The sequence below is a fragment of the Clinocottus analis genome, unplaced genomic scaffold (assembly GCF_023055335.1).
Source record: "Clinocottus analis isolate CAN_PGR_092001 unplaced genomic scaffold, fCliAna1.0.p SCAF_17, whole genome shotgun sequence".
In the NCBI taxonomy this organism is placed as follows: domain Eukaryota; kingdom Metazoa; phylum Chordata; class Actinopteri; order Perciformes; family Cottidae; genus Clinocottus; species Clinocottus analis.
Genome location: NW_027175898.1, coordinates 3,448,538 through 3,520,040, shown reverse-complemented (window position 1 = coordinate 3,520,040; position 71,503 = coordinate 3,448,538). Strand labels below are relative to the sequence as shown.

The window sequence follows — 71,503 nt, the reverse complement described above, 5'->3', positions numbered from 1 at the left end:
TCCTATTTGTCCCTGTGTTATCTTTGATTCTCAACGGCAAATAAAGAATACAAAACTGGAGGAAACTCTCGATGGTAAACTATATCCCAACATCCGTTAAAAAAACTCTCACAACAACCTGAGCAGCATAAGCAAAGTCTCATCGCCCGCATAAACGGCGTGGATGTGTTTCGCGATGTTTTGGAAATAGTTTTTGCTGTGGTTGAATGCTCCCCTACCCTTCTGTGTACTTAAAAACATCCGGGTTTTCCTGCATTTAATGATTCACGGCTCCTTGTGGAGGCCGAGAGGAAAAAACTGAGGGTGACAAACAGATGGTCATTGGGGGGGGTGAAGTATTCCTTTAACAGCAACAGTATTTATTGTAGCTGCGAGTTTATTGGTCTTTTAAACTGATTAACAGTTCAAATTAATTCTGTGTGGGGTCTTGTTTTAATGGGCTATGTATTTGAGTGTGTGTATGCGGGGTAGAGGGGGGGGCTACATATGAAGGCGAGGTCACAGACCAAGGAGCAGAAATACAAACTTTTACAACCTCTACTTAGTTTTAATGTAAATTTGTCTGCCTATGTTTTCAAAAGATTTTCAGAAAATGTCACATTAGGTCCCTTTTATTTTGGTAAATACATAAAATTTTGATTGGATTTCACAGGCCAAACATTTACCCTAAAAAAGATGTTACCAAACATTTACCCTAAAATGCCAACTCTCCATCTGACATCAAATAGTGAGAGTCTCCGATGAAGGTGAAGTTGCATGGGGTTGTAGATTCCTACTGTATAGAGCAGCCCTGACCATTGGCATCTTTGGAGCGCAGACACAGTTTAGCTTTGTAGCTCTCCAGGTACAGCAGCTGCTTGGAGTTAAACGCTCCGCGGCGCTTCCTGACAACATGAAAAAAAAAGACGATGTGCTCAAAACATTTTTTTCAGACTATCACAGGTGTGTGTGTGTGTATGTGTGAGGCGGAGGGGGAAGAGCAATTAAAGGGACGGTACTGAATATGGACCGTGCAAAGACAGAGCAGTTGTGAGCACGGTCAAGTAAAACAGGGGAACAGTAGAATCAGTGGTTTAGTACTCACTGTCTTATGAAGTGCACAGCATCTTCATACTCCATCCCGCACTCGATTAGAGCCAGGGCCACCAACACAGGAGCTCTGAGGACAAACGGCAAAGAGATGCAAACGTTCAATCACCTGTTTGGATAATAGTCCTGCAGCTCCGTGTGAAGCGCAGACTTCAAAAACATTATTTCAACTTAGTTTGTGCCAACTTTTCTTTTTATCAAGTTTGTTCCTTTGTCTTCTCTAGCTACGGATCAAAGTGGCACAGTGGTGGGCGGTATTTTACAATTTAGAAAATGTAGTGCTACAAAGCTTTATACTGTACAACACTACTACAACTGACAATGATTGCTTTAAAACAACAGGTTTTGTGCATATTAGGAGACCAAAACAACATCTGAGAACTAACCGCCTGAGGTGGATATTAATATCTGGTAAATAAAACACATTCAATCCCTTGCACAATGTCTCGCACATACTAACCTTCCTAGTCCAGCGACGCAGTGCACAGCCACACAGCTGCCCGGCTCGTCCCTGAACTTTGTCTGCAGCAGGTTCAGCCAATCATCCACCACCTGGTCCGGGGGAGCGGAGCCATCTTCAAACGGCCAATCCTAAGGGGAAATTGAGTCGTTATTTGATTAATTTGTTGAAAACATTTGGGTTTTCTTGGTTAGGACTAAACTGACAATAACTTTCACCATTTTGCAGTGTTATCCGAATGTATAGTGAAAATAGTTACGCATTATATAGTGGAAGCACGAGAAGGCAGTGTATTAAGGGTTTATTTTGACCAAACCGTTGTTGGACTTAGAATTAGCAATGTATTTTAGACTTTGATAGTAAGTGAATGAGTAGGCTTGATCTGTTGTGTATCTGTGTCACTTACCAGGACTTGTATACCTTCTTGCTCCACTGGTGTCTTGTCATATGTGGCAGCACACACTCTCACCAGGGTGTTAACTTTATATGCCTTCAGATCCTGCACATCAAAAACACCTTTTTAAAATGCAGCATGTCACTGTTGCTTCCTCTATTACAGAAAGAAAATGGCTGATGGATATGCATGAAATATTACAAAGGTGCGCTACCTCTATAAACCTTCCGAGTTGTGCATTGGTGGGGTTGTGCGTAATGAGAAATCTCAGGCAGTCATAAGAGATCTCCACTGGAGCCGGTCGGTTCATTTTTAGACCCTCAAGAGGTTTATTGACACAGGAAAAAAAGGTGAGAAAAGTTCTGTGCTTATAATGGAGAAAATAAAGAAATAATCAAATAAAAGACAAAGTCTCAAACAAATCAAAGTTAAAATGATTTAAAAACTAATTTCCCTAACTGATCTATCCGTGTGAATTATAGGCACAAAAACTGTAACTACTTTGTAAAAACTAAATACAATACAAATTTCCTAGGATAGAAGTATGAGAGGGTTTAATTTTTTCTTGGCAATAAAAGAAATAACTAAAATTGGCTTGGTTACAAATAAATATTAATCTCTAGCAGATTGGACAACCAAAATCCAGAAGGCAAAAATAAATAAAAATGAAGACAGAAAAAAAGATCTGTCTTTCCTTCCTTTCAAATGTGCTAGCCCATTCAGAGAAGACTTGGCCGATTCAAGGTAGAAGAAGAAAGGAGAAGCAGAAAAGGAGAAGAGCCGTGAGGAAACCCTTGGGTTAAACCCAAAGCCTCTCCCACTCCCCAGGACAGGTGACAGGCTGAAGGTTGGCTTGTCTTCATATGGATTGAACACGATGGCAGTAAGGACCTATGAAGACATGGAGATGGTCATTAAGGTTTCCTTCCATACTGCTTCTTGTTTTTTTACGGCATTATGAACATTTTCTTTTTGTATAGAGCTTTTAGTGTGACTAAAAACTGATCACCATATACCTGTCCTTTCTGGATAACTTAAATGACTAACTACATATATTGACACAACTTAGATCAGTATCTCTTCTGATTCAGTGCACATCTACTCTCTGCTGCCCCATTGACATGAGACGTGGAGAAACTGGGAACTTTATTCCTCCCCATCATGTAGCTGAATAAATGACACCAACACACCTGTGCACGTGCACGTCAACGGCAGTGTTTGCGCCTGGCTGGCGTCTCCTCTTCACTTGTCCACAATAAGCAGCAGGTGCTGGGCTTGGCAGAACTCCCCTCCGAGCCTCGCAAACGCCATACATGTGCAGCCTGAGAGAGAAAGAGAGAGACACACACACACACACACACACACACACACACACACACACACACACACACACACACACACAGAGAGAGAGAGAGAGAGAGAGAGAGAGAGACAAGAGTAGATTGCATTGCAAAGTGCGCCGCGTAATTTGCATGGCAGATGCACGAGAATGGTTTGCAGCAAACTACTCACTGTGATGAGCGCTGAGGAGGTCGTTCATTGAGCGTACACAGGAAAATGTGTCGGCTCCGGGATGTAGACACACCATTGATGATGATGCTGCTTCTCTGGGTCCTGGCTGACAACGGCCCGCTAGCGTGCTGCTAACCTGCTGCGTGTGCGTGTACGTGTGTGTGTGTGTGTGTGTGACAGAGAGGACGCGTTAATAGTGGCCCAGTGCGCGTTTGTCCGACTTCAAGTAACGTCAGGTAGCTCCCTGCATTGCGCGTTCACGAGACCCTTTGGTCACGTGTACGTCCCCTTCCCCACGTGACACATGTCAGCTATAGTAATGTACTGTACGCTCACACAGACTGACTCGTATTACCCAGCCGACTTGAGTCTCTCCTTCACGGAGCATACCATATTCAACTTGTGTCTTGACGCTAGAGTTTGGCGTGACATTGTGTCCACGCGAAAATAACAGACGTTTAGAAAGCTAAGTTAGGTTTTTTTCGTTGGCCAGCTAGCTAAACTATACGAATGGACACAATTAACAAACAGCTCACCGCACACACATAGCTTAGCTGGAGGCTTAATGTTTCTAGCTAGCTCGTCATGTAACCTAGTTATTATGCCCCCCCAAAAAAAACACAACGTTAACTTGGCATGTTCAGAAACGACAGTGGTCGTCACGGTGAGCTGAGGTGACGCTCTCAACGACAGCCAGCGAGCTAACGTCACTAGTGTTTACAACATGACCAGTTTACTTCAACAATTAGAAACTATCTCACAAGACGTATCAGTAACGCCATATATAATAACGTAACGCTATATATGTATATATAACGTATGTTTATGTGCCATCAGGGGCTCAGCGTAAAAGTTCATGCCAGCTAAAACCAGGTCAACGACCATGTTCCTAGAATAAACAGAGCTAAAGGCTGATTTAACACGTCCACGTTAATGCGTTGGCTGGTTTTTAAAGACAGCGGGAGATGGAGGTCTCGTGACACAGTAGTAACGCTCGCTAGCTGCCTCAAACGCACACGACTGACACACATAACGTTACTTACAAAACGCAGGTGTTTCACGGAAAATCCAGACGTTTCTACTGGCAGGGAAGAGTCTGCGGAGACATGTCGAGCAGAAGTGTCAAGTTAGCCACGATTTACAAAAGTACCGCGACTTCCGGTGTCGAGCTTTCAATAATAAAACTGATTGAACTAAATTAATTCACCTTTAACTGTTTGGGAAATCAAGCCTGAACGTTTTAATTTGTAAGAAAACTTCCGGTACTAATCAGCGTGTCTCCTGTAATTTTACATGACGGTTCTTTTTTGGTAATCATTCCATGTTCACATTACGTTGATTTATTAAACATAAATACAAAGTGCCATTTTATTCCTTTGTAGCAGAGTGAGCAAGGTTAGTTTTTATGAATATATATTAGATATAAGATACATATTTATGAAGATAAGAAATAAGAAAGTAAGTCAACTTGAATGGATCGATATGGCCTCTGTCCTGTGTCACACTGTATTAATCCAGACATAACAATCTAACTTTCCAAGTCATATTTACTTCATGTACTATTAGTGTATGATCAAATAAGTCTGCACGCAGGTTGTCACTGTCAAGCAGATGTTGAAGTCATTGCTGCCATCTACAGTTTGCATAAAGTAAATGTACCAAGATATATACTGCCTGTATTAAGTATAATTATCCTCTATCCATCCCTCTATCTAAATTACATTCAATTAAATTCATTTTAATTACATTTACTTTGACTCTTGGCCAATGCATCATTACACAAAAATACAAAACAATTTTGAAATATAATATTCATCCATCAATTTTTCTCTCAATTAAATTAATTTAAATTTAGTTCATTTCAATGTGACTTTGTCTTTTGGACTTTGTCACGTTGTTGTAGGTATAGCTGAGGCTGATAGGAATATCTTTAGTTTTGGCATTTTAAATGAAGAATTTAACCTGATGATGTCGATGGATCAAAAGTCCAGTGAGCTCGCCAAAGTGATTTTTCTTAAAACATGTGTTTATCAACTGTAATCGTTATCCATCAAATAGCTATTAAAACATTACACAAAGACACACATGTCAACTTGGTGGTTGTGCTGGTGACCTTGTGACCTTGTGACCTGGTGCAGATGAAACAACATGGAGCTCAACGCTCGATGGTTGTGGATTTTCAGAAGAACAGTTTCCTTCATGCTGCAGTCGAGTTCATCGATAAAGCCCGAGACCCCCACCGACGCCGGGGACAATTTCCTCCAACAATCTTGCACATCTTTTCTTTTCTTAATAAAATGCAATTGCCACTTTTATTTTATGATATGAACTTGTTTTGAAGTACTGTTATCTGTTTACCATATTTATCTGTTTATTGTACTGATCATATTTGTATTATTTTATTGTTTTATCCTATATCTATGTTTATTGTTATGCACCTTGACCTTATCAAATTCCTTGTATGTGCAAGATACTTCGCCAATAAACAATTCTGAAATAAAGTAGCAGGATCTGGGAGCCTCGTAAACCTGAAAGCTTCACTGGGTTTGAAGAAAAGATAGTGTTGTGTTATATAAATGATATGCAATGTTATATGTTTTAATAATCTTTCCCAAAGAGAACAAGTACCGATACCTGTGGTACCCCACAAGACAGTGGAGAGGTATCAGAGACAAAGTCTCCCACAGAGACGGTAAAACCTTTGATAGCGAAGATGAAAACCTCTCCAACGCTGTGCCAGGTATGCCCACCCAATCACGTAGCCTCTCAATCAAGATGGTCTGTGTCAAAAGCAGAATCCATGTTGAAAAGTACTAAAACAGAACGATCACCTGTGTCAGAGGACTTTAATGTCATTAATATGTCACCCAAGCGTCACATCCTATTACGTCGCTGTCAAGCGTCTTGTCCTGCAGGTGGCTCATCATGTTTTACAGATTCCCGCCCTCAGTAAACTAGCAATGGATGAATCCAAAAAAAGAAAAGTCAAGGAGAAAAGTGTAGTGTAATTGTTTGTGGACGTGTTAATTTGCTTTCACTACCAACGATGCTGGCTTACTTGTAGACTTGATACGATAAAGCAAACAACAGCAAAAAATGTAAAGTTGAAAGATACTTCCAGAACAAGCACACAGCTTTGGCTGAACTTGTCAGTCACTTGTGTCAACTATAAATTCAGTCCAACAAACATATAAAAAACAATATTCAAAGTGTTCTCTTCACAAGGTTTCTTATACTTAGATCTGAACCTGTGGTCGGCAACCCACATGCAGCTCTTAAGCTCCTTTGTTGTGGCTCCCTAAATAATATTACAAAATAAAAATTATATATTTATATTGCCAACCAAACAAGGCCCCTGTGTCTGCAGAGTTAAGTGAAAGATGACTCACCACAACCTTGGGATAATTAAATCAATCAATAAATAATAAAACAACTACAGAAATCTGTTATCTAATTTCGAAACAAATGTGTAATTGTGTGATTTCTTTTTTGGTCACATAAAATACAAAAATGCAATGAGATTTCAGGGGGAAAAACATTTCTTAAGTGAATAATTGAGACTTACTACATGTGAATGTGTTTTTAACTGCTCAGCTCAATAAACAGACAGAATTCAATGACTCCATTCCCCCAGACGGTGGTGTCAGCGTTCACTATTCACACACACACTTGATGTTATGTGCTGAAGCTGAGGCTTATGTAGCAGAGGGACTATGTGCAGCACAGTGGACAGGTGGGACTGATTGAGCTAACGAGATGGGTGCGACTACCAGGTGCACTGAGTGAGCTGATTATGAGCGAGGGCAGGTGAGAGTGATCGAGCTAACGAGGTCAGACAGAAGGGAGTGGGCAGGAGAAAATGGACGCCAGTCTACCTGTGGTCTTTTTCTAATTACATTAACAGCCCCTGCACAATTTTAGTGCTGAATTGTTGTGTCATTTTCATGAAAGTTATCAGTTCAGTCAGTTTCTAGTGTTACATGCAGGAAGTTATTACTATGGAAACGGCTGCTCGCTGCTCTCTGCGTCAGAGAAGTCGGTGGAAAGTGTTGCACTTAACAACCCGCTGTTACTCTTTGCCTTCTTCAATCTCAGACAGTTGCATAAGACGTCGGGTTCACAGAGTACAAGCAGAAGATATACTTTATAGCTAACAGTGATGTTCTGCAGCACAGCCTTATTTATTTAAAAAGCTCCTCAAGGGATTTATTGATCAAAACATAAGATTTCCTTTTGAAATATAGCAAACAAGAAACTGGAAAGACTCCATATGTTTCAGTCGCATCGTGCACGGCCATCATCTGCATATGGAGATGATTGGCAAGAGGTCAATCACAGACTGTTTCCTCAGCAGGTTTTAAAGTGTACAGAATCCAAGGGGCCGTTAATACATACTGTCCATCATATGAGCTCTTCCATACCAATTCAGTAAAAATATGCAGGAGTGTGTATTTGTTCCTGTGTATGATATAAGAAGGAAAACAACATGAAAATAACTTAAACCAAAACAAATATAAAGTTATAATTAATTTAGCCTTAGTTGTGTTATATTTGACCATGTAATAGTTGTGTGTGCTTTTATTAAATTTCCCTCTTGATGTTGCATATAACTGAAAGTTTTGTTTTAACCGTCTCATGACAGCTGCTGCAAAATGAGTCTGGTGATATTTTGATATTGTTTTTCTGAGATTTCTACAGGATGCGTTTCTATATAAAAAAAAATCTACAGTGTACCGTCACCTGGTTTGTTTATGGGGACAACAAAACCAACTCCAACCTTCAGTTCTTCTGTTTGAGCAACCATTCGGCACTGGAGGTGTGTTTACCTCGAGGAATACTGTAGTCTTCCTCCAGCCTTTTTATATATGAATGCTGAGAATACTAAAGAGCTTAAAATCCATCATCAGTCACTCGGTCCCTTGTGTCAATTCCATCCCGAGGGAAGGTGTACCTAAAGCTCTGTGCATCCTGTGTGTATTAATAGATTTCTCGCATCAGTGAAACTGCCTTGAACATGTAATGACCTTTATCAGAATCAGCTTTATTTGGCCTAGTGTGCGCGCAAAATACAAATAATCTGACTTGATTCTTAACATTTTTAAATGGGTTAGTTATACTCCAAGGCGCGTGTTGCTAAGCAATACCTTTTGCTTTCTTGGCTCGAGTACATTTAATGTGAAACGGGTGTTATTAGTCCAGTATGTTGCAGTTACGAAACACTTCTTCTATCTCTGTACAACCAACCCTCCCAGCAGTACTGTACAGCAGCATGGGGCTTGATTGAAGTGCGTGATTCCCCCGGGAGCTCCGTTGGTTTCCACAGCACAAGGGCATGCATGGAGAGGACATGGTTGTACTGGGAGATGCTACTCCGCAGTACAACCATGATTTAACCGACTGTGATGAAAACACAGTCTATCGGGGGGGACGGCTAAAGGTGAAGTGGACGATGTCGTGATGGGGGCAGTGATCTCTTCTTCCCGTGCACGATTCACCAACGGTTGGATTATTCACCACCCTTCTCCTGGTGTAAAACATCCACCTGACCCAGAGCGGCGGCCGCTCCAATGGCGAAGGTGCTTTTTTGGACAGGATTCATATCTATGACAACGGGAAGGCGCAGCTTTGATGAGCCCGGCAGAGGGCATATGAGTCGAGCTGCGGCTAAAAATAGGATGAAATAAACAAGAATGAATGGCGCGAAAGGCAGAGATGGAAACGGCAGAGGCACGTCTGAGCACGTGGTCGTGTTCCTGCACACATTTGTTTGGCTCGTGTTGCGCAATCTCCCACCAGCAGGCCCGCTTCCCTCACAGACTGTGCTCTGAATGTTGGGCCGTCCGGGGTTTTGTTAAACTGTCTTGAATAGGGACAATTGTAAAAAAAAAACAAAAAAAACATTTGGAACCATTAACTATAATTTGATGGAAAAAAAAGTCTAACCGATTCCTTCCTGTGCAGGTTTGAAGCCAACAGTGTTAATCACAACATGTTTTGGTGATGTATTCTCTATTTGCTTCTCGTACACAAAGTATGGGTTGTTTTGGGACTTTTTCTTGTTTCTTTCCTTTTAGATCACTAAAAATAATTCATATTAAAAAAAAGTGGACGGGGGGAGGGGCACTCTTTGATTCATATGCCACTTCTGACAAAGGGGTTGTTGAGAATGAGACAAAGAGGTGTTGAGAAGCTTAATGTTGTTGTTATAGTTATTATAATTCATCCATTGAAAGGTTGCCATTCTGTGTAAATCATGATCAGTATGCAGCATGCCAGTATAATACACAAATATCAGACATTTTTCAGCTGCACTCATTGAGTTAGGGAACTGTGAAGATATACAGCCAAAAGCATCATGGTTTTCTTTCCTTCCTGATTACTGCGAGGCATCTTCTATCCGCCATCTCTCTTTTCACAAGGTAGAGCTCAGCAGTTGCTATATCCATGGAAACCTGATGACGGCACAGGAGTGTGAATCAAACCTCAAACCACTAACTGGGGTTTCACACTGAGGTTCTTATGAACATTAATACCATAATGAAGCAATACATTAGGCTGTGCTGCAGCTTGTGGAGGACAAAAAGAAAGCAAGTACTGGCAACACTTTATAATAACTGCACGCTCTGAAGCATTAGTTAAGTACACTAAATTCATCTTTTATAAAGCATTGTTCCACACTCTCTAAATGATGGATTCACCATTTGTAAATGAAGTATTATATAATGCAGTTATTATAAAGTGTTACAGAGCCATAGGACCAGAGAGCTTTGCTGCCTCTGCCACTGCTGCCTCTCACAGGACCAAATATTATAAAGACACACAAATAAACGGTAATACTTCCTAATAATTGAACGCTATGAAGCATTATATAATACTTCATTTACAAATGTTGAATCCATCATTTATAAAGTGTGGAACAATGTTATTTAAATGATGTGTGTAAATGAGTGTTTATTATACTTAACTAATGCTGTATAGCGTAGCGTGTACATATTATAGAGTGTTACCCAAGTACTATTTCAATATATCCTCCAACTTCCTTGGTGTTTTTCTATTTTTCTAATAGGTAAACAACACTGTATCGAACAGATATCCTCATTAGTAACAGTGCCTAATGTCTGCTTTATGAATATTTTACTCCAGTCCTGTATTTGAAACCTGACCTTTAGGATTCACGCTCCAGGGACACAACTCGAGCATCCCTTGTTATTACAATCCTGTAAGTCATCGTGCTAATCAGAACGTTTTAGGATGTACATAAGGGGTTGCTATCCATGTTGTTGTTTGGTTGTTGTACTTCTGTTACTGACTTCCTGTCACTCCCAGAATGCTTTTCAGGGATGATGGACTTCTTCCTGTCTGTCCGAGTCACAACACGATGGTCTGTTCTCAGGAATCAGAGCCCTGCTGGTCGTTTCTTCCGGCCATCTGCAAATCAGAGGGGTGATTTAAACCCAAAGTACTGTCACTGGGTGAGCCAGCAGCTCGGAGTTACGTGAGGAAGCCTTGAGCACCAAGTACATGAACAATACGCCACTCTGTCTTTAAGCCCCAAAACAAGATGAAGCTAGTGAAAGTACGATGAAATTATCTAGTTACCAACACTTTAGTGCCTCTCAAACATTGCTGATTTAGAATAGAAGCATGTTAGAATCTAATCTCAAGGTAAATTAATGTCGCTAAAATTATATCTTTCAGCGGCTTATCATTGGTAGCTAGCTAAAATGTATTAACCTAGCATCTATTGCTGTATTAGCATCTAATAAAGCTGAAATATGTATTAACTCTGGAGTTACCAAACTATCTTTCATTATTAATCTGGATGAATGATAGGATGCTTTTCTTTTCTCATAAAAGTAGATTTTTTTGTCAGCGAAGTTCTAATATTACGATGAATTAGAACTTTGTCCACACTAATTAGCACATTAGCATTTAACTGTAAATTATGGTTAGGGCCATTTTTTATATATTATATAGTGAGGACATAGTAATATGTCCTTACTACTCACCGAATCGTCTCCTGGAAGGCGGGCACTGAAAAGTGCTCGCAGCTGTCCACGATTTGAAAGTCGTGTCCATTAAACTGTACTTGTCCATCGTTAAAACAGCACTGACCTGAATGAGTTCTGCTGTCTCTTTAAAGGTCTGTCAAAGAACTGATGCCTTCAATGTTGAACATTTTACAACATTACAGAGCAAACATTCTACTCATTAGTATGCGCAATCAAATGTAGGTCAAATCTAAACAGTGCTAAACACATTTCATCAAAACATAAATACACTATATATATATATATATATATATATATATATATATATATATATATATATATATATATATATATATATATATATATGCACACACACACGCACACACACACGCACACACACACGCACACACACACATCCAGGCGGTGCCTCGTGGACTGTACCACGCCGTGGAGCTCCCCTCCCTCACCCCGGCAGTGGGCCGCTCCCCCTTCTTCACCGCTCGCTTTGGTGGGAGCCCAAACAGAACATCATGGCGATTGATGGTAAGTAGGCCAATAACGCTTCTCCCTCCTCGTGGTTGACTCCAGCTGGAAATAACAAATGTCACCGCGGAATTCTTTCAACGAAAGAAAAAAAAAAAAAAAAAAAAGTGTAAATGATGCTCGCTTCGGCTGGAATCCGTTAAAAGTAGTTTGTGTACGTCTTTGAAGCGGTGTGTGTGTGTGTTTCTTCCCGCTGAGAGAGAGAGGAGAGGAGACAGATGGTTTCTCGTGTCGGTGGTGTTTATACCGGCGGTGCTGAACGGACAGCTCCGCCGGTCCCGCGTTAACCGAGCCGGAGAGCGACGCAGGCAGTCACGTCTCCATCCGCTGGTTGTGTTTAGACGGTAAAAAAAAAAAAAACACACAAAAAAAAAACAATCGTCCGTCTCCGTCTCGGTCCTTGCCCGGTCGGTCCGTCGCCCCGCTGCATGCTGGTACTTCACAACTTTGGGTCTAGACGAGGGCAAACTTCCCTCAGGTGGGGTCCGAGGCTTCATTCAGAGAGGGTGCAGTTGTGGAAAGCAGAGCGTGAAACCGGGCCACGTTTCAGCCCAGGACTGAAGACTATACTTTTGAAGAAGCTCTATTTCAGCTTTAGATGTTTAGATGGAATATATCATTTAATGTGTGTATCATTCTGCATTTAATAGCTTCTGATATATATATATATATATATATATATATATATATATATATATATATATATATATATATATATATATATATATATATATTCCCCCAACAGATATGTTTGTACACCTTCCTCTGCTTATGTAACTTTCGCAGGTTGTAAGCAGCTTTGGTGTTTATTCGATCAGTTTAAATAACCTAGCGATGGCAGAGCTTTAAATGTCACCCAAAAGGAGGACGTCACATAGCTCCATTACAAATGACCTGTTTTTGCAATAATAGAGGGAGTGGAGGCATCTGGACTGTGTTCTGTAAAAAATACTATTTGCTGCTCAATATGTTGGGGTGTTTCCTAAAACGAGTCAATGTCGCTGCTTGGTCCGTCACATTGTCTGATTATATGATGGCCGTTAACGTGTAGAATTGATTTCATTTGTTTTTTTCATGTGCAGCACAGAGATGCAGGACATGAGAGGAGGGAGATGGAAAATTATACAAAAAAAGTTGAACAGGGAACGCTGTAATCACGGTTTATAGTATACATTTAAACCACAAGGCCAGTAGGACACCCCTAACCTGTAAAGGTTAGAGGTCAAGCAGCAGTCTGAGGAGAAAAAGAGAAAGTAGGAAGCCACGAGGAAAACAAGATCGCTGTGTGTGTTTGGAAACTAGCACAGTGAATGTGAACTATATCGGCCCTGCTGTGAACGAGGCAACTAGACCACCAAGCAGCCCTCGGCGCTTCTCTAACACCCCTTGTGAAATTCAGAGACACATTATTGTTCAGCAGGAGACTCGTCAAGTGCATGAAGGAGAATCGGACGAAAACAAGTTAAAATGAATGCCAGTCGCCCCGAAAGTGTGATTCATTTGGTTTAAGCCGTGGCTAAGTGTTAGACCTTACAGTCGCATGGACTAATATGTAATTTATTTATTGGATCGTTTTTTGCTGGCATTTAACTATTGGGTGGAGGTATTATGAACAAATCTGATCCCAGTGTTTTAAATTTCATCTGAGGATAATAGACTTTTCTATTTTGTCCTCCAAGTTTGAGTCTTTAGGGAAGAACACGTCAAGAAATTGTTGAAGAAAAGGGTCCATAAAGTCCCCATAAGACACACTATAAGGGTCAGCTCTATACCCTGCATTACTAAATCACTACCATCATACCTCGTCTGGTTCATCAAGCCGCCCCACCAAAAGGAGCTATCTGATTCTGCCCCGCCTACTGTCCTGAACATCCCACCGCATTAGTCAGCAAAGCATTTCCTCAAAGGCCCTGATGATAGGCCACTCCCCCGTCAGCAATATCTCATCATTGCTCGAGCTAGTTGCTCAAGGGCCGGGCAGTCCACACCAAGCGGGACGCTGTGTTTCCCGTCTGTACTTGTGATGCTACGTTGGATGAACATCGTGAGGTGTCACCAACAAATAGGAACAAGTTGTCTCGCATCGACATTTTAGAACAAAGAAAGATGTTCTGATGTTGTTGTTTTTTTTGTGACTGCATGAATCCGTGTTTGAAAGTTATTATGTTGTTCCCAGCCGCGACAGTTACGTAGGTATTGTTTTCGCTTCGTGAGTCAGTGTGTGTGAGTCATTGTGGCAATTTGTGTTGCTGGAGACACCGACTGTGACAACCAAAGAAGCGCTCAGGGGAACTTTACCAGATGTTTTTAATTCTGTCTGTGCAACGATTTTGTCACCGAGATAGTCATGGAACTTTACAAAATGAAGGTTGAGTTTGAAGTTGGCCGTGGTCCGAGCAAGAGCGTCACAAGCAACGGGGTACGCAGGAGGAAAGTTGCCATCTGCCCCCCACACACATACACCATAAGCCCCTGCTCAGATTGCAGATGGTGTGATCCTATAGCAGGATGGCCTAATTATTTATGGTTCAACTTGTCGTCTCATTTAGAGTTTACATGCATCTAAGTGCAACTCCAGAATCACTCCAGATCACTAAATGACAAAAGTACAGATACATACAAAAGCACAAAGCACTTAGCTTAAAGAGACTAAATGTGACTTGTATGCACAATCTCCCGCAGGATCGTGGACGCAGACCACATGCCTTCGTTCCTGGTCGCTCACGGTGGTTTGATTATCCTAAAAACTCCACTTAAGATTACTAGCTGAAGGCTAACGTATGGTGTGGTACATTGTGTCAGTGACAGTTAAAAATCCAACTTGTCTAACTTTGATTTGTACATTTTATCAAAAGGTGAGATTGTAGACCATTATGTTAGATACTGTTAGCTACGGCGTTAGCTATAGCGTGCAACAAACAATTATTTCCATTATAGATGATATATTATTTCAAATTATAATTTACTCATTGACCATATTGAATGTAAAAATAAATACTGAAAGCTATAAAAGTAAATAGGGGAAAGACAAGTTTCATTTCAAGCATTGCATTAGGTTTAGATTATCTCTCTTTGATGCTACAACTATGCCACTTACATTAGTTTTATAAAACAGCCTCAAGTGTGAAGGAACATTTTGAGCTATTTCAAGACTTTTTTAATGTATTAATTGACATCCAGGCGTGCGATTAAATCTGGGTCGTGCTTCATCCCCCGAATCGTCATTTTAAAACTATCATCCTCAAAGCCTTGAAGTCCAAAGATCGTAGCTCCTGAGGTTAAAACATTTGATACATGCTAAAAAAAAAAAAAAAGCTGAGCGACTGCACGTCACAAAAGCTTTATGTTTAATAAGAAATAATAGAAATTTAAAAAAGGAAAAATGCAAATCAAAATCCACTGACTTTTAGAGAAGCTGTTATCTTCATCCGTCAATAAGAGGATCGTCTCGTGCGAACGTTATCTCGGGAGGTGCGGCACATCCTGTGTGTCGCTGCACTGCTCAGCACTGTGACTGAGCTCCATGCATCAGCTCCCGTGACAAGCCGGAGACGGGATCGACTGCAGGCCCGGATGGATTTCACGTATTCTGGTTGAGCCCCGGGATTTTCTGGCCGGCAGATCAAAACACAGCCCGACTTGGTATTCTCGACGTGTGTGTGTGTGTGTGTGTGTGTCGTGTGGAAAGCCTCATCGATCCCTGAGCTGCAGCCAAGAACAGAGAAGGCCGAGCAGGAGGTGTTTAGCAGGTGGGAATATTATAAATATGTGTTGGAAGTGACAGCAACAGAGAAGCTCTTCGTGCTGACATTTTAGCAGCATCCTTCAATTCAGGCTGAAGTGCCTGTGCCGTGTCATTTGTCCTCAATGTGAAATTGAGCTCCAGCCAATAAAGAAACATGTGGTAGATCACATGTGTTGTTTCGGCAACATGAAGGCTGTGTTTTCCATTAACCACGTTGCTTCCTGTCAAAGATTTATTTTTCATTCTTCCGTTCCTCCTCCAGCCTCCTCCCTGGCATGGCTGCTTGTTTTTGTAGAGCCAGAAACAGGATATGTGGCGATAATGGCCAATACGTCTATGGACCATTTCGAGCTAATGTGCCCAATGAAACATTATTACTGGAACAGGAGCGATGCATTACTTTCAAAGCGGTTCCCGTTGTGGGCCCTAAGTCTATCCCGCATATTTCAGTGAGCCGAGAGCCGGCCGCCAGTCGCTACAGTGACATTCTTGATTATTTATGATGTGATTAAAGCTGCTCTCATCAATATCTTTTGTATTAAAAATGAATGAAACGACTGTGCATAATGTAAAAGGCCGTTTGTTCCCTTCGCCCGCAAGCAGCAGTTTTTAATGAAAAGGCTGGTAAACCCGCTGACTGTGCCCGCTTCGCACTAAAAGACGGACAGGCAGGACCCCTCGAACCAGCATGGCTGCTGGTTTTCAGACAGCTGGTTTTCAGATGAGCTGGTGAACGCAGTGAAGTCCTGAGCAGTGGAGCCGATTCCACTTGAGACGGAGGACTTGAGACGGAGCCAAAGGGAGAATGAATAGTGGACTTGTAATCGTCAGATGAGAAGCGTGACTCTAAATGAATGCTAATGCTGCTTTTCAACATGTCGTCGAGTTGGTCCAGATTTATGATTGTTGAAGTAATTATTTATTCATTTAATCTCTTGGGGGCCTGAAGATGAAGGACATTGCCTGTGGAATCCATAACACCGCTTAGCTTAAAGAGACTAAATGTGACTTGTATGCACAATCTCCCGCAGGATCGTGGACGCAGACCCCATGCCTTCGTTCCTGGTCGCTGAAGGCTAACGTATGGTGTGGTACACTGTGTCAGTGACAGTTAAAAATCCAACTTGTCTAACTTTGATTTGTACATTTCATCAGAAGGTGAGATTGTAGACCATTATGTTCGATACTGTTAGCTACAGCGTTAGCGATAGCGTTCTTTGTGTTCAGGCAGCAATGGTTGATATAATTCCTAAGAAATGACATTGCGATCTCTTTTCCGTCGCAATGGCTTGGTCATCGCTGCAACATGTCCTGGGTAATGATCTCTAGAAGAGAGTGGGAACTCTACTATTGTATGTTTCAGGCCTTGTTGTCTGGCCGTGAGACAAAGCGAGGGATTTTGTTGCTTGGAGGAATTCTGTGCAGTTGACCTATTGATCAACTCTCCAGTTGACACGCGGCGAGGGAGGCTTTGGAGCGGTATCGCAAGAAGCAGAGAGATGTTTTGAGCTCCGATCGTTTCATCCTTCTGAGAGCGGGAGGGGAACGCTAATCCCGCGCTTGTTTTCAAACGCTGACGAATTTGTCCCCATATAAATATCCACAGAAAGCATGAAACAAAGCGTTTGACACTGTGGTTTGACTTTGATTTTGGGAATAACAGATTTGCTCTGAGAAGCTTTTCTTGGAGCAAATCTGTGTATTGTTGTGCGCTTGCTTGTTTCTAGGCTCAGGCTATTTTTTTTTACTACTTCACAGTATTTGTGAAATGAGTGTGCTGGGTCTAAATTGAATATATGTTGCTTTGACCGTTCTAAAAATAAGGAATCAACTGCGCTACTTTGAAAGTGTGTTTCCAAGCCCCAAAGCGGTGGGCTCATGTAAAATAGAGCAGTAGCTAGCTGTGAAGAAAGGCCTGTGTGACACTTGCAGCAGAAGCGGCGGGTAAACTGGCTAATCTTTGATCGTATCGTATCCCCCTTTTACTAATTGGCTTAGCTAGAGCTCATCCTGAAATCTTTCCCTGGCGCGTGTCATTATGACAACACAAACACGTTTTTCACAATCAACCTGACTGAATGCAAATCCCTCCGCCGCTTCCAACGAAGAGAGACCGAGTGATTTTCATGTTTACAGCCGCTGACATGAAATGTGGCTCATGAATCAATTCTGGCTTATTACGGAAGGGTTGTGACGTTAACCCAAGCTGAGACACTGCACATCAGGACAGCTTACTTCCCCATGTCCACCTTGAACCTTTAAAGACCTCAAACACCCGAGTATCTGTCAGGTCAACTTCTTCAGTCCGACTTTCTTTGCCACCGCCTCGGTCCATCCCTCTCTCCTTAACCCAGACGCATTGACCTGATTAGAGGAAAGTGGGGGCGTGCCGAGGAGATTCCTGAAAGAAACTGGGACGAATCCTAAAAAATAGTGCCAGTCCGTCCCCAGATGTCTGCACGAGGGAAGGCTGGGAGGCTCCAGACTTCACCTTGATTTAGCTCGCAGAAGTAAGACACGCACCCCGGTGAAGCCAAAGGGGGAGAAGAACTCAGTAGCAGCACGCATTGATCACCGCTGGTGCTTCAGATGGTTTTCTGTCTCCATGCACCGACCCGGCTGCTCTCCGTTCAGTGTCCTCCCAAAATAGTTGCATTCGTCAAAACAACCTCCTCATTGTCAAGTGTTGTCTGCATCATACACAGTGTGCAGGATCGCTTTGTCACAGTTGCAGCACCTGAAAACTGAATTTGAGGTTTTTAGCTTTCTGTTCTGTTTGTTTTGTGTTAATGTAACGTTGTGTTACCTCTGAGGATGTGTTTCTGAGATGTGTTTCTGCGGGGGGCGTTATTTCTGGTCTTGTTTGGCCTTGATACGAGGCAGACTTTTTTTTAGGTTAATCTTTTCCATCTCCCCTCAGAGGCCTCAAAGGCAGCATATTTATCAATAAGACTATTTCTTTGACATGAAGATGAAACCACAAATCTACTATCAAAACTGCTGCCAAATTAATGTAGCAATTTCACATCTTTTTGGACCATTATATAATTAACCCTGTAAACATTCTGTTAATATTCTTGAAATATAATCGTAGTTTCAAACCTAACAGACGTCCTGTTAGCTCTTTCCAGGCAAGTTTGGTAATGCGGACATATTCCCGTGAAGGAGTTCATTTGACGGTTTAATTAGCATCAGAGAGCTCGTTTTGAGACGTACATGTAGATAGTTAAGACGAGACATTAGGGGGTGAAAGTGCTTCATGTTTTGTCTTAAAAAGAAACAAATTCTGTCGTAAATCTTGTGAAGGCCACGGAGGAAACATGAGCGCTGGTTCCGGGAACGTCCACCTCCGAGGTATTCAAAAGATGGGGTTAGAGATTTTCTGGCGGTGTGGTAAGAGCAACCAGCACTGTGCACCGCGCTGAAGAGCACATGCGAGAGAAATGTTATTTTTGATGTTGGTGAGTGAAAGAGGAGTGAAGGGGCACCGGGAGCCTCCTCCCACACACAGCTGCCGTATCGAACGGCCGCAGCTCGGTTGTTCAGCTCCTGGTGGGGCTGGTTAAAACAAGAATAGAAGGAAAAACTGGGCAATCTGTGTAAATCTTCCAAGCGTCACGGTGGAAAGCAGCCCGAGCTATTTGAAACCTCAACCTGTAGGCAGATCCCAGAGGCAGAGCTCAGAGACTTGGAGGCCCTCACAAGTGTGAGTAATAGCACTGAATTACAGTTAATGTGGAAGCCATTGTCTTTTTCCTTTAACTAAACGGTCTGTTTGTTGGCCAATGACATAAGTCCCGACAACTATTGAAGGGATTTCCATGAAATATTGTGCTATTATGCCCCACTTGATGAATCCTAATGACTTTTTGTGAACCCTGTGACGTCACCGTGAGTTTTATAGTTGTGGTGTTGGGTGAAATATCTCAACAACTATTGGATGGATTTGGTGCACACAATCCTGTCTCTCTTAGGATGAATACTTCATCTCTTTGGTGACCCCTTAACCCTTCATCAGATGCCATAATCAGGTCAAATCAGCGGTAGTTTGTGTGAAGCGCTACATTGCACATATTTGCACGCTAACACGCTATAAACTAAGAGGGCGAACACGGTGAACGTTGTACCGGCTAAACATCAGCATGTGAGTGCGTGTGAGAAATATTAGCACGCCTAAGTTAGCATTTAGTTCAAAGCACATGTGCCGTAAGCGCATGGCAATTCACAGAAGGCCCAATTCAGACCCTTTAGTTTCACTCCAGCGGGTTTTAATTGTGCAGCCCACTACAAAGGTTTGACTCTGAACAGGAGGGAAAGGGTTTTATTGCAAGAACACTTGAAAGGAGAGAAGGCCTCACCCGGATCGTGTCCTGCAGAATGTTAATATATCCAAAGCTTAAATCATCCACTGCACCCACAGCTACAGTATGGGCTTTCTTAATGTAAATACGATATCAGCATACAGTAAAAACATGCGGTGTGTATCAAGTACAATATTTGCTTGTCTATGAACAAGACTGAAGGTTCACTTGGTAATTAGGACACTTCAATATCGCTCCAAAGATTCAGCCAGGTGTCCAGTCTTGTGTTTAAATCGTGAATGCAATCATCAAACTGTACGGTGACGCACGAGTGCATTGCTGAGAATTGTGCTAACATGAGAAGAACTGCCCCCAAAATGTGCTCATGGTTAAGGATCGGAGAGCTGTACCTGCTTTAGAGCGATGCTAAACATGGACGGAGAATCTTTGCTGACCAAAAATGTGTGTTGAACCCCAGTGACATGACACAATGTGAAGCCCGGACATCTCCCCTTTTAACCGTCTATAACGGACAGAAGCAGCAGGAAAATAAAGGCAAAGCAACTGTGTTGTTTGAAGTGCCGTAGATAATAAATAAAGGTACTGAAAGTGGAGTTAAAGGGAAAGGTTTGAGACGGGAGGGACGTACGATCAAAAAGAGGTGATGTACACCTAATTAGGCTGGAACAGGTAATTGTTACATATTGGTGAATGTGAGGCGTGGTCTAGTTAAACAGATTTACAGGAAGCCACATGCTCGATTATAATAAATGCTTATCTCAGCCTTCAATTACGTAACGTGCTTTGTGTCCACAGAGGAACACAATTCAAGCTGCAGCTGTCAGTCGGCTGTCATCAGATGCTGTTAAAACATTTGGGGATCGTATGTGGGCATTTAGAGCCTTCCAGTTTTTATTTGAACATACGTTTGTTCTTTATAATACCTGCACACTATTTAGCATTAGTAAAGCATGAGTAAACACTGAGCTCATCATTTATAAAGCATTGTTCCAGCATGAGCACTACATTAGTAACTCATTAGTCTGCAATTCATAAACAGTTCTAAGCATCTCAAACAAGAATAAAACATGTATAACTGTGTTTATGAATTGCATACTAACGACTTACTAATGAGTGTACATGTTGGAACAATGCTTTATAAATGATGAATTATGGTTTACTAATGCTAAATAACGTCTAGTTATTATAACGTGCTAACGAAAACACAATAATCTCCATGCCAGTGTCATTCAAAGATACATTTGAGTCATTTTAGCTTCATGTACAGGCCGTTCAACTAAGTCCTGAATGTCCAGCGGCTTTGTGCGCCACCCACACCATCACACCGTTACCATCCAGTCTCTGTCAGCGTCTTGATATCCGTGTTTTGTGCGTGTCCTGTTTCGGGGACTCTGTCTCAAGGTGCCGGCGTGTGTGGGCACGGTGCCGTGACGTCTGTTCTGTCTCCCGTCTCCGCCGTCGGTGTGGCTCATTGAAACTGCATTGTCTTTCCAGGTGGCGAGCGTAACTGTGGAGTACATGAGCTGGTCTGCATCAGAAAAGGTAGGGCAGATCAGAGCTCTGGGAGGTCGACCTTTGACCCCACGCTCCCTCCCCCTTTTCCTCATCAGTGTTTGCCACTGTTAAGCTTGTCCCCCGTTCCACTGTGTTCAGGCTCACTGAGCGTTTGTGTCAGCCTTGTGTTGTTGTATGTGCTCACTGCTTGTGTCCATTGTTTTGTTCATGGAAAATGTTACAAATTAATGTTTTCTCAAGGTGGATTAAGTAAAAAAAAAGAAAAAGAAATAAATTCAAGGCATGAAAGATTTCTTTTTTTCTTCTTTTTACAGAAATAAATGACATCATGTAATCTTTTAATCACAGAGCATGTATTGAATAATTACATGACAAGAGTTTTGCCTTCATGGTCTTTAACAAAAGCAAAGTCGTGAACAGGAGACAAACTTCATGTGGCACTTTTACTACAAAGAAGAAAACAAAAAAAGAAGCAGGTTTCGTATTTCATAGTCAAGCATAAACATATTTTAGCATAATTATTTTTTTATGTCATAGTTTTACCCATCTGTCCTGTCTTGTTATCTAGTTTCTTATCTAGTAATTATTCTGGGGTTCAGTAATTGTTCAGTAGGTACTTACACTGTAATTTGCTATATTTTATACCCAGTGTAAAATAAAAAATGACACCGTAATCTGCAGGCCTTAATCTGAAGTGTCACCGTGACATATTACTGTGGATGAATATTAATGAGCGAATGAAGGCCTGAATGGATGAACATACTTCACCGTATCGGTCTAAACATACAGTCCACAACACGAGCTGTGAGGGTCATGTTGTGCTTCTGGTCATCACATAAAAGTGAGTGTGACTTTTTTATGTAACCGGCTGCTATAAAGTTCTGTAAAAACAAGCTTTTAGCAAATCAGGCTGGTTCGAATAATCATATTATTGCGCGTCAGAGCACTCAGTGCCTCGCTTCATCTTCTGGATGGAGAGATGACTCTCTTTCAAACCCAAAGCACACTGTGATGAGCACCCTCTCAAACAAGTACTTTCAGAGGGTGCTCATCACACTGTGTGGGCCAGAATGGTCTGTCTGGTTGTGTGCATGTTGAATAATTTGGGTTTTTCCATTTGTTTTGTGATTCTAGAGGTGTGTGTGTGTGTGTGTGTGTGTGTGTGTGTGTGTGGACAGGTTTGCGGCTACACAGTAGGCGTTAATGAACACGTGTGGGAGTGCTGGTGAGAGTGCTTATGGACCGACTGCCTGCAGAGTGTGTGGGTGTTTTGTGTGGTTTCGAGATGGTTTTGTGCTTTTTGACATTCAACATGGCAACTGTTTCCATGCGGGCAGAACCCAACAAAGACAACAATGCGCCTCCGAGAACTTTCCACTGAAGAACATGTACGTTAGCTTTCCACTTATGTATAGTTTTGGTTTTTTTCTGCACGTTGAAACCTCCGTACGCCCACAAACCAAAACGCAACTCACTTTATGAACCTGGCATCGTGAACCAGCCACGCTACACACCTGAGTCAGATCGCCATGGCAACAAGGTCAGCCGAGTAACCCACAGGTCCTTTTCCCCAGCAACGTCCTCTCTCCGTGCCCCTGTGCATTGTGGGGAACGTAGTTCTTGTTCTTCCAGCGTGTCGAAGAATGCCAGTTAAAAAAAAAAAAAGGGACGCCGGCTCTCATCCTTATTGTTGGTTGTCTTTCATTGTGCCGATTGTGATGATAATATCATGAAGACACAAGCTTTTTATGGGCTCTAACTGAAGATGTTCAGTATTTGACTCCCCTGTAGTTTCATTTCAGACCAACATGACAACCGACAGATGCAGTCAAGGTTATTCAGCTCTCAGGATGAGACTCGGCTCCTTCTGTTTGGTCGGGTCATGATTATGGATACACCGATATCAATATCAGGGGGATTGGGTATCTGTGACTGGGAAGTCCTTTTATTTGATTTAATTCAACATTTTACTGTAATTTGTATCTGGGTTGAATAGAAAATTACAATTCCTGAAAATTTAGAAGATTTATGACGAAGTTGCTGGTGTACGAATTGTTATTTTAACAATACATATTAATGCAGTACTCATTTAAATTTGTTTATTTATTACAACTTGTTGTTTTTTGCGAAGGAACGCAGTGTTTATAAGTCAAGCCTGATGACCCCAGTCACTTTCACACAGTGAGTCGTATTGATCAACATAATCTGGTGCATCGGTCGATAGTTCAGGAATCTCTGCCGTATCGGGACTGAAACCGTGGGATCGGTGCGCAACAACACGAGAAGCACAGCGCAGAAGCCTTTCTGCGACCTCCATACCGACCATTTGCTAAACCGAAGGTCATCGTGTCCTTGGACGGTGACTGGTGATTGTAATTTCCCTATAAATTATTCTTAATTTGAAATCTCCCACATCATGTACTGGCCCTCTCTCACCTCTAACCCACCAGTTAATCCATAATATCTGGTTTCCACCTTCAGACTGAGTGTCTCAAAATGTATTTTTGCACCACAGGTTATAATGACACAGTGTTCATATATTTAAAATATGAGCAGTGTCACGCATGAGTCGTCATGCTGTATCGATGCATATTTCTATTTCTCAGGTTTCTCCTCTTCTCACCTTCAAATCCACTCCACACATTCACGTTAAATAATCTTCTGAAGGAGTGGGATACAGTTTCTTTCTTTGCTTCACACGTTATTGATCCCTGAGCTGCTTGTGTAACAAAGTCAGTCCTCCACACGTTTTCTAAGGGCTATTCTCAGTGCTTTCATAGAATACAGCAGAAAACATATGAAACTGAACTGTGTGTGTGTGTGTGTGTGTGTGTGTGTGGCTGCAGTAGTTGTGTCATTCCTGCTATTTTTTCTTCACGAATAAACTGTTCATTTCTATCTTTATGTTAGTGAATTTACAGTGAGAACGTCTTCCTTTGACTCATTTGTTTATTGTCGATCATGTTCGATAGGTCTCCTTTTAATCATAATCATGATGTTTGACTTAAACTAAATGAGTCGCAGCTTGTACCGATGTAATGTGAGAATGGAAACGCTCAAAACGACTCGCTTGACTTGAAATAATCAGTGAGCTTCTGTTTGGTAAAAGTGAACAAGAAAAAAGGCAAACCACCACTTTTTACTGCAGCGCTGGCGTCGCGTCCAACGTTGAGAGTAAAACAGAAAACAAACGCTGTCGTCTTAAGTCAGGAAGCTCAAAGCAAAGAGAGAAACTGTCTCTGCGTTACCCGGTTGGATCCAGTTGGGGAGTTCTGGAGAGCTGATCGTGCTCCATCTGTGCTGTGAATGATTCAGTCAACAGTGAGAAGCTGACAGGCATTCCTGTGGGATGACGCCTCCTGTTCCCACCGCGCCATGTGACCAAACATTGTGGGCTACCAACAATAATCACGCCTCATTACAGCACAGGCACATTTTACAGACAGTAACTCAATCTTTTTTGTATTATTATTCATCATAAAACACAGAAATACAGCGGAGAAAGTCAAACAGGAGCACAGCAGGCGTCAGTTGTAGTTCGGGCTCTTCATATTTAACAGTGGTATTGTTTTCATCATGTGGAACATTTGAAAAGCATAACTTATCCTGTGTGTGTCTAAAATGATAATAACTGGCCTTGCACAAAATGCAACAAACAAGTTGCATTTGCAGGGCGGTCGATCTCAGCGACGCTGTTGGCTGAGTCCAGTTAATAGTTGCAGACATTATGTGGGTATTATAAATAACAGAAAACATCATCGCCATCATCTAAGTACACTTTTCCTGCCAAATGAGCTCATTATCCTCCATCTGCACCCAGGCAGCCGTTTGGCTTAATTGAACTAAATGGATACAGTGATTTCAGTGCTGCTGCGAAGAGATTAATACATCATTGTGAATGAGCTCAGCAGTCATTTGAGGAGTGAACAATTTATTCTTTCTAATTGCACACAAAAACCATTTCTCCTTTGCTCTCATAGTATCTCTTTTATAACCTTCTCACTCATATGACCCTTCAGGAGTTTATTGTGAAGTGAGATGTTTAATGTTGAGGATCTAACTACATATCATACATATGTACTGTGTGCATGTTGTTTTTATTTTGTATTTTATTTTAACACTTGATTTCTGTAAATGATTACCAGTTGGGTTCAAACCATATCAGTCCTCCACTGTGACACAGTGTTAAATCAGTCATATTATGTCTTTTGTGGGACTTTATGGATAGATAGAGTTCCCCTTAAAACCTTCTTGTACCTCTATTCGTACAAGGTGGAACTACATAACTAAACTTGACCGTTTGAAATCCACGAGAGTTCAGCTTTGTGAGTTCATTTTCAACCATTCATCGTAGGTTTTGTCACTTTTTCCACTGCGTTCCACAATCCAAATCCCCCTCCTTCAGAGAATACGTTGTTTGTTTTTTTCCTATCCCAAACTTTGTGTGATAAAGTATGTATGCAGTGTTCCAGATCGCGCAGTGTTCACACATCAAATCCTCGGTGCAGCCCGCGTGCGAGACTTTGAATGCAAATCTCCTCTGCACCGCTGAGAAACCAGACGCAGTTCTACGCCGTTTTCATCCCATAGTTTCATAGTTTCACTTTATTTCCATCTATTTTCCTTGCTGACTACACACACACACACACACACACACACACACACACACACACACACAGTTAGAACCCACTGCTCTGAAACATCAGCCGCCTGCTGTGTGTCGATGAGTCCTCGGCGCTCTCCGTGGTGCTGAAGAAGCAGATAGAGTCGTAATTAAGACCGTTTTCTTTGAGTCCTGCCCGTCTGTCCATTTCCTCTTGGATTATGATATTCTCTCAACAATATTTACAGCTGGGGAGGGAGAGATAGCTGTGAAAATGATCTTTCATGTGCATCCGTACTTGCATAAACTCTGCTGACCGTGTACGACAGGAGCCAGATGCACATGATTCTGCGGGGTAAAGTACTTTCCCTCATAGGGACGTTTTAGTATTATGGAGCACTTAATGTCTGTTAATGTGCGACAGCTTACGTCCCACATTACAGCACATTATTGGTGAAATAAGTTTAAATTAATTTCCTGGACTCCCCACAGGAGGTGATAGTCTCTTGCTGGAATTGAAGGGTCGACTGCTCCTGAACTTGTGTCCACGTCCGCCGATTGAAAAGTGTTCCCTTAAATGACATTGGCAGTATTTTAAGTTTGAAAGGGTCACATTAAACTGTCGGCGGCGTTTGAGGGCGGAGACATTGAGCTCATTTGATTGCTTGGGGTTGATCTACTGTCAGAGGCACAAACGACTAAGACGGGAAGCCTCCCCTGTAACCACGCCCCGTGGTGACGCAGCACCTGCACGAGGGTGTTTGGAGGTCAAATATCAGGTGGAAGGTCATCTGTGCAACGAACGCCCTCGGATTGTCTTCATCAACAGCTTTCGTTCGGCTTGTTACGGATCCCGCCGTGTTTTGTTTCCAAACCAAACCGTATCTGCTGATGTGTGGCGGCGGCCAGCGTTGTGTTTAATGAGATCTGACTCGCCTGGAGTCTGGAGCTGCACCTGAACCTGTTGCCATGGCAACAAAGCGGTTGTTTCTCCACAGAGACACAACCTCTCTCTCTCTCTCTCTCTCTCTCTCTCTCTCTCTCACTCTCTCTCTTTCTCTCTCTCTCTCTCTCTCTCTCTCTCTCTCTCTCTCTCTCTCTCTCTCTCTCTCTATCTCTTTTTCTCTCTCTCTCTCTCTCTCTCTCTCTCTATCTCTTTCTCTCTCTCTCTCTCTCTCTCTCTCTCTCTCTCTCTCTCTCCCTGTCTCCCTCTCTCTCCCTCTATCTCTCTCTCATCCTCTCTCTCGCTCTCTATCTCTCTCTCTCCCTCTCTATCTCTCCCTCTCTCTCTCCCTCTCTCTCTCTCTCTCTCTCTCTCTGTCTCTCTGTCTCTATCTCTCTCTCCCCCTCCACCTCCCCCCCTCTCTCTCGCTCTCTCTCTCTCCCTCTCTCTCTCTTCCGTCTATCTCTCTCTCTCTCTTTCTCTCTCTCTCTCTCTCTCTCTCTCTCTCTCTCTCTCTCTCTCTCTCTCTCTCTCTCTCTCTCTCTCCCTCTCTCTCTCTGTTGTTCGCTCACCTCTCCTTGTTTTCTGTCTCCGGGCTTCTTTCCATCTTCCTGCTCTCGTCTGTCTTGAACTGACGTTTTAAGGAAAGTGGGTTGAAAGTTGATGTTTATTTAAGGTGCATTCGAGTGTTGCAGTAAAAACATCGTTAGACTGTAAAAGTCTATCATGAACCGACCACATTGATTATAATATTTAACATGAATTCACTAAGCTGAGAAGACTGGGTTCTGCTCTGTGTATCCGGCCGTGTTTGATGGTTTATGACCCAAATAAATCTTGGTTTACACGATGCATGCATTTCCAGCACCACGATGTTAGCGTACTTTGCAAACATTTCTCCTACAAATTGAAAGCAAAATGCAACATTTCGGTAAAATAAGTTCAGCCGTGATGTAATTTGTTTAGCAAAGTGCATGCCTATGTTTTTTTGGCTATAGCGGGCGGATATTTAACCGCAGCAACTGTTTTTCTGCGTCTCAGTCTCTCCAGAGGTGCTGGGGTTTCTGACGGCCATCGGACTCTTCATCATCCTCATGACGCTGCTCTTCTGGTACCTCAACAACAAGCTGGCTCTGGAGAGCTCAGGGAGCCTCCAGTGCCTCGATGACTTCAGGAAAAAGAAAGAGCAACAAGGTGAGCGGTTACATACCTGCTCTTTTGTGCACTCAAAGTACACAAAGGCACATTTCACACATGTACTTTACACATTATTGCCCAAGGCAAATTATATTTATATACTTTTATTCAAGGTTAAATCGGTTTCAACCAATACTCCAGGATACAATTGTAATCTGTAATTGTAATAGTTTGCTTCCACTCGGGTTATGCACCTCACGTCACACTGTTTTTGGTGAGTCCAAGCCAGCAAATTTGAAATAAAAGGCCTGACTTCTGAAGCTGTTAATCTTGAGGTGTCTATTCAGTTATGTTCCCCATTCATCTGACAGCTGAGAGCAGCACTGACATCCTACTATGTCCACAATTATGTAAAGTAGAGGCACTTACATGCAACAAAAGTTTTATTTTGTGTGTAGATTCAAAGGAGATGTGTATTAAACAATATTTTACACTTGCAGTTCAGGGCACAGATTCATGACGGTACCGTGGCCCTTCTTGAGAGTTTCCACCTGATTGATCAGATATCCAACCCATGCCTCCCCCCCAAGCCCTAGAAAAACCTCAATGCAAGACATTTGTGTCCTTCAGCCACTCCACAAGACGATGGGCCCGGGGCCGCCGCCTGCACCGTGAGGCCTGACCTCTGCATGGGGACGTTTTCCACAGGCACTGGCCTTTCTCAAGCCGAGAAGGGATTACTGTTGCTGACAGATGTAGGGCCTGTTTACTTGTCATGCATCCACAGGGCTGCAGCAGTTGAAAAGGTTGGCGGCCCCGGGGAGCCCCGCGCAGGGAGTTGGCTCTCCCACTCGGTAAACATTGAGTTAAAAACAAAGGGAGGCCGTGTAGAGTGGGGAGGCGATTGTTCCTGGTGTCGCTACCTGTTTGTCTCTTTGAGCAATGACCACAGTATAACAAAAACATGGGACAATTGCCTCCATTTTTTATTGAACGTGTTAAATCATAATTCAGTCGACTGAATAAATATCTGCTGTTTTTGACAGATGCATACTCTTTTTTTTTTCGTGGTTCTATTCACTTAATGCTCATGCAATTAAATGCATTTTTGGAAATACAGTTAGTTTGAAGATATAAATTGTTCAGTCTGTGACATGAGGCACTCCTGAAGCAGTGGTGCCCCCTGCTGGAACAAACACAACACTACAACTGGCATTTCAGTGGCTGGTGGATGGAAACAAAAGTATGTTGTAGTAACTGTTTTATTGACATAATCAAATATATGGATTGTTCATCCCCTGCGTTCATAGATTTCTTCACTGTTTTCCTTATTTTATTTATTTGTTCATTCCCCTTATGTGAGCCAAACGATAGAAACACCTCAGCAGCAGCCAAAATCCATCCACATGACGTCACTGTAGCCTCAAACTTCTCTTCAGAGAGACTGAATATTTTGGTTTGACAGAGACTTCCTTTGTCCAGTGGTCTGCATCATTTATACACATCTAACAAACTCACATTCCACAGTTGATTAATAACATATTGTTGTTGTTGTAGCATTGCTTCACATCTGGCCTGTTCAGCTTGGGGTTTGTGACCGTGAACACATGTGTTGACACAAGTTATTCAAAGAAGCTTCCAGAAACTGAAACTTCAGTTTCCTGCCTAAAAGTTCTATTAATAGATAATACAAAAAAATCCATCCTCACAACATGTTTTTATGAATGATTTAAATGGAAAATAAATGATGTTAATACAGTTCCACTAAACCGTTCAAAGTTGATGTCAGGAGGTCCTTTATCTCCTGTTTTCCATGTACATTTCCTTACACACACATATATAAATGTCATTCATTTATAGCGCTGTCTTTAGTGCTACCGTGTGTTTTTGTGCTCATTTTATATATATACATATACACACACACACACACACACATACATATTCAGCATCTCTAAATCACTTGGACAAAAAAAAGAAAACTAATCATCATCATCATCATCATCTTCTGAGAATAGATGGCATCGTTAGTCATGACATCCAGAACATAACACAGAATGAATCACAACATTGGGTCATTTTCAACAACGTGTGAGACACTGGAAGGGTCATTTAGATCATTTGGAGCAGTAGAAACGGCATAAAATTCATAAAACGCCATCGCAGGCTGACTGTTCAGATGTGTCTGTAACTGCAGCACCTTAACAAAGCTGCTCCGTGTGAATGATCCAATCAGCAACAGCTGCCACGACCAAACACTGCGGTGCAGTGACGGACGAACGCATTTCAGGCTTTTAGAAGTTCACGTTTTCTTTCCCCCCAAATGCATATGCCACCGACCACAATAATCATAATTGGTTTGATATAATGCGATTAATAAAACATGATGTTTTATGTCTGGCACTTTCAACACACATTGGCTCTTTAAAGTGCTTTGCATGAGATGATGAATTATGACATTTAACAATACAAAATAAATAGAAAATGAGTTAAATGAGTAAAATAACAAACTCTTGAATCGAGATGTTTCATTCTTGTTCTTTTAAATCATTTGGCAACTTCCAAGTTTAGTTTTAGGGACACATACAAAGACCAAATCTACGTGAAAAGAGTTTCTGGAGAACTATTCTGACACTTGATTTGTTTTTAACATGTTTTTTTTGTTATTTCCTGTTTTCCCTTCATAAAGCAGTTCAGCAGACTTCCTGTGAAGTTCAGCTGTGGGTCCAGTAGAGGCTGCCAGTCCACCTGATCTTTTACATCTCTGGTCCAATCCCAAATGTGGGAACCCTGAGGCTCCACGATTATACCTGAACCCTCAGAGTCTCACTGACGCCACCTGTTGAGTGTTGACATGGTGTAAACACGAATGGGACTGCAACATATCAGTTATCATAACACGTTATTTCATATTTACTTCCTAAATTTGAACGTCTTCCAGGTTTGCTTCACAAGAGTTATTTGTCAAATTATCTGTTGACTTGTTTTTGTCAAAACAGCTTTAATAACAACAATTTAAAGAAATGGTTGGTGACTAAACCACCTGTGTCATCTCTGCTTGCACTCCTCTGAATTCATCGTTTTTTATGTACCATCTTAAATCCTGAATGTTTCTGTCTAAATTCAATATGACAGGCTCCATGTTTCCACTGGTAAACCCCGTGTTTAACGGTACATTGCTATGAATTGTGGGTAAAAATGTCTGCCGACGATTTGACAGGTGGACAGCCGCTAAACCCTCACGGGAGCGGGCGTCAAAGTGTGGAGACCGTGGGTTCAGGCCGCAGTAACCGGGCGTCTCTCTTCACCCCAAACAGACAAGGCCTCTGACGGCGACCTGCAGGGCTCGTCATCGGACAGCGACGACGAGCTGATGGGACAGTATCAGGAGGCGGTCAGCCGCTCCCAAGGCCTCCGGGGAGGAGCCAAGGCGCCCGCCGCCACCAAACACGCAGGAGGCTTCAGCTGGGAGAGCCGGCAGAAGTACAGCGCTCTGACGGCGGATTACGACGGCTACAGCAGCGAAGCCTCGGCTGAAGACGGTAGGCTCTCGATTTATGTGGGAGTTGAATAAAAGAATTTAAAAAAGGAAGTCTTCCCAGCTAGTATTCAGAAACACAGCTTTACAGAGTTTTTTTGATTTAGTTTTTTAGTTTTTCTAACAGAGTTTCACAGCAGCTTTAAGGTCATTGCTATTCAAAATCTCTTTGGTTTGTTTTGGGGTTTATTTCTCCCAAAAAATCCACAAAGGACACAACGGCAAAGTGCACTTGTTTACTTGATTAACACAGAGATTTCCCCGTCATCACTGCAGCAAGCTTGAGCCAAATGTACAGACTCCCCTTCACCTCACACACACACACACACACACACACACACACACACAGAGAACGTACACACTGACTCACACTGTCAGTTAATCCAGAGAGGTGATCAAAGCGAAGCTCCCGTTCAGCACACTCTCCGTGGGAGGGTGGTGAAACAGTCAACTGTCTGCATAATCTACACAGCCGCAGCCTCCCACTTCTCTCGCTTTTTTTTTCTTTTTCTTTTGATGCATCTCTGGTTCCCATCTGCCCGACTCACCATCACAAGGCGTTTACCGCGGCGGATGGAAGGCAGCTTTTTCTTTTATTTCGACGTCGTGCCAGTCACAGGAGAACGCCGGCGCTGACCTATTTGGATCAGTCTTTTTATTTGACACGTACACTTCGTTTGCGCCCTGAATGTGAATCAATCATTTAGCCTCGACATCAAATGATAAACTGCAGTCGTAGTTATATTGGACTTATGTATTCAGGTGGAACGGTGCCACACTGAACGGGAGGCGGAGAAGATTCATTTCTTGGAGATTTTTTTCTCTTCATCCGTGATAAAGTATTTGAAAGAAAGGAAAGGAAATACCATTATTCACTTGATCGCAGAGTGTTGGATAAGACGGCCAATCCCACTCTCACCTCGCCAGTTAGCTTAGCTTAGCATTTATAGCTCGCCTAGCTCTGTTTGAAGGGAACCCAAATCGGCATACCGGCACCTCTGAAGCCAACGGATTAACTTTTTTTTTTTTTCATCTTGTTTAGTTTGTACAAAAATCAAAAGTCAAAGTGAGCTTTTTAGAGGTACCGGTACCGTCAGATGAAGCCAGGCTAGCCGTTTCTACCTGTTTCCAGTCGTTATGCTAAGCTAAGCTAACTGGCTGCAGGGGAAAGTTGTATCTTTCGCGCCCATATATATATATATATATATATATATATATATATATATATATATATATATATATATATATATATAGTCAATGGGCAAAAAGAGCAAGTGTAAAATAGCATTTGATCTGTTTCCGAGCTAATTTTAGACTAGAACAAAATGAGATCGGGGAAATAAATCAATAAAAACAGTGACAAGAACTGTAAATGTAGAGCTGGATGCAAAAACAGAGGCGGTGATAACAGTTTTACACTAACATTGTAGTTTGCATGCACGCAAAGATGCACATCTGACACGCTCGTGTTCAACACCCTCCGACAGAAAAATCAGCCGCGTCAATGTCTGCCAGTGTTTCCTTCAAAGACAAAAACAATGCAATCTTTGCCAGAGTCCTCGATCGGTGAATCACGTCTGAACCAGCTCTGTGTTACATAAGACACTGTTCCAAGACAGAGTGTCTGGCACAATCTATTTAAGGCAATGTTTGAATGTGTAGCTGAGGGATAAGTAGCGCATGACATGCTTCTGTCTCCATTAGCAAAGAAGCAGCGCGCTCATCGAGGTTATGCAAGCGCTGCAACGGCTGCACGTCTGCTCACCGCCACTAGATGGTCCTTGTCGTCCTCAGTGTGGGCTCAGAGATATGAACCAGATGGGCTGCTCGGTGGCATTGCATACAGATATGTTGTGGTCCTTTCTGTTGCACGCATCGGCTGGAGACACAATGCTTTGACTGATTTGATTTCTGTCTCGCCGCCACGGTAATTCTTCGCTTTGAGACTTAGAGGACACGAGCTAATCAGCGACTCTTGTCAAGTGTGTCTCCGGCGAGGGTGACAACACGTCGTCTTTAACAACGTGCCAGTCCACTTACAATACAGGGCACATCCAGAGTGAGATCATCCAGAGTGAGATCATTCTTTGCTGGCCTGCTAATGTTTTATAATAATCTGTTCAGTTTCTTAAAGAAATAAGTAGTATTAATAAATCTAAATGAACTAAGTATAAACAGGTATGAGCTCACTATGAGCAGTTTAAGGAGACCTTAATAGAACATGTTCAACTACAGCTATTTACTCAGTTATTAAAGTCATTCTTTTGTCTGTAAAGACGTGCATTAGGACAAATTTAAAGAGATTTTTGATTTTATTTTATTCACTAAAACTCAAGATCCACACAGTTGAGAAGCTGGTTTTAATTCTTTTCATCAATTAAATCAACAAATGATTTCCACTCCACTCCCAACCCCGTGTCCCCCAGATTCATTTGTTTCCTTTTTTTAAAATTTGAATCAAAGACCCAAAGTGTAATTAGGAGGTAATTTACTAGAACAAAAGCTAGAGGGAAGTCTAAAATATTAAGCGTATCGTAGCATAAACATGCTAGTACTCCACTTCTGTTCATCATCTCGAGGCCGCTCGAATGACCCGTGCATGTGACACATGACAAGGTCGACCTCCTAAATGTCACAAATGCGTCACCTTTGTAAGGCAATGTGCTGTAATACTATATTCCTAAGTCTCTTGAGAACATATGTGGAGATGTGACGAGACAGCAATACTGTAACTTTTGATTTAACAGAGTTCAAAGAAGCAATTCACACTGAGTTCAGGACTTCCTGACGTCCCTGACTTGTTTTGAGAGCAGTAAGATTACGCAGCCAGTGTTGCTTGTTAGAGAGAGGCAGGGATTTGAGTCATGTGTGCCCGACAGCAATCATTTGAAATGGACTTGGTTTATTTATACACCAACATTTTAGCCATGAAAGGTCTTGTGTTTGTGTTCGTGTGAGTCCAAATGTCCTTCAAGGTTTGTAGGATTATGTAGAATATGCAGCATTTGGGAGCAGATCAGTACTTCACTGAGAGAAACGTGTCCATGGAGGGGAGAGAGAATCGTGTACGTTTGCAGTTCCTCTGAACTTGTTTGGATCATCAGATTATTGTAATCACTTTACTTGTAATAAGCAACGCAGTAATCTGATCTGCAGTCCGGAGAGGAAGTGGAGCGAGAACTCCGTTTCATCCATGACTGCACTGTGCTTGAAAGTATTAGAGGTTCGTTATTTTCCTCCCCGAGGTAAGGCTTTGATGGCTGCGCTTTTCTTTCTCGCCAACCCGTCATGGATCAGCAGCAACAACCCAGTGACCTCACACCAGCCCCGACATCAGGTCGCTCCAAATCAGCACAACAAAAACAGACGTTATCAGAAATGGAGCTAAGGTGGCTGCCGTGACACGGACGACAGTGCGCACTCCGTTTCAAACGACCTGTCGTAAGAGTCTAATGGGGTTTGTGTTATTTTCTCTCGACTTCCCACTGCTGCGTGTTTGTCTGTGAATATGAAGAGCCGTGTCCCCGGGACATATGTATTATACATGAGGACGATTGTGCAGAGGCTGCAGTATCAGGCGGGGCGGGTGCTCCGGTGGCACCGCTCAGCCTCCCGAAATAGGAAGTGAGCAGCAAGAAAGGAATAATCAGGAGGTTTTGTCCGTGCCGAGCTTCCGCCCTCCTCTCCGAGGTTAGCGGGCCGTCACGGCCGCCCCGATGAGGTCATTGTGTTGCCAACTGTTCATTCAAAGTAAAGGCTCTGCTTTAATGATATCATTGCACAATGTGTTTTCATGATGCTAACTTGGTGTGATAGGCTCTTTTCCAGCGGACGACAATCAAAAACATGCGCGCGCACGCTGGAAACCGAAGTTTTTCTCATCCCGATGAGTTAGCAAGCTTTAGACATTGAACCCAAACTGGCGGGAGCAGCAGCCAAATGGCAGGTTGTGGCTTGTTCGGCTGTCAAAAATCCAAATTGCAACAGCGGACTCGAGCTCTCCGGGATCTCCACGGGATCTGCTCGTTCAGAGCAACACGTGCTTCAGTTTAACGAGTGGCCGAGTTACCTGGTGTCTTTCAGCCGGTGAGAACTAGGATCTAGTTCAGTGGTTCTCAAATGGGGGTACGTGAAGGCACTCCAGGAGGTACGAGAGGATTTCAAAACCCTTTAAAATTGTTATTTAATAAATCATAAGTGTAAGTTCATGAACTGATTTTAATATATTCTATATTAAATTAGACTGATGGCACAGCGCTGTGTATTCCTTATTTTTGTTCAACCAAAAACGCTTCATCGTGGTTAGGGAGTATTTAAAAAAATATTTCACAGGGGATACATCACTGAAAACCACTGATCTAGTTAACCGGACAAGAGAACGGGAGCATTTCCAGAAACATTCATGAAGACACACTGTATTTGTTTTTTAGAAAGTCTTCACCACAACGCTATGCTTCAGTTATTAATCATCCATTTAGTTCTTCAGGTCTACATTCAACACATCCCTCCTCAAACCCTGCTATTTTTATGCTAAGCTGATTACATTCTCACTAGTTCAGAAATTAAGCAGTATGCTTATTGTATAGCTATGTGTAGAGCTATAAAGATATCCTCATGACATACTACTTGTTGTTCGCCTCAAGTTGTTGGAGAACTGCTTGTATTATTGACAGCTACCGATGATGTTTTGGGCGAGGGACCACTCAAGGAGGTCGCGCTTCGGAGCCACGGAAAGGCCAACGAGGTGCTGCTCGGCTCATTTGTCACCAAAGATATTTTTCCCCAGTCAAAATAAAGCACAAAGTGTTTCCCCTCGTACGGGAGGTACAAGACGGGGAAAAACAAGGCGACACAGTGGCAGTACAGAGGGGATGAAACTCTGCGAAGGGCGGGTTAGACGAGAGGAGGAATGGTAACCATCCCAATTAGCGGGCTGGAGAAAAGAGCAGTGCTTTTACACAGCAGCTTCCATCAAATCAACCGCCCCCGGCACAGCAGGGAGAGAGAGAAAAAACAGCTGCTCAAAATGGATTTGCTCCTTTTATCAAGCCCTCCATGACACTTAGTTAAGACTCCTTTGCCTCCATCCTGCCACTGTTATGTGCTACTTTGAGGTGGTGTCTCACACTGACATTATTAAGAGTGAAAGTTTCTAGAACTCGGGAGAAAGCGAGAACAATGAGATGGAGAGGATTACGTCACATCACAGTCTTGCCTTTTTCCAAAAGTTATGGAGACAGAAAAAGAAGAGCCCCCCCCCCTCCCAAAGTTATTTTCTTCTTTATCTTTTGTTTTCTTCCTTCCTTTTTCTTTTGTTGTTGTTTTGTTTTGCAAGAGACCGGGGTTTAAAGAACTCTTCGCCAGTGTCCCTATGGGAGTATTAGCGTCGGCTGCTCAATTTTTGTGAATCCAAATTGGACAAGGGAGGCAGATTTGAGAATGCAGCTGACAACACTATTCAGGGTTCGGTGGCACAGACGCGCTCAGTACAGCCTTGTTCTCTGCCTTCCAGGCAGACTGAATCATTTAGAAAGGTGAGAGGCGTGAAATCCGTGGCAGATTAAGAAGTATTCAGTTTGGTCCTTTAATGGTGCACATCTGATGTTTTATTTAGGTTGTGCATTCAAAAGATTCCTCTCGGAGAGCACATCATGCTCACAAGGACAGGCAGACGGAGCGCCGGTCCACAGACTGGAAATGAAATATAGGAGGGATTGCACACAACAGTGTACGACTCAATGCTGAAGAATTACATGAGCGTTAAACATTATACGAACAGTATTTATATACAATATATTAGACTCCTATGTCTGACTGCTGCTGTAATACAGACTAAATACATATGTTGTCTCAATGTTCTTTTTAAAAATCTCTTTGCACTCTATATTCACTTTATATGTTGCACAGGAGAGAAATGATCTTTCAACTCTTATGTATGTGGAGGAATTGACACTAAATCTGACATTGACTTTGACTTCTACTTAAGCACTGAGGTGCGGCTGCAGATTATACCTTAATATACATCAAATAGAACGGCGGCAGTACTTATGCGTTAATGTGTGTAAAACCATAGTAATGAGCGCTTCACTGTCAGCAGATTCAGCCCTTTGTTGTCGTTGAGAAATCATCATTTGAACTCAAAGACTAGCAGCAGGTTTACACAAGTTTACGACACTTACGCCATTTGTTTAGCGAGATAATCGTCACAAACGAGCACCACTTTTATGATTTGTCAAGCGGGAATGCAATCGGCAGAGCTTCACCGAGGTCCGCATTCACAAGAGAGTTTATCTACTGACGTATTTATATCTTAGAACAAAACGTTACAATCTCTCGAGCTTGCGTTAACCACAGACCTTGTTCCAGGAATCCAACAAAACACTAATTTAAAACACCGATACCTCCGAGGCGAGGGACGCTGACTCGTTTTTGGGTTGTCGGACTTATTCCTGCACCACTGGAGTACAACATGGACACGTATACTCTCTACTGTGTAAAGTGGTCACCCACATCCAGAACTGGACTATTAACTAAAGGTTCGCACACTGTAGTTCGCTTAAGTGCAATTTATTAGCACAATCACAAGGGACCTTCTCTCCTGCTATCTCCATTCTTGTTCAAAGTGGATTAAGATATTTCAGAGATATCTTGTCTGGTTTTTATTACTGCTTCTCCCTACATTTACACACCAAAGATGGAGAGGCTGTTTTTAGCTGTATTTGCTTCAACATGTCTCACCTTTCAATCAAAGCTAAAATATCTGTTTGCCGTTGTGTTTACTTTAAATATATACGGGATTCTCTCTTCTTTTTTTTGTGCGTTTTCTCGGCATGTCATTGTTTGTTTGGAGCGCTGTGAGTTACCCCGTGTATAAACTATGCCGTACACATACAATTGTAGTGCCTTGCTTAAAGTGATGGCTGTCTAAAGATGTCTACAGTCATGCCTGCAGCTCCGCGAGACGGTGCTTAGGCAACGAAATGGTAATGCCGGTATGACATACCATTGATAAAAGAGAATGGGGAAAGTTGCACTCTCTGACGTATTGTTTTGATAAATAAGAATCCTGATCCAAGGACGGCGGCGTGCTGAAACGACGGCGGATAAGCGGGGCTAAAATGTATATTCATGGCAAAGAACTACTGATATGTGTAAGATGTGGTAATGTCTGCCACGGTCGACTTTCTCCGCTTCCTTGAAACTAAATATCCCACATTCAACGATACCTGACAGACAAGTGCATCGTCGTGACCTGTGAACCCTCTGCTGACTTTCCCTCCAACCAGCCAACTGCATCCAGAGGATGAGACGAACGCCGCCGCTGGACGAGCTCCAGCCCCCTCCTTACCAGGACGAGAACGGCTCCCCGAGGATGTCCTGTACGATGTCCGACCTGGGGGACGCCAAGTGCGACCTGTCCTACACCAGCGGCAGCCCCCACCTGTCATTCGGAAAATGCCCCAGCGAGTGCAGCGACGGCCACGAGACGGAGAGTTACCTGAACAAGGGCTACGAGGAGGACGTGCCCAGTGACAGTACGGCCATCCTCAGCCCGGAGGTAAGCACCAGTGATTCAAGACATGACTGCAGATTTGTGTCGCACATTGAGCATCTCATTGGTCTCTTCAGGACATGTCCGCCCGTGGATCAGCAGCTCGGCTCCCTAAAGGTTATGAACCAGATCCGCTGGCAAAATATGGCACTCTGGACGTGGTGTTGGACTACGACTCGGAGGACCAGCAGCTGGCGGTCACCATCATGGCGGTGTCGGACCTTCCCGCCCTGAAACGCACGGGCAACATCTCCTGGCAGGTCCACCTGGTGCTGCTGCCCACCAAGAAGCAGAGGGCCAAGACGGGCATCGCGAGAGGTCCGTGCCCGATCTTCACCGACACCTTCCGCTTCAGCCACGTGGAGTCCGAGATGATCAGCAACTACGCCATCCGATTCCGCCTTTACAGCGTGCGGCGGATGAAGAAGGAGAAGGCGCTCGGGGAGAAGATGTTTTACCTCACCAAGCTCAACCTTCAGGGCAAAGTGTCTGTGCCGGTCATATTAGACCCCTGCTGTGCTCTCCCGGTGAGTGGCTTTAGAGCAGGTGGTGGCTCTCAAGCGCACTCTCAACACCTTTCTAGTGGCGCCTCGACGTTTATCGATCTTCTGTGTGGTTGGATAACATTTTTAGGACAAGGTTATAATTTCCAGGGCGCGAGAACGTAAAGATGGAACCAGCTTCTTTTGTTCGAGTTGTTGGTTTAATGTGTCTAAAGGGATGGACGGCAGATCGATGGCACCGCCTCCTTCTGCACGTTAGAGTAACACAGTCCATTTAGTGGCGGTGGTTTTCCTTTTCCTAGAAATGAAAATGTTACATCAATTTAAATGCATTCAGATCACAAAGAGGAAAAGCAGCATATGCATATCTCAAACCCCAAGGGGCCATTAACATATTCAACAAGGAATTCTCCCCTATGTTGGTTTACTGGCCGTTTATTGTCTCTCACAGCACAGTTTGTTTGTGCTTTGGCAAAAGAGCAACATATGATGAGCAAATCCCATTAGTAATGCAAGTCAGACGTATATAAGTAGAATCAGAGTCATTGTGCACTGGGATTTGCAAACGCCGTTGACAGCGTCGGGAGATAAAGTGGTAGGAGGAACAAATACACATTTGTGATATTGCTGTTACTAGATAGGGGAACGTTGACTGTGATTCTGTATTTACGCACCAGTGAGTGAATCATCTTCTGAATGTCTGCAAAACGCTTTCAGGGTGGTGAATCCCAGGTCAGCCTCTCCGACATGACGTGCAGTGAAAGCGCCTCATCATTCCAGTCAGTCAGTCAGACTTCCACGCCAGAGATCCTCGTGGGCCTGGTGTACAACGCCACAACAGGTCGCCTGTCTGTGGAGATCATCAAAGGCATCCACTTTAAGAACCTGGCTGCCAACAAGCCACCCAGTAAGTACTCTAAAACGTTTAGTTTGAGTTGTTGCCCGACGAGCAGTGAAGAGCGTGAACCATTTTGTTCAACCTGTTTCAGATGTGTGGGGGGAGGGGCAAGCCAAGCCTGTGCATAGGGACGTATGTAGAGGCAGGATGTGTGCGTTGTGTGACTGTAATCGGCCTCTAAAGCTGATGTCACAACCAAACTCCAATCAAAATGTTTAGTTTTTACAGATTCTACTATATTCAGTCAGTCCACAACTTGTCACTTACATTTTTATTCATTTAGATATATTAACATTAAACATGAATACAAAAACATGGTTTGTCAGACAATAATGAAGTTTAAAAAAAGAACAAAGTGAGAAATAATAACACAAATATATACGCAAAGAAATAAAAACTTCCCTTTTTAATGAATTCGTTTTGTAAAAAGCATTTGCACACGTCTAGAAACATGAAGAGCTTGAATCATTCTTGGGGAGAAATGCAACCAAAACTGACCATTTTGCTAAATGTACATGAAATGCTATTTGCTACATTTTTCCCCGGCTCAGACGGAGCCGGAGGGAAACTATGCACAGCGTGTAACTTCTCCAACTGAGAGATAGCCCGCTCTATCTCAGCTGCACTACCTGCTTTTCAGTTCCCCTCCAGTTTGATCCCTGGTTCCCCTCCTTTACTGGTCAGCCTCCAGGGCTGCGAGCAGCAAGTTCGAACAAAATCCTGTTGTTGAACTTTGTGCAATCTTGTTGGCCCTCTGACCCCTGTTTTCTCTTTCCTTGCATCTTCTGTTATGTCTGCACCTGAAACATGTCTCTCACCCTACTACCTTTTTGACATCTCGGTCCGTTGTTTTTTCTTACTGCTGTCCAACCCTTGTTGTCAGATGGGCTGTTCTGTTGTCTAAAACACTTGATTGGTGGACAGGTTTATATTATCCGAGGTGAGTCTCTGTCCTGCCGCAAAAGTGACGCACGGTGGCCGTGGAACGCTGAACCCATCTTCATGGATGCAGTCGATCAAACAGCAAGCGTTTCCCATTTCTGGGACTATTTTCATATTGAGCAGACAGACACCAGAGTGCTGTCAACCCTCTCATGTAATGCTTTTCCAAAATTAAAATATGGTGCAGGATCAGCATCACTCACTAAAAAGCAGCATGACGAACTACAACAGTTACTCCTCCACACACACTTTGAAACCGAAACACTTATCCATGAAGATGGCTGCTCGCCGTAAACCCTGTTCCCATTCCTTTATTGAATGTGTGTGTTTGTGTGTGTGTGTGTGTGTGTGTGTGCATCCAGCCCCGCAACCGCTGTCGCTACCTGTGTCGTGCCGCTCTCCTGTGTTCGTGCCAGTCGATGCCTGCAGGTCTTTCATGTTTCACCTTTTAGAAGTAACACTTCTTCATGCTAGCTCGATCCTGTTTTGCTTGGCGGCCGGTGGCCCGCTAGAAGGAAGCGCTGTGCGTCATCATCTGCCGGCTTGATTCAAACAGTACACCCCGGCATGCTTTTGGGTGTCGTCTTACATTCTCCCGCTCTGCTTTGCAGCATACGAAACAGCAACGGGGACGTGTGAGACAGAGTCGAGCAGAAGTGTTCATCTGAAAGACTCGCCGCACTGTCCTCCTATTAATTGCCGCGTTCCATGTATTTATAAATGTCTACTTGACTAGCTGCCAGATTTTGATATTGTCTGCGCTCTCCTGAATAGCAAATCCACACACTGCATACAAATTGCGTTTAGAAAAAGAGTCACATCTGGTAACACTGGGAGGAAAAAACACACGCGCACACACAAAACATCTTTTTTTTTGCCATATCCTTATGAAGGCCTTGATTGACTTTGTGCGTCTCACAAAGTGGAGAGAGAGCGCTGAATGATGCAGAGCAATTTCAGAGCTCCTTTTCGACGATTTCAAAACAGTACCGAGCCGACAAGTCAAGTTAATCATCAGTCGCAGCCCCTCTCATTCAGCGACAATACCAAAGAGCCATGCATCACCGCTACTGACCACTTAAGACATCCACAGCTCCACAGAGCCCATTCAGAGGCAGTCGGAAAAGAAATCAAGGCTATTTTTTTCACTGTGCTTTTATGTCAAAGAGAGCAACTGAATGTGTGATTCAAGGCGGCGAGCGAGGCGTTGGAAGGCAGCTGGCACTCGACGGCATGAAAGCCCCGGCAATTCATTCCTTATACTCCCCCCTTAGACAGGAACATAATGCACAGCATTATTATGGAGCATGGTTGTAGACGAGGGGCGAAACACTCTCAAAGACCCATTGTGATTGCCAGTCTTGCCTCGTTTACTTTCCGCTGGATTTGTGGCTTCAGTTTAAATCGCGATTTCTGCATGGAAACGGGGGGAGCGAAAGAAGGAAACCGTGAATGCTGAATCACTTGATAATGCCAGTGTGTGTCCCCCCCTCCTTCTTCTTCTTCTTCTTCTTTTCTCCTCTTTAAATGAATGAGATTCATTTGGAAATGATTCTTTGAAATATACACCGATTTACAATGAAATAGTAGAGAAGATGGGGAACGACGCGCGGAACAAGATTATCAGGAACGTCACTGCTGATGTGAAACACGTCCAAAGGTTTTCGGTTCGATTCTAAACATCTCAAGCAATTATTTGTCTGTTCGTTTAAAAGAAAACTAATTTGAATACCGTTGTCAGGCATTAGAATAAGCAGCAGTCTCATGAACAATGTAATTTGTTCGCAGCAGGCGATGCGTCACATTTTGGACAAAGCGGCCTCGGGCTCTAAAAGTCCGTGCACATGTTTTGTCGTGACATCGCGTCAAAGTCGGAGGAAATAACAGCAGCTCCTGGAGGGCTGTCCTGATGAGGAACATTCATTTTTAAGAAGAAGCTTCCCACCTCCAAGCACGGGCAGTCGTAATGCTAACTTTTTTTCTAGTCCATCTTTCATCCTCAACAGTATCCCCGACATCAGGTTTAGACGTACAGTAGTTGCATAGCAACAAGACAGAAGTAACGCTGCTTGCACCCTTTGAGTTCCTCGCTCTCACAGCTGCGTTGTGTGTGTGTGTGTGTTTGATCAGGAGAAGAAGAAGAGAAAGAAGAAGAAGAAGGGAAAGAAAACATGCATCCTATGTCGGCATGATCTTATACATCAACCGCTGCGGCGGCATTATTACGAGAAAAAATAGTTTGTGGGGGAAAATGGGTCATATTCTGCAGCAAAGAAAACACAGCTGCAGGTAGACGCGCTTTAATTCAAAGAGAGTACCACCGCAGAAACATGAGGATTTTGCACAAATGATCTAGCACTCAAGTCAGGTGCCATACATTAAAAATATATCTAAATTATATACATATATTTCTGAAGGTTTACATCATTTCCCCTGTAATTGTTTCCTCCACCTGTTTCCCGCTTCAGATACATATGTTAAGCTGACCTTACTCAACTCCATGGGCCACGAGATGTCCAAGTGTAAGACGTCCATCTGCCGGGGGCAGCCCAACCCGACCTACAAAGAGACGTTTATCTTCCAGGTCGCTCTTTTCCAGCTGTCGGACGTCACGCTCATCCTCTCCGTCTACAACAAGCGCAGCATGAAGCGCAAGGAGATGATTGGCTGGATTTCGCTGGGCCTCAACAGCTCCGGGGAGGAGGAGCTCACCCACTGGACTCAGATGAAGGAGTCCAAAGGACAGCAGGTCTGCCGCTGGCACAGTTTGCTGGAGTCCTAGCGGCCGGAGATCAGCGAGGGCGACCGCGTGGAGCGGTTGTCGCCCGCAGAGAGCAATGTGACGGAGGGGAAGCCAGGGTCAGTGGAGATGAAAAGACGCACGGCCAGATGTGTCGACGCCCACTGGTGTTCAACTGGGCATTTTTCATGTCACTACTTGTAAAATCACTGACAGCCATTGATTTGTCATATGATCAGTAATGTGGTGTTTTTTAATGGACGGCCTCGTGATGAACTTTAAGTTTCTGTCATGGTTTTTTTCCTGCGTGATGAACTGGTTGAGGTGGACTCCGGTTCAGGGAATCCGGTTCCGGGTGAAGCGGTTGAGTATATTATAATCTGATAATTTTTTGTTTATCCACCCCTCGGGCTCAAACAACTGACATCAGGGTTGCCTTTAACCTCATCGGACAGGTTTACAACATCACACTCTTTTAGTTTTTCTGCAACTTGTTCAACAAGTTTACGTTGCCCGACGGAGGAAAGTTCCTCTTTTACAGGCCAGAACAGGACACAACCGCTTCCACTTTCCACATCAGTGGTGGTTAGTTATTTCCCACTCTGTGGTGGACTTTGCGCCGCTCTTGTTATTTAAAGGCCTTAAAAGCAAATTTCCTCAGTCAAAACTTCCCACCTGAACAAAACACATTCCCACTGAAGCTGGAGAAGTTCGGGTCACTTCACGTGAGGGATTTCTAGATCTGCGTTCTCGCTCCTTGCTCCTCAGCGGTTTGGGCGTAGCACGTTTTGGCCCAAGGGGATGGTGTGTATTACACTACGACTCAGTCAGGCGACATTTTAATCACAATCCGGTGGCGCTTGTGGGATTGTTTGCTAACGTTACTACTACCGCAAACAAACCACACCCACAGTGTTTGAGAGGCTAACTCTTAATACATCATGAGTCATTTCTTGGTCATTGATTTAGTGAGTATGTATTCTTTTGGAGAAGTACTGTAAAAGCTTTAAGCTATTGTCGTGGTATGAGAATCCACAGCAAGCTACTTTCTAGCTAAACTTTATTTTGGGCCGCACCAGTGTCTCGCTCTGCTCCGCCTGGTACAGAACAACACCACCAGGGAACCTTTCTACTCAACCCTTGAGTTTGAATTTCTCCAGATGTCTGTTGTTTAAGCCGGAGGTGAGGCTACACGAAGCTACCACGCTGCTCGTCACGTATTAATCATCATATTTTTTGGGGGCTCAAACTGTAAAACACTTCCTCCGTCCAGAGAAGACAGGCTGGTGTTGACGTCTCTGATAAACGTTTCTACTTCGGATTCTTTACCGTTATCCGTCGCATTGAAATGCCCGTGACTCGGGTGGTGGAGGCATGTTGAAAGATATGTTGGAAGCCAATGAAGCGGCGGCCATTTTGGATAGGAGACTTGCGCTGAGTTACAAAGCGCTCGCGGATCCCTCTCCGTCGACACTGCGGAGGCAAAACATCTCACCGCCGTCTGAGCCTCACCTTAAGCAAACAAAACATCAACTAAATCATTTCAGACATTTTCTTTGTGAAGGCAAATCAAATCCACGACATATAACCTGACAGCGGAAGTGTCGCGGCTGATGTGGAGACGGGAGTTGAGCAGCGATCGCTCAGAAAAGATTCGCACCCCACACTGTTAGACATCTTTTTTTTGTTTGTTTATAAAACAGGCTGACATCAGTTACATATATATATATATATATATATATATATATATATATATATATATATATATATATTTTATATATATATAGAAAAGCCTGTTTCCATCCACAACTCAAAAGTCACTCTGAATGTCAAACACTTATTCGAAGATATTTCAGATCTCTTGAATTATCTCTTGAATTACAAAAACCCCATGATCACACATCACAAGTGATTTTAACGGGTGATAATTTTGTTTTTGCTTTTGCTCTCCTTTTACCTGCTCTGGTGCTAACGAGTGCTGTGGCTGCACACACACACAACCCCCTTGCCTTATGGTTTAGTCCGCTCATACAGTTCTGGAAGTGGACCCGGTACTAAAAGCAGACACTCAGAGCACACGGACCCGCATCCGTGATTACGGAAAGCACACACGTGGCACGCGCTCGGCCTCGCCGGCTGAGATTCAAACTGTTTTCACAGGAGCCGCAGTGTGCCAGTGTGCTTCTTTAGCTGTGGACAACGTACTCACTTCATTTAACAGACAACAGAACATACATACTCTCTTTACTGTGCCTGTGGTTGTGGTGAAAGCTAGCTTAGTGCAGTGTTTACCAGGTAGATGTGTATGGTTGTGTGTGTGTGTGTGTGTGTGTGTGTGTGTGTGTGTGTGTGTGTGTGTGTGTGTGTGTGTGTGTGTGTGCATTGACTGGAAAGGAACAGTAAAGGACACGTGGGCTGTGATTTAGTTGTGGCATTTTTTCATTGGGTGTGACAATTTCTGAATTTATAATTACCGGTATTTAGAACAAAGTAACCCACTTCTTGATCGTCTGCCATGTACTTTATATACAGTAAATGTTTTCAGATCTATTTTTGTATCAATACCGACAGCTCCCTCGTGATTCAGATGTTTTAACCCTGCTGCTTTATTTCAAGGTCTCGTAGCTCCGGTCCTCTTCGCGTTCCCTTCGGAGCTCCTCTCCAGAGCGATCTGTCTCGGCTTTTCACGCTTTGGCGCTTTTTAACAGAGTGAAACAGAAGCACAGCCTTTACAACACAACAGTGAGACACACCGAGTGAAAGATCCACTTGTATATATGGTTTGAATCCAAAAGTGAAAATCCACTCTTGCAATATGTGTCTGGTGATCAACCTGGATTTATTTCATTTATTCATATTTTTTACTTGACTTTAGTAAATGAACTCTTTCGCGTCGCTGTTTAACAGCCTGCAATAAGTGTTGCATCAACGAAAGGTGTGCGGGAATATAACGGCGTGATCTTTCACGCTGTCGGTGGGCGCGTGTGACGGCAGCCGGGCGCCATAGTCGAGACTTATTAGTGAAGGAGTCGCCTGTTGATTGAACGTTGGTGACAAAAAGAAGGTTATTCAACAACACTTTGCAGAAATAAATGATGGTGGGAAAAATTTGCAACTGAAAATTGATTTTAAAATATCAACTCTCGCCTTCCTTAAGTGCCACACACGTGTAATTAATGTGTCAATTATTTATAAGACCTCTTACTCCCAAACTATGGAAGTAGAAAAAAATATGGCCAAAGGGATTTTAATCTTACAGGCAACTGAATAGCGAGAGGTGAAATGTCGCTTCTGCTTAATTTACCACTGAATTTGTAGCGTTTTAATTCCCCTTTTTAGGGTATGCAAGTTTGGATGGAAAATTACAGCCCAAATTTTAAGAAACTACATTTGGGTAATTTACAGATCAAAACATTTCAAGTCGAGTCCTAAAAAGAAACTGGTTATAATTAGACTGGGAAATTCTGGCGCCAAAATTACTGACGTAACAAAGACTTTTATCCTGAAAAAAAGGAAAGAAATCGAAACGACATGAATTAAGATAGTCTAGTTATGTATATATCATATCAAGTTATGCGTTTATTCATTAGTAACTCAATTTCAACGCTGAGTTTACAAGGAGATGGGTTATTGTTCATAACTAGGTCAGCTGCCTTTTAACATTCATGCGATTATGGCCTGTCGTTGCTTCTGTGCAAACAGCACAAAAACCTGCGTAGAACCACCTTTCTTCTGCTGATCGTTCACAAGATGTGTTTCTCTAACAAGGGTTTTCAAACAATACGTCAATGCATCGCAGTATTGTTTCTTTTGCATTCATTTTCTCGACACGCTTTTAACAAATGCTGTTTTTTATTGCTGGTTTTTAATTGGTGATTATTTCTTTCCTACCTATGCCTCCGACGGCATTGGTGCCTTACTGTTTTTCACTCAGCAACTTGTGTCACAGTGTCTTAATGTACTTCTACTTGTACTGTTCTTCTGTACATCCTGCTGGGTTTGATTTGTAATATATCTTACAAGTTGGTTGATGATAGAGAGAATTTATATGTGACATTATTGTTTATAAAACAAAACTAAAAACAACACCTTGTGTGGGAGCAGTTTGTTCTCCATCTCATCTCACCCATTTCCCTTAAAGCAACTACACTTGTGTTAATATGAGCAAACATCTACTTTGTATGTACTCTGTACACAGCAGGTTTTTTTTATACCGCAAGGTTGAGCAGCTCTGCCCTAAAAAAAAAATCTATTTTTACAGAACGTCCCCATCACCTCGAAACAACCAACAGGTGGAGCAAGTAAAGCATTTTGCTGCTTATTTGGCAGTGTTTTGCAAATTTGACCTTCGATAATTTTATACATGCAAACTTTTAATTTTCTCTTGTCTGAAAGCAGATTGCCTCAGCTCTTACGGGCAGTGCTTGTCATTTGAAAACAACATTTCATTTTTGCCTTAAAAGAGAAGTGGCTGGCGAAATTGAAAAAGACATTCAAGGCCAATAAATATAGATATATATTTTTTAAAGAAAATGGTTTTGGATGAATGAGGGATGAATATGTTTGCTGGCAGGTTCATCATATCATTTCCACCTTCCTTTTTTGAGTCCAAATTGGATCCTGTTTTCTTGGGGTTGGGGGGGTCAAAATCAAAAGACATGACAATAGGGACACTTGAGCAGTATTTCCTCTTAGCTGATCCTTTTGTGAGCTACATTATATCACACAGACAGACAATACATTTCATGCCTTATGGTTTTTGTTCCACTCTGCAGAGACTTCGCTGTAGGTCTGAGTGAATTGACGCCTGCTTTGTGTGATCCTTCCGCAAACCGGAATCGTTAAGTGGTAGTTTTAGCTACAAAGCAAAGGTACAGGAGAGAGAGAGAGAGAGAGAGAGAGAGAGAGAGAGAGAGAGAGAGAGAGAGAGAGAGAGAGAGAGAGAGAGCAAGATCAGATATACTGTTTTTACAATTAACTGTGTTCTCCAGCACATTCCACAGCTGAACACAGAACAAAGGGCCCAGGGGGAGAAATATGCTGGAAAATAAGATTCAGTGGCTGCAGCTGAATCAAAGGGGAAATGCATGACAGATGAGAGGGGCTTGCTCCCTCCCCTCTTTTTGTCGGTCACATCCCTGCAGAGCAGATCTCCAACACACAACCCATCTAAAAAAAAAAAAAAAAAAAGTGTTAGATTGCCTTCATGTGCTGTCGGAATTATGACAAATGAAGATTCCGTTCACTTGATTGATGGCAGACTGAGTCATATTCATTGGACATACAAGCGTAACGAAAAACAACTGTTTAATAATAGCAGAAATACATATAACATAATTAGTATATCAATAATGCAGTCTATTGAATCGATCGGGAAAACGATCTGCAAGAGTAGTGACCGACATGAGGGTCACGAAGGACGAAAGGGGAAATTCCCGAGCCGCCCCTGAACTCCTCAGCAGTAGTTGGCTGCAGGGGATGAAGCTGCGACGCTGGTGTTGTTGTCTCCGCCACATATTCACATGAACTGTCGAGCGAGCCGTAACGACGTGAGCTACGCGGAGCCTTGTGCACGAGAAGCCACCCGGAACGGACTACCACGACACGAGCACAGCTTTGTTTGAGCCATTTCCTCGAGCGGAAGAACGGGGGGAAACATCAGCTCGTGGAAAAGGCGCGCGGGGATGCTTCGCGCGGGTACGGTGGGAGAAACGCGCGCGCTTAATGACAAGTATTCCGACAAACTAGCTAATTAACCAGTAATTACATAAGTGGTAGTTAAACAGTCGGCGTGGCACGCGTGTCTGCGAGGAGGCTAAAATTAGAGCAGCGAGGGGCCAACGGAGGACATGCTAGTATTTATTCGCTAGGACTTTTTTCGTCTTTCTTCAACGCACCTTGGATTTCTGTCGTTATCACAAAGCAAGTGTGGAGCCGAGGACGAGGTCCAAACCCTTCAAGACAGGTAAGCTCGCGCGCCTCCAGCTCACGTGTCTCCTGCTGCTCAAGTCCAGCGGGAAACCGGCTCAGTGGCTTTAGTCTAGAAAAAGTAAAAGTATGCAATGTTGTTTTTCCCTCCGCAAGTTATTCCTGAAGCCTCTTCATGCGACTTTAATTGTAGCGCTTGTGTCTTTGTGGCGACAACGTAACCATTCAGAAAGACTAAATGTTGTCTCTTGTTGACTTCTGGATATCATTCAACAAGGTTTTTACACGCGGAGTTCAACAATAACTTCTTGTTAAGTTAAAGTTATTTTTTTAGATGAAAAAAAAGCATATTAAATATTTTTCAGTGTTATTCCGTGTAGTTTAAAACTATAATGATGACTTATTTACAGAGCAAGAGCTGCCTGAATTTAAACATTTTGTTTGAGAACGTGTCAATGAGCCAACATTGCTTCAGTCAATGCAAAGCGGTCAATCTTCATGATGTGTTCACTGTACTGCAGGTCTGTGGTATGAAAAAACCCAACAACCCCTGGAGTAGAGTAATTAGATGGGATCCTGCAAGATTAATGAGATCCCGGGCTGTCAATAGCTCACTGGTATGACATGACAGAGACTCTGGTCTCACACATTATGCAGGCTGACATAACCAGCCACCCTCCTGGCGTCCATCCAGCCTCTCTTCATTATTATTTCGTGGGGGACCGCTGTTTGGCTGCAAATCCCGAGGTGGCGGTTGTCTGTATCGCTGCTGCCTTCTGAAAATAAGCTGGTTTTAGACGGTTTGAGATGAATTGTGAGCCCCTGTTGTCATTCTCCCCTTGATGTCATTTTCTGTGCTGTGGTGGACTTAGTGTCACACACACACACTGGCTCTCAGAGTGGACCATTAACGATGCTGTTTGGATTAAGAACATTTAAACATGGCAAGTTTTATGGAGTAAAAGCAATATATGCATTTCCCTCCCTCCATCCTGTCTCTCCTTTTCTTGATCTACGGGTTTTGGTTAAAGAAAGGGCTTCAAACGCAGTAGTGGGCTGGATGCGCCTCACCTCCACTCACTGCCAACAACATCCGGAGTCACCTGCCAGGAATTCCACCTTCGCTATTGGTTTCCCCTCGGAGGGGGAAAAAAGTGTGTTATGCGGAATAAAGCGAGGCACGCAACAGGGAGGAACATCCAGCTCAGATTAAACTAACAGACTGGAGCAGAGGGGCCGTTACAAGAGGAAGCGCTCCTGCTCTGCAGCACGGTGGACGGGTTCCTGGCATCTAGCTCGATGCCAGATTCCTTCTCTTTGCCGCCTGCCAAATCCCTCCACCCTACCGTCTTTATCAAAAGCCCTCGCTGTGGTTCCCCTTTTCCAGTTCCGCCGCGGCGCTATCAATCATATCTTGCTCTCAGCAGACTCTTCTGCTCATTAAGGATGTGAACCTGTAGGTAGCCTGCAGCCCCCTTCGCCATTCATTTCACTCAGCGGGGTGCAGAGACTCACATCTGGAGCAACATTTCAAAACATGGCTCGTAGAGGACATGCCGTGTACGCGGAGGGAGATTCAATCCATTATGAAGGCTACCCTTCGTGGTGCCAAGCATGGCATAATTAGCCCTTGAAGTGTGCTGTTTATACACACATGTGTGGTGTTTTTTTCTTTGCCAGTAAGGCAGAAAAAGCAGGTGTAGATATTACAGTACAAAGGAAAGTTGGGATTGCCACTGAAAGAGAAAAATAAATGCTTACAGAATGCCATTAGTGAGGATAGTTAGGAAGAAATATGCGGGCTTCACATCTCGTTCCCTTTGTCCCTCTGTTTCTCCGCTCTGTTTTGGTTAAAAGGTCTCAGCCAATACAAGTTGAGCTGCTTTTGTGCACACTCTTGTGTGCGTGTGTGTGAGTGAGAGGACCGCAGGGTGTAGCCTCAGACTTCTTTTTTTCCCCTTCAGGCACGGCTTCACCATCATGAATACGGCTTTGTGCTCCAGCGAGACACACAAACTAACTAAGGTGGACAACTTGAGAGAAAAGGAGAACACACATTTGTTTCTGCACAAGTGCAAAAAAAAGAGGGAGGTGTGTGACAAGACATTTATTTATAGCTAGGACCTTGCGACTTCACCTCCACCGAGAAAGCTGCATTTACAACCCGAGATCCTCCACCTTCAAATCGTGTACTTGCTCCAACTGGAATGTGGTCTCTTTTTTTTGTTCGTCCCTCAAAGATTCCTTTCAGTACGCCAGTGTTTCTGTAATGAATTGAGACCTGCAGAAGAACATGAATGTATTGAGACGAGCCAGAATTGATGCGACGTGTACAGACGCCGGTTTTAAATGCCTCGCATTCCCGAACATAAATGTTTTCACATATCGTAAATATTTGTGGTGGGTTTCAGATCCCTTTCATTAGCTTCAAAAACAACCTTCATCTTCATACGGAAAATCCATCCAACAATGTCTGTTCAGGCGTGTAAAAGGGATTTACATCATTCAGTAATGTTACAAACTATTGTTTTTTTTTTAAATAGACGCATACCGATGCCCTTGCCTGCCTCTAATGCGCTGCGTCCACCTCTGACAGTGACGTGTCCTCAGACCCCTGGCCTGTTAGCCCTCACAGCCACAACAGGCCGTCCCCAGATTGTACATAATGCAGCGCCGCACAGCTGCCCTGCCACAACACATGTGTCACCACTCAGCAAGAAGAGTGCTGGACGAAAACCCCCCCGGGGGCCCTGAGCTCAGCTTAGTCACGCCACCGCGGCCAAGACGGCCCTCAACCAACAGCAAGCTGCTCTGATGACTCTTGACAGGCTGCAAGCTGGCAAAAACACAATCTAAGATGCAACCCTAAGAAAATGCCAACATAGACCCAGCAAGAGAGGGAAAGGGCAAGGGAGGATGCCTCTTCATTGGCTGTTATTTTTGTCCAACATCAGGGCATCCTGGGACAAAAAAACTGAAATTAGATCATGAAACGGATAGGATCACATGTTAATATACATCTCTGAAAGGTCATTTGTGTGTTTTGTAGTGAAAGTTTGTGTTTGCTTTACATACACACTGTGATGTAAGGTGTGCACCGATGTTTCTATATTAACGAGGATGAATCATCTTCATCAGCATACGATATGATATGCTTTTAAGTACCAAGTCCAACTCAAAGTGAATCCTGCGGGTGTATTCATCTCTCGTACTCATCCCATTTCTGACTGACTCATACATACCATCCAAACCCCAGACTTGCAGCTTTGTTGACGTCTCATTGAAGTTGCTTTAGTGCATTTCCCCCCCGCACAAGACGTAATCTAAACCAGGGTTTAAAAGTCTTATAAGGCAAACAAAACCACCACGATTACATGTTTTACTTTCTCTAATCCTACACAAAGTTCTGTTTACAGGGATCCAATGTCACACATAAATATGTGAGGGAGGAAACCTACGTCAAAGCATTGATCCTGTTGTTAGTATAAAAGAAGGAGGCAGCCGGTGCATGAAGGCTTTTGTGAAAACTCCAGAAGCATAGCTTTGTGTGTGTTTGCATCAATTTATTTCAAAATAAAAATACTTCTTCAAATCATCTTTCGGCTTTTCCGTGTAATGTGCCCAGCGTGACCGTTCTTAGTGTTGCCGTGTAACTGGTCCACACTACTAGCAGGGGGCTAATAGCTTGCTATCGCAGTGTCTCAATTTAAATTCATGGCGTAAAGCACTTTGTTGTTGCTACTTTAAAGGAGAGCTTGATTTTAATGACACTTATTATCTATTCTCTATCTGTTCTCCCTTGCTGTGGGCTTCGCCCTCATATGCCAGCGCTTACACACTCCACCCCCACGCCAACTGGCATATTGATGGGATGTAGCATCTCCATATTGAGAAGAAGTGGGCTGTATGTTGGCTCACAGTTCAGTTACAGTATGATGATCAACATCAGATGATTTTCTGTCATCCGCTTTTTTTGTCTTTAGCCCGCTCTGCAGTTTTTACCTGATGTGCTCAGGTACTGTTTAAATGGCAGTTTGTACATGAATACATTTTTTAAATGTTTTATTATACCTTGATAATTGTAGTTTGCTTTTACTGAACCTTCTAAATTATGATAATAACATACAGCAATTTAAGTAGTATGGACATGCTGTACATGCATGCTGCAAGCGTAGGAGGCCCGGTGTGATACACATTACTGCCAACTGTGAGGCATTAAGGCAAATTGAACATTTTTGACTGTAAAGCATCACTAAACTTGGCAATGCATCAGTAAAAGTGGAAGAGAAGACATAAAGTTAATGTTAATAATCCAGATTTGAAATGCTGTCACCAGTTTGTTAGGTAACAACAATGTGTTTTGGTGTTTGAAGTAATGTAAGGAACTGTTGAGTGGCTTTAAAACAGTGTCAGGTTATTACTGATGCCTCACGATGCCCTCAATAAGTGATCGAGACCATCGGCAAGAGGGTTGACTATTTCTATGTAGTCATTCTTAAATCTTGTCATTAGTGCCATCGGGTCGGATTCTGCTCCACATCGGTCGGTCTTCGCAGTTGCCTTGAACCTACCGTCTGAGCGCCCACGATGCCGCTGTCGATTGATGCTCAGTAACGGCTGTAACCACCGTGTGATCGCGCTGCAGAGGGGCAGCTGTGGGCTAACTAGTGGGACGCGCTCACGTGCACTAACAAGCATGAGCCAAACCAACGACAAGTGTAAAGAACCTTTTTACTAGATAGTTCATATTAAAATCTTTCAAATCTTCGTCCTTCCATCGACCAAACGATTGTTTAGGACAATTTCAGCTGACCAATATTTTTTTATGGTTGACTACAGCCCTGTTAATCGATTAATCTACTACTCATCCAAGTAATTAGTTAAAATATCTTTTGAATACAGCCCGAAGGATATTGAGGATTAGCATCCGATTTTCTTATCTAATACTTTGTGTGACCAGATAGGATTTTGTTTTTGGATCATATTTTATATGATTACAGCAGAATCTTGTGCAACTACCCCTCCATTTATTTTGTATTATAATTATTAGTGTATGTTTTTGCAGTCACTGAGGGGAAAAGGAGATGTAAAAGGGCACACCTCAAAGGGATGCTGGCGACCAGGTAGCACTGTGAAGATACAACAGGTGCTCCACATGTGACAGATTTCGATGGCCCTGTCGCCGTCAAATCACATCACCGCTCAGTCGCCGTGTGAGCAAAGGCAGCGGGCACCAAGCCAAAAGAGGTGTATGCAAGGGAGCAGGGAAGGCTCTGCCGGTAGTCAAGATTTCTCTCTTGCAGCGAGACTCAAAGTGCCTGCCGTGAGAGCACAGCTCCGAGGAAGCCCGCTGTTGAAGCTCCTGTCAAGGCATCCACAGGCAGCTCTTTCAGGCCCCCGCCCACTTATCTCCTCAGTGTGGAGATGTTGCAGTGTTGCCTAGATTTGGTCCACCACACAAACTGTCACTGTACACACACACACACACACAGACACACACCTGTCTATATCCGTACAGGGATGAGTAGTGACAGGCACAAAGGCTGTCACTTTCAAGTGCCGACATTGTCAAGAATGACTTCGAAAAGGGATTTGTCTCACTTTGTGCACGTGCACAAGGTTACTGTCAACGGCCTCCCAGTGCTTTACACGTAAAGGAGAAATGCCAGTTGACTTCTCCGCCAGTCTTCCCCTTCATGTTGGCCGTTTCATATTAACAGTCCCACCAATGAAAAGGAGCTGTGAGGCATCGCTTGGCACATGCTTCAACAAACACCACAGATACGCATTAAATAGTGTCAAAGTGTCTTCACGTCGTCACAAAGATGAAACGTTGATGCACATAGTTCGTCTCCTGTAGGATATAATGAGCTGACAGACCACCTGATTGTCTGTAAAGATGGATTTATTGTTGTCACTTTTAAGTGATTTGCATACCAACGTTCTGAGCTGTTGATTTTTTATATTTTGTCTGTCAGTTAGAAAATACTTTTAATAGGACTAGATAGTTATTCACACATAATCACAGTTAGTCCTATTGCATGTATCATTATTCTGCTGTGTCTACTTTTAATCATGTAATGTGTCACGCTGAACGTTTGCCAAGTGTTCATCCTCGTCCTTCACACACAACCGGCAACAACCACCGAGAGAAATGCTATGACGGAGAATCAGGCAGAAAATTGTCACATTGTCCATCTTTTGGAGAGAGAAAAATAGCAAGAATGGAAGTAAGGAAATGAAAATCCAGTCACTGGAAAGTGTTCTGGTTTAAACCAGATGACAAGTAGGCTGCATATTCTTACAAGCTGCTGCTAATTTTACTGCAATGCAAAAGTGAAAAAGTAATAAAAAGGATTTGGCCAAGAGACCCATAATTGTGATTACAGCAATTATGGTGATCGCAGCTTATCCATACAGATGTTTTATAATTAGTGTGCCGCCCTATGTTGCTTCAACAACAGCTGCACGTTCTTGGACTGTCGACATAAATGCATGTTCCATGTGGATATATGCATGTGCGCCATGCTAGTGTTTATTTTAGTGTTCTTGGTACGCTGGGTGTGTCCTGACATTTGTGGTAATGCAATATGGCCGAACAAAATTCAACCCCCAAAAAATTCATCCTCTGCAGAATTCCTGGTTCCCAAATGAATCCACACGATTTTGTTGCGTTAAGTCATGTCACACTGCATGTGTGTGTGTGCTGTGAAGAGCCTATCGGGCGATCTGGCATCCATATAATGCGAAAACCGCAACTTTTTTCACTGCTATCTGTTCCCCCGAGGCTCGGAAACACTTAGTAAAAACCTGGCACTTAAAACACTGAACGCACACACACGATTCAGCATACACTCGATCCATCATACACTCTGTCAAACACATGCTGGATCGATTAGCATTTTTGAGGCCACAGAGAAATAAGAGAGAGCACAAAGTTTATTAGAGGCATGTTTCATACTCCCCCAGAATAATTGTACAAATCGTCCCCCTTTCTGGCTTAAATATCCTTTTTAAAAATATTTTTTTTATTCTTAAACATAGGGGCCAGGGCAAGTCATTTGAAACTTTAAACACTCCCAAAAAGCCACAAATGGTGTAATGCAGACAATGAGAACATAAAGCTCCCCTATATATTCCATATTACAGGTCATGGTTGACATATTTTACTTGTTTTGATTCCCAGTGAGCAGAGACTCTTTCATCATAGAAACCTGCGGTGGATATTGTGAAGCAATATTGGCTCCAAAATGTGAAAACAAGCCGGTGCTGGTGAGGTCACAGTCCTCACACGGAAGACTTGTCGCAGGGAGATTGTGCATAAAATAAAGATGTCTTTCCTTTGGAAAACCTGGAAAACCCTGAATAAAGTTGAACAGTCAAGAGAAAGTGCAAGATGTGACAGGTTTAAATATTGAATTAATAATGTCAGCCAATATACTGTATCACTATGTGATTTTTTTTTTAAAACTCCCAAATAATCAATACCAGTATTGGGGTATACTTAAGGATACTCATGGTGTGTCATAAATAGATGACTTTGGGTTTTATTTATACTGTATGAGAACATATAAAGAGATCAACCACTTCTCTAAAGCCCACTGTTGCTACTCCTGTCGCGCTCTCTTGTGTTTACGATGATAACGGCTACAGATTTATCAATGAAGGTCTCGTGTTTGAAACAGTGGGTCCCGGATTTCAGACAGGAGTACTCAAAAGCAGACTTTTCCTTTCTCGGTGGTTGCTTAGATTTTTACGACCTGAAATGACGACCGTCATCGGCAGATTTTATCAGCTGCAGCTGGGAAATGAAGCTAACGTTGGCGTCATGAGATGGTGGAAAAGACAGCTGCCTTTTTTTTAATGTTTCCAGCTGACCTGAGACAGATTACAGCGATTGGCTCAAGCTGACACATTTGATTTTCATAACGTGTGGGTAATACAGGATTTAGGCTTCTACCTCTGTCAAATTGGAGCTCCCTTTAAGTTTGTATCCATCGTAGCTTGTTCCTGTACCGCGTCATCATGGACCAGGTTTCATCCAGAAAGGTCACTCTCTGGTCACACAATGTTGTTGTTCTGGAGCACCCCAGTTGACTGTTGTAGCCTCAATTGACTTCCCTTCTCAAATATTTCAGGACATAACACGCTGTAGTGGTCTGTGCAGGCATGCGTGTGTGCGTGCGCGTGTGCGTGCGTGTGTGCGTGCGTGCATCTATCTCAGCGCTGGAGGGAGGGAGTCAATCACAGCAGCAGAAATCATCCCTGCAGGCGATCTGTCTCCACTCATGACAAGGCTCCTAAGGCACTTATCGTTCCTTCCTTGACTCATTCCATCCATCCCTCAGCCCTCCCTCTATCTCCGCCTCTCCCCCCGTTCTCTCTTCCTATTCTCTATCACTCTCTGTCTCCCCTCCCACGGTTTGGCTCGTGCCCTGGCACCGCAATTAACTGCTCATCATCAAAGGGTGTAATGGAAAAGAAGGCGAGATAGAGAGTCAGACAGAGGAAGGGAAGCTGTGAGCGAGGGAGGATAAGAGAGATGAAGCCAGAGGAGAGTGAACAGAGGTGATGCAGTGTTTCACACACGCACACACACACACACACACTTACATGTCCCCACGCGCAGGTTTTTTCTCTGTAAAACACAATCACGCACACGCAGCCTCAACTCACTCTCAATCACACTCACGTTCCTGCGAGACGCAGACGGAAACAGAGAAAGGGAGAAAGAGAGGTACCATATCCCCCCCGGGGGATTATTCTCTCCTCGTTCCATGTTTTTATTTCTCAGCCCTCCATTTCTCCCTTCCTCTTTCACAGACACACACACACACACTTGTTCACACTGTCTCCCCTCCTCCTCCCACCGCTTGTCTTTGAAGAACAAGAAGTATTGCTGTACATGTGGGGAAGCTGCTCTGTCGGTATTCTCATTGTTTTTTTTCACCCCCTGGTTCAGAGAGCTGTAGACTGTGACCGCTGTTGAAAGGATGTCAGCGAGAAAGAGAGGAAAAGAGAGATTGAGACTAGGGGATGAAAGAAGGAGGGGGCGGGCGGGCGGGGAGTTGGTGTCCCTAAAGAGGGCAGAGGGAGTGATGGCATGCTTGTTTCTTTGTGCCCAAGCAAACGTAGCAACAGTGGCGGTGAGGGGAGGTGATGGAGATGAAAATAGCTGATGATAAAAACAGCAGCTCAGGGGGAAAATGAGAAGGGCTAAAGCTGCTAATTAACCATGGCACTAGCGCTCAGTAACGGTGACATAATTGGCCCTAGTTGGGGGTCCTTGGCGGGAGGGGGGGCGGGGGGGTTATTATGCACACATAATATGGTTTGACTAAGATGTGCAAAGTCCATAACATAACACGATGGATTACAGAAACTGGAATAGATGAATTTTAGGCTCTGGCGGTCAGAGAGAAAGAACCTAATGTCTTTCAGTGGGATTCTCCCTCCAGCTCTTCCAGCGCATTAACATCTGAATATGTTGGGGAATTGTGGAAGTAAACTGTAGAGTAATTGGTCTTTCTCTATCGATAATCACGATTGGCCTGAAGCAATCGTAGGACAATCATGCGTCTCCTCTGATACACGTTGAGTCACCAGCTGCTTCTTTTCACCCGCCATAGGTTGATGATCAGATCCCACCCTCTCTGCACAGGTCCCCCACAGTCCAGTAGCAGTCACTGTTGCAGCGATAAGTATGTGATCCATCACCAGCGTCCCACCTGCAAACACTGTCAACTGGCTTTGTCAAAATGTGAATTATCAGACGTTTTTGTTGAGAGATAATGTGAGACTAATGTAATGACTGAAGTAGTAAAATACAAAAGTGTAAAGGATGAACAAATCAACATTTAAGCTAATTACCTTTTGGGGTGTATACAAAAAATACATAAACACTAATGACATTAAAAAACAAACTTTGTGTTTATTCCTAATGACCATTATTAACATAGGTGATAAGTGTTCACGTTACTGCATGTCAGCATGCTAAAGTTAGCATTTATTTCAAACCCTGCAATGACCTGCATGCATCTGCATCTTCAAAAGATGCAGATGCCTTTGCCCCCCACCACAAAAACATGTGTCTCCTCTTCAGAAATTCATTTAGCTGGCTTCATATTGTCAAAACTCAAACATCAGGCGGGAGCTGTGTGACTTCTTTTCCTTTGCAATGGTTAAGCCCCCCCGTGTGCTCTAACCCTGGCAATGCAACCAAACTGTCAATATATCTTTGGCGTATTATGACTATATGGTATTGATTTTTGCAACCACTGTCCCGTGGTCAGTTTGTCTTGGTAGACTCTATCGGCTATTGAACCCAACAACACACAATCACCAGGACGCCAAACCTCGCAACAAAGTGTCAATTCAGAAGGGGGTCTTGTTCATGTAAGATGGAGCATAACATTTGCAGATGGTTTGGTGCGGCGGTGATACAAACATTGTACTGCACTGTTGGAGATGATATTAAAGCCTGCTCGCTGAACCCTCAAAAATGAAAAAGGTAATGCTGCTCTATGTAATCCATTACTCCCTGGGGCTGGCTAGATGGGTCTGGGAGGAGCAGCACTGCCTACGGTGGTGTTTCAGCGTGGCTTTAGGTGTGTCTGATTAGTCGGTTAAAAGCAAACCCTAGAGAAGCAGCACACAGAAATAAAACTGTTCATCCAAGCAAAGGGGGGAGCTTATTGAAGCGGACATTTTAATCAGCTACCCAACGGGTGAGTTTGAGATGGTGTCGCCTCAGTTTGCTGTGTCAAGCTGGGTTGTGGGCAATGATATCTGTTGGTGTGGGCTGGTAGGGGAGGGGCCCGGAGGAGCTCGCAGGAGGAAAGGAGGCGACAAGGCGGTCCAGCCGCTGATGCCTGAAACAGCTGGCTTTGCATTCTGCATGAAGGGGAGGAATCAACAGCAAACCAAATGACAGCCATTCACCGTGATCAAAAGAGCGATAGAGTTTCTCTCCCCGGATTCAAAGAGGCACAACAGACTTTGACTCTCGGTGCGCTCAGTGTCTTCACAGTGGGGCTCTGTTTCCAGTTTGAAAAGAGCTCAGCTGGCAGGCCATTATCAGTCGCTGCCAAGTATTGTGTCCTCCTCAAACTTCTCCTGCATCACTTTAATTTAAGCACTAGGTGATATGGCTTCATATTACTGTTTGTATTATTTGGAAACCAACAAAAACACACTTGAATTCAAATCAAACGCACACCGTGCCTATTTGATACCTTTTGTCGAGTTGTTTGCCGCGTGTCCTGGACCTATTTGCACTGAGCGCGGCTCCTTTGCTTTCGAGATTAACACGCTGTTGACACAGCCTCGCTGTGCCATACGTGATGTGTGGGATCCATTTCACAGAGCTACCCGCGTGTCAAACATCTCGCTAACTCTCCTACCAGCTAATCAATAGGGAATTCGTGGTGTGAGTGGGTGTCATCGCTCCCATCTGTGTCCCACTTGTAACAGTACCACGCATATCAGAGTTGCCAGCCATCTGCCAATTTTCTTTGTGCTCACCATTATTATCGCTCAGATTTGTCATGCAGCTTGCGCAGAAGATGGTTATTCCTCCACGCAACACCGGCACACTTGCCAGTATTGTAGACAAACATCTTGTTAACATTCATCACATCATTAGGAAAGCATATGCAGACTGCTTGTTGGATTTACGGAGATCACGTGTGTTAATAAATAGTTAGCAAACTGGTTGAGTCCACTAATATTATTTAACAAAATATAGTGAGGGAAACTAAATTTACCTTAGTTCATCGAGGCTTTTTATTCCTCTCATCATGTCATCTCTTATAATCCTGAAGTATTTTTATGTTTAGATTTCAAACTTATCAGGGGTTTGACCGAGTTTGTTTCCATAATTGTGCTGATCTCCATTCTATTTTTGTTTTTTTTTCTCTTTTCCAGACCTGAATCAGAGAGAGAGATGACCCTAGTTTTGTCCATGAATCCTTTCCTGGACCCAGAAGGAGACCCTCCTCCGCTCTCCACATACCAGCCTATATGGGAGTCGGAGCGCTGCACTAAGACCTGCCTGTCGAACACGGCGCCGCCATGCGGCTCTGCGGAGACGTTTACGCAAGGTGCAGAGCCCAAACACAGATGTTTGTTTACTCATTTACGTGCTTTGGATTTAATCAGATGCTGGTCCATAAAGTTATTTGATGAGGTTCACCAATGTTTCTGCACCACAGCTGATAGTCCTTAGTGTTCATACCTGGAAATTACACTCATTTGTCCAACCATCCGACAGTGTTTGCCTGTCACGGCCCCGCTGTTACAGCTTTCTAGGTGCACTCCATCAGACAGAATGTAAGATCACGTTAAGCATGCAGCGGTACTGCACGCAGGTTGCAGCAGATGGTGAACTTGCTTGTCGAGGTGTTTTAAGGAAGAGCTTATTTACATTGTCAAACAGTCATTTCAGTATCTACTGAGTTTCCAAAGAAACGGGTTCCTCCCGAATAGCCTGATGCCTCGAAGGCTACTTTTTGTTTTTCAAAATGTATCTTAAATACACTTTTTTTATCATAGTTATTTCACTAAGCCATTTAAGATGTGTTAAGTTTGATGTGCAGTTCAATTTGATGGTCTATTACAGCATTTTAAAAAGATTATGCCATTTTTACATTTCAAAATCACATAAACGTATGGTCTCTCTGCAGAAACCCCCTGCAGGCGAGTTCCTGATCATGTGTCAGTATCAAGGATTGCATACTTTAAGAGGAAGTTTGTTGATGATGACGAGGAGCCTCGCTTCAGCTTCAGGACGTACTGCCAAACCGTAAGTATTGACAGACTCACATTCAGAGTACACAGTGTATTCTACAGTAAGTGTGCTTATTACAATGCCAAACTCTTTACTAACGGCATTAGACTGTGCTGCTGTAAAAAAATAAAAAAACTCATCTTATGGTCAAATTATATGTAATGTATCCCTGACATGTTTGTTATTATTAAATGAGATCATGCAAATCAAAACTGAATCCAATCAACTAACTCCTTAAGTATATTATTGTAGAAAATAAATTGTACCATCGTTCAAATGATTTTATAAAGACTTTGGCTGTGTCCAAAATGCCTATTCCACTCTGTGATGCAATGACGCCGTTACAGATTTACTGCCAGTCAGCACATTTTAGGGCTTTGTAAATCAAAATGAGCTTTCGACTTTGACTTTAAAAGTCAAAAGTAGGATCCAGGATTCTCATGCAAATGAATTGAATCTGGACCGCTGGCTGTTTAAACCTCACTGTTTAGGTTGCATCCATCTAATGGGACAATGTCCTTCAGGTTGCGCCGGTCCTGGAGGAGCGTGCCCATGTGCTGCGCCTCTCCCTGGAGAAGATGCGGTTCATCGACGACCCCGAGGCCTTCCTCCGCCGCTCCGTCCTCGTGAACAACCTCCTTCGGCGCCTACGAGCTGAGATCATTCTCCAGAGCACCGAGTGGTGCTTCCCACCCAACCCGGCGTTCACCGCTGGGCCCTGCGTTCCGGCGCCCGGTGCCAACCCCGCTAACCAGGCACTGCACGGAGCGTTGCCCACCCGGATCTGCCTGGCGCCCCAAGCCGGGCCGCCTTTCCGTAAGCGCTTCCGAATGGTCCGCGGAGGGCAGGGGGATCTACGCCCCGACTGTGCTCAGACGTGCTGCTGCATCTACGCAGCGGCAGCCGCTGCAGGACACTACCTCCACCTCCCGTTCTCCATGTATGATGCCGCTCTCTCAGCCTGCCCGTCCGCACCGCACTCTTCCTCTTTCTTTCAGCTAGCGGGCCACAGTAAGTTAGGGCTGACAGTGGCCATAGAAGAGCATGAAGATGAGGAGGAAGATGGTGAGGAGGAGGAGGAGGAGGAAAATGAAGAGGAGGAGGAGGAAGAAGAGAGGGAAGAGGAGGAGGAGGAAGAAGAGGAGGAGGAGGAGACTGATAGAAGAGAAGCTGGGCCTTTCCTTAATGTTGTTAAGGACAAGTCAAGCCAGAAAAGTAGGACTAGGACCTCGGTGGGTCGCACAAGGACAGAGGAGGACAGCCACATGACAAATAGAGTTGAAGAGGAAGAGGAGGAAGAGGAGGAGAGAGAGCTGGAGGAGGAAGAGGAGGAAGAGGGGCAGGATGTGAGACCATGTCAGTGGGACTCTAAGGCCGCGGAGCTCCACAAGGTCCGCATTTGGAACCGCAGGGCTCACAGACAATGACTGTGCTTTTCCAGAAATGACTTGCATTTGAAGTCCGTTAAAATAAAAATGTAATGATGACGACAACTGTCATCAGTTGAAGAATATCTCTCCTCATAGCCGATGATGAGTGAGCTACCTACACTATAGTAATGCCAGGTCAGCTTTATTTGAATGATACACTCCAGGGTCGCACACAGACAAACTGCATTCAACTCTCGTGCTAATGTCATAGTCGAATGAAAAAGAAAACACACAGACGGCTCTCGTCCACTTTTGGCACTGGAACATTTTCTCAAACAATTATGTGGGCGAAGGTCACATATGGTGGGATCATAAATCCCCCCCAAAAAAGTGAAGTGAAGGGTCTCCAAGACCATTTTCAAGCCCCACAGCACAAAACTAAAAGGTCTCAAGTGGGGCTTCATATTGGTGCACCGGTCTCGTTTTGGGACCCTAAACAAGCCTATGAAAACAAGGGGTTGCGGGTTCGGGAAGTGTGTGCTTCTGTGCGTGTGAGTGTGTGTGTGTGAGTGTGTGTGTGCGTGTGTTTGCAAGATATGATGTAGCAGTTTAAAACCTGATTTAAAGCAATTCTTTTTGTGTTCCTGTTGATTTTGACGCTGTCTCAGGCAATGGCGATGCGACTGTGCTGCAGTGGCGGCGCCATGTGTATTCAAATTATTTTTCGGAGACAACAATCGTAAACATTGGAAATATTAAATCTCAAGTTCAAGTGCCTTAGTGTTTTTATGGATACATGTAACGTGTGTGTTATTGTAATTGTTCTCGTTACTAGAGTATCTTGCATTCCAAGTGACTGCGTTTGACTGAAACAGGACACGGCGTGCAGTTAAATGCAGGGACTCCTTCAGATGGCGAGGTACAAACTAAATTTCCACATCCAAAATGTCCTCCTGTTTTACTCCAAAATGCATGTTTTCTAGCACTACCTGTCGTGACAATGCACACACTTCAAGCCAACTTTCAACGGCAGTTGCTAAAGTCTTAAAAACAAAAAAGACCGATGGCGTTCAAACCCTCCTCGACATCCTTTACGTTGTGTTCAATCAGAAAAGGCTCGTTATGGTTTGGTTGGTCTGTCCGTTGATGAGGTTTTCCCAAAAGGAAAAGTGTTTAAATCTGTCTGAAGCGTCGTGTAATCACATGTAAACCATCACAGGGAGCATGGGGCCTTACTTCCCGTTTTCCAGGCTGAGTCTCTTGCTCCTGAAGCTTCTACAGTTACTTTACCAACATGACCTCCTCTCATCTGGCAACATGAAAGGAACATACAGGTATTTTCCTCCCACAGTATGACCCGTCTCGTTTCTGAACATCTGGAATCGATCGTGATGGAATATAATCCATCGCGTTCTGCGGTCGGTCGCAGAACATTGTACCTATTACGGTATAATTTATGATTATGTGCACTCCATATATGTAAATCACATTTCCACGGGGGCTGACAGACCTTTCCTTTTCCATCTAACTTGACTAAAAGAAGCCAGTCAAGGACAGACGCAATACAGAACCAGTTCTGATCTACAGATGTGAGCCTTTCTGTCATGTCGGCATGATCCGTGGTTTCTTGTTTGTTGGTGTGTCTCCTTTGGCACTTCTGAAGATTCGGGTCCTCACACTGATGGCAAACCCAAACCAAAGTTGTTGAAAAAATATGTACGGATTATATCGGTCAGTGTTTTGTTTGTTGTGTGACGTACCTTGAAGCTGAGGTACGAGCATCGGATGGTCTCAGTCGGTTTGTAAGGGGGAGTTATTCCTGTTGGCTCTTGTTTCTTTTTCTCCCCGGATGTTTAAAATAACAGCTGTGCATCCCTTGGACTGTTTTGACAACAGTTACACATCTACAACTAGACAAGTCGAGTACCAGCCTATTTCATTTATTTCCTCTAAGCCCGAAATAATAAAAAAAAACAACCAGTAGTCACTGGTTATCGGTGGTATTTTTTTGAAGATTAAAAAAAACAACTGACAAAGCGGTATTTTTTTTTTTTGAGACGAGATCGTGTAACTGCAATGTCTGTTATAAAAATAAAAAAAAGAGCAAGTCTGCTTTGATAATTTTGTGTGATGTTCTGTGACAAGTGTAAAGATCAGTAAAAGAAATGTTTCAAAAACAAAATGAATCTTGCATCCGCGTTTGTTCATTTGCAGTGCGACACAGTACAATGATGTTTGTGTGCGAGTTCCTGCGCTCCGCCGCCTCCCGTCTGTCTGATGCTCAGCGGAGGGCAGCGCCGCACGTCTCAGGCGTCGCCGTGCCGCTCCACGCTCGTCCGTCTTTCTGACTTTGTGCTCGGAGCAGTCACCTCCACGCTCCTCCATGTCCTCTCTATTGCCCCTGCAGTGCTCACTTGTTTTAGCATAAAACACACACACACACCGTTCCACCTGTACCCTCGAAAAAAGAATGAAAAAAAGCACTTCCTCATGATTTCCTGTTATTATGACTGCAAAAGTGTGTGTGTGGGAAGTGGGGAGGTTTAATCACAGGGCTGACTGTCTTGAGCTCTTTTGGGAGGTGAGGATGGAGGATCATCTTCCTCTACCTCCACCTTCCTCTGTCCCCATCTTCCTCTGCCTCCACCTTCCTCTGTCCCCATCTTCCTCTGCCTTCATCTTCCTCTGTCCCCATCTTCCTCTGCCTTCATCTTCCTCTGTCCCCATCTTCCTCTGCCTTCATCTTCCTCTGTCCCCATCTTCCTCTGCCTTCATCTTCCTCTGTCCCCATCTTCCTCTGCCTCCACCTTTCTCTGTCCCCATCTTCCTCTGCCTTCATCTTCCTCTGTCCCCATCTTCCTCTGCCTCCAGCATCCTCTGTCCCCACCTTCCTCTGTCTCCACTTCTCATGATCACCTCTACTTTGTTTTTAATAGAAATGCATATTTTCAGTGACTCATTTCAATGGTTGTATGACGTGGATATTCATTGGAGGCATGTATTTACGATGCATGCATGTATTTCACCAGTAGTCCTCAACATTTTTATTTGTATTTATTTTTTAAATCACAGCGTTACAGCCCTGTCAGGAGCACGCCTCCTCATCAACACCACCTGTCATGTTACAAATGGATGCTTACTAATAAAAGTGGATAATCGTTGCAATATTTGTTCAGGCAGGTGCGGTCTGCAGAGGATGCTTCAACCGTTCATCCATGATTACTTATTTCAATCGTTTATCAGCCCTTTCACCATTAATCCATTAATATTACTAAATATTAAACGTTAGCCTCTAGTGTTCTTTGGCCAGCTATCGCCCATTCATCCATTATTCTTCTTAACTGTTTTGACGATGTACGACGTTAAGTTTTCCCCGATCTGATTCTTTCTTTTCTAATCAAATGGTTTACAATATTTTAATAAGTTGAGCTTCTCTTCATTCTTCTCTCGACCCGCTGACGACTGCAGAGGTACTTCTGGGTACCAGTGCACCCTGGTTGGGAATCTCTGTACTACACAATACTACTGTGTGTGTGTGTGTGTGTGTTAAATACTGTGTATGTGTGTTTGTAAGTGTGTTCAATACTGTGTGTGTGTGGATGTTGAATACTGTGTGTGTGTGTGTGGGTGTTGAATACTGTCTGTGTGTGTTGGATACTGTGTGTGTGTGTGTGTGTGTGTGTATGTGTGTTGAATACTATGTGTGTGTGTGTGTGTGTGTGTGTGTGTGTTGAATACTGTGTGTGTGCGTGTGTTGAATACTGTGTGTGTGTGTGTGTGTGTGTGTTGAATACTGTGTGTGTGTGTGTGTGTTGAATACTGTGTGTGTGTGTGTGTGTGTGTGTGTGTGTGTTGAATACTGTGTGTGTGTGTGTGTGTGTGTGTGTTGAATACTGTGTGTGTGTGTGTGTGTGTGTGTGTTGAATACTGTGTGTGTGTGTGTGTGTGTGTTGAATACTGTGTGTGTGTGTGTGTGTTGAATACTGTGTGTGTGTGTGTGTGTGTTGAATACTGTGTGTGTGTGTGTGTGTGTGTGTGTGTGTGTTGAATACTGTGTGTGTGTGTGTGTGTTGAATACTGTGTGTGTGTGTGTGTGTGTTGAATACTGTGTGTGTGTGTGTTGAATACTGTGTGTGTGTGTGTGTGTTGAATACTGTGTGTGTGTGTGTGTGTTGAATACTGTGTGTGTGTGTGTGTGTGTGTGTGTGTTGAATACTGTGTGTGTGTGTGTGTGTGTGTGTGTGTGTGTGTGTGTGTTGAATACTGTGTGTGTGTGTGTGTGTGTGTGTGTGTGTTGAATACTGTGTGTGTGTGTGTGTGTGTGTGTGTGTGTGTGTGTGTGTGTGTGTGTGTGTGTGTTGAATACTGTGTGTGTGTGTGTGTTGAATACTGTGTGTGTGTGTGTGTGTGTGTGTTGAATACTGTATGCCTGTCTGCATATAAAATACAATGCTCTCTCTTACTCTCTGTCCCTTCACCCTCCCGTGCTTAAGGCAAAGATGGGGACTTGCCAAATCACACACACACACACACACACACACACACACACACACACACATCTCGGGCGAGTGCTGAGAGGAGAGCTGTCATTTGTCAACAAGGAACTTTGGCAGCTCGCCGTTGCCATGGGAACTGTCTGTTGCCGAGGACTGGTTTTGCATCACAAGGTCCTCGAGCTGGCTCCAGAGCCTCGGAGGTCCCGCCCCTCCTCCACCCGCCTCACCTCTGTCTCTCACAGCTTCAAACATATTGTCAGGATTCTCTCTCTCTCTCTCTCTCTCTCTCTCTCTCTCTCTCTCTCTCTCTCTCTCTCTCTCTCTCTCTCTCTCTCTCTCCCTCCCTCCCTCCCCCATCCCTTTTCTTTTCCTCCCTGTTCTGCCGTCTCCCTCCTCACAGAGTTCCTCTGCTTCGTCCCCCGTCTGGTCTCCTCCTTGTGAGGGAGGTGTGTATGTGCTGCTACGTTCACACCGGGCGACATCACACACACACACACACACACACACACACACACACACACACACACAAACACACACACACACACACGGACAGATGGTTGGCTCCTTGTGCTTCCTTATCTTTAACCGGTATTCAAAGATACGGCCCATCTTTGGCAGCAGCCTATGTCATATTTCTTCTTATGACTTCTGCTGATTGAAGATGAATAACCAGAACATGGCTGTTGTTAGACTTAAAAGCCAAACGACTGCAATCATCAGACCCTGAACTATATTATTAAGATCAGAATAAAGAGGACGACGCCGACGAGTTGCCCTCTGCGAGCGCGTTCAGATTGTGACGCCTGAATCTTCATCCATGTCACTGCAGCTCAAGCCCAACAAGTCGATCCCCGTAGGATCAATTTGCTTTAGCTTACGTAACAAGCACAGCTCGCTGGCTGTTGTTGATGTTTCTGGGTCTCTCCCTCCAGCATAATGCGTCTGTATTTTCCAGTGTAGAAAGGAGCTGTCGGAGTTTGATAAACACTTGCAATGTGCCGCATGTCCTCAATCCTCGACTGCAGCGAGTCCTTCACGCTGCGCAGACGAAGCGGCGGATGAATCGCGACCGGAGAGGAAGGAAAGAAATGCATTTCATCTGCTGTGACGCCTGAATTTGAAAACTTGCGGCGTCTTCAACCACAAGTTCTTTAGAGATTTAAAAAAAAAAAAAAAAAAAAATTTTGCTCCCCAGCAGCAAACAGCAGGCCGACAATGTTCATGAATATCTGGTGACGTAGGGGAGCGTTCAACAGCTAAAGCTGGTGGAGACCAAAACGGAGACAAAAATAGTGACAATTGGACTTCATCACATGACCAGAAACACAACTCCAAGTAAACGCTGGTGTTGCTTTTGTTTCTGCTGTGTAAAGAGAAAGCTGTTCGCTAACTCATTCATCATAACTGTCAAACATTTTGATGAAGGATGGTCCTAAATTACAGAAGTGGAGAGAAGAAGTTGACCTGACCCATATTTTGCTATTTGGGAATTAAATTGAAAGCTAGATCAAATACTAGTCGTGAAAAGGTCAAATTATTCACACTTTTGGCATTAATGACAAAATGATCATACAAAAGCAATGATTATTGTACAGCTGGTAACACTGGTGTGTTTACAGCTTCCACCCAAGTGGACAAATAACAACAGAGACAGCGGCTTCAACCACAATTATGCAAAAATTCACTACAACTTTATTTGTTAACCGCGTAAAAATGTAGGATTATAATTTGAATCTTTTATTATTTTATATTTCCTTAATAACAGTTTTATTTAACAGTTTATTCGGTCCTTGACAGTGTGGTGTATATATATATATATATATATATATATATATATATATTTGAATATCTGAATATGCCAATTTTGTAACTTTTAGATCCCGACTGTCTTCTAACCGAGTGCTCCAGGTCACAGTTATCAGATGTGACGATAATGAAACTTAAACAAAGGTTCATCAGCCGTCGATGCGCTGCCATGATAATCATTTAGTAAAATCTAATCTGACATTCAGACCCTGTGACGTTCATGTTCTCCTCATCGGTGTCTAATCTCTGTTTGTGTCAAATGATCCGGGCGAGTCGTGAGCGTGAAGCAGGCGAAGTGAAAGGCCGCACCCTGTTTGAAGACCGATATCTTCGGCAACAAGTCACAAGGTTTTCCCGTCGAGGCCCTGAATCTGTCGCCTTGTTTCTGCGTAACGGCGACGTGGCCCGACGGACCAGAGAGAAAGAATGAGGCTAAACGATGGAGGAGGGGAACGAACAGCCGGAGAGCATCCACAAAGCGCCGTCCTCCTTTAACCTTGTTCTATATCTGTCCTGCCGCATCCTCGCTTGTTCCTCCACACCAACTGTACGACCCTCTGGGATCAGCTGATAAGCTAAACCTCCCTCCCCATTGGCCAGCTGTCCTATTTTGTCAAGTCATGTCCTTTCCTGCTCTGCACCACGATCTCTTGGAACCATCAAAGTAGACGGGCAGGATCGTAGATGGGAAG

The 71,503-nt window shown here is 43.5% G+C and overlaps 3 protein-coding genes across 8 annotated transcripts in view; 2 read left to right on the top strand and 1 right to left on the bottom strand.

Annotated features, from left to right (window-relative positions):
- The window catches only part of LOC137788247 (protein tyrosine phosphatase type IVA 2-like), a 5,721-nt gene extending 991 nt beyond the window's left edge, over positions 1-4,730 (bottom strand). Inside the window, exons 1-9 of one of the 2 annotated variants that reach the window (XM_068581142.1) lie at positions 4,663-4,730; positions 4,499-4,551; positions 3,456-3,594; positions 3,134-3,265; positions 2,158-2,834; positions 1,956-2,048; positions 1,550-1,680; positions 1,085-1,159; positions 1-884 (exon numbers count right to left, since the gene is read on the bottom strand). The exon at positions 1-884 is cut by the window's left edge and continues 991 nt beyond it. In XM_068581142.1, the coding sequence (XP_068437243.1) occupies positions 773-884; positions 1,085-1,159; positions 1,550-1,680; positions 1,956-2,048; positions 2,158-2,253 (507 nt within the window). In that variant the 5' untranslated portion in view covers positions 2,254-2,834; positions 3,134-3,265; positions 3,456-3,594; positions 4,499-4,551; positions 4,663-4,730 and the 3' untranslated portion in view covers positions 1-772. The other variant, XM_068581143.1, reaches the window with a different exon arrangement.
- A 7,231-nt stretch (positions 4,731-11,961) lies between these two features.
- Positions 11,962-46,136, top strand: syt14a (synaptotagmin XIVa). 4 transcript variants are annotated; one of them, XM_068581139.1, is made up of 9 exons: positions 11,963-11,989; positions 21,551-21,598; positions 28,159-28,311; positions 31,569-31,793; positions 39,076-39,347; positions 39,419-39,868; positions 40,562-40,751; positions 41,626-41,682; positions 44,153-46,136. In XM_068581139.1, the coding sequence occupies exons 1-9, from the start codon at positions 11,977-11,979 to the stop codon at positions 44,464-44,466; spliced, it is 1,722 nt and encodes a 573-aa protein (XP_068437240.1). In that variant the 5' UTR covers positions 11,963-11,976; the 3' UTR covers positions 44,467-46,136. The 4 variants fall into 4 exon arrangements, with proteins under 4 accessions (XP_068437241.1, XP_068437240.1, XP_068437239.1 ...); XM_068581138.1 differs by having other exon boundaries at positions 41,605-41,682; XM_068581140.1 differs by lacking the exon at positions 21,551-21,598 and having other exon boundaries at positions 11,962-11,989; positions 41,605-41,682.
- A 3,768-nt stretch (positions 46,137-49,904) lies between these two features.
- On the top strand, positions 49,905-66,654 carry sertad4 (SERTA domain containing 4). Of its 2 annotated transcripts, XM_068581176.1 has the most exons (5): positions 49,905-50,389; positions 59,982-60,053; positions 62,278-62,453; positions 63,036-63,154; positions 63,664-66,654. In XM_068581176.1, the coding sequence occupies exons 2-5, from the start codon at positions 59,986-59,988 to the stop codon at positions 64,564-64,566; spliced, it is 1,266 nt and encodes a 421-aa protein (XP_068437277.1). In that variant the 5' UTR covers positions 49,905-50,389; positions 59,982-59,985; the 3' UTR covers positions 64,567-66,654. The 2 variants fall into 2 exon arrangements, with proteins under 2 accessions (XP_068437277.1, XP_068437278.1); XM_068581177.1 differs by lacking the exon at positions 59,982-60,053.
- Positions 66,655-71,503: the final 4,849 nt, after the last annotated feature.

Coding starts and splice junctions, on each gene's coding strand:
- syt14a (XM_068581138.1), top strand. Junction 31,794..39,075: donor CGAAGCCTCGGCTGAAGACG/GTAGGCTCTCGA, acceptor CCCTCCAACCAG/CCAACTGCATCCAGAGGATG. Junction 41,683..44,152: donor ACAGGTTTATATTATCCGAG/GTGAGTCTCTGT, acceptor TTCCCGCTTCAG/ATACATATGTTAAGCTGACC.
- sertad4 (XM_068581176.1), top strand. CDS start 59,986: ATGATCAGATCCCACCCTCTCTGCACAGGTCCCCCACAGTCCAGTAGC. Junction 60,054..62,277: donor AGTCACTGTTGCAGCGATAA/GTATGTGATCCA, acceptor TCTCTTTTCCAG/ACCTGAATCAGAGAGAGAGA. Junction 63,155..63,663: donor TCAGGACGTACTGCCAAACC/GTAAGTATTGAC, acceptor AATGTCCTTCAG/GTTGCGCCGGTCCTGGAGGA.